General features: G+C 48.3%; 1 protein-coding gene across 7 annotated transcripts; it reads left to right on the top strand.

The window, feature by feature from the left end:
- The first annotated feature begins 6,143 nt into the window (after window positions 1-6,143).
- On the top strand, window positions 6,144-60,723 carry cebpg (CCAAT enhancer binding protein gamma). 7 transcript variants are annotated; one of them, XM_068049020.1, is made up of 4 exons: window positions 6,148-6,243; window positions 17,977-18,044; window positions 18,696-18,785; window positions 53,120-60,723. In XM_068049020.1, exon 4 carries the CDS (start codon window positions 53,242-53,244, stop codon window positions 53,725-53,727), a length of 486 nt encoding a protein of 161 aa, XP_067905121.1. In that variant the 5' UTR covers window positions 6,148-6,243; window positions 17,977-18,044; window positions 18,696-18,785; window positions 53,120-53,241; the 3' UTR covers window positions 53,728-60,723. The 7 variants fall into 7 exon arrangements, with proteins under 7 accessions (XP_067905126.1, XP_067905121.1, XP_067905125.1 ...); XM_068049019.1 differs by having other exon boundaries at window positions 6,195-6,294; XM_068049024.1 differs by lacking the exon at window positions 18,696-18,785.
- The last annotated feature ends 225 nt before the right edge of the window (window positions 60,724-60,948 follow it).

Genomic DNA, 60,948 nt, shown 5'->3' on the forward strand with positions numbered 1-60,948 from the left:
TTCAGTGTGTGTTCAGGATCTGGAATGCACTGTCTGAGAGTGTGGTGGAGGCAGGTTCAGTGAGTGTTTAGGATCTGGAATGCACTGCCTGAGAGTGTGGTGGAGGCAGGTTCAGTGTGTGTTCAGGATCTGGAATGCACTGTCTGAGAGTGTGGTGGAGGCAGGTTCAGTGAGTGTTTAGGATCTGGAATGCACTGTCTGAGAGTGTGGTGGAGGCAGGTTCAGTGAGTGTTCAGGATCTGGAATGCACTGTCTGAGAGTGTGGTGGAGGCAGGTTCAGTGAGTGTTTCGGATCTGGAATGCAGTGTCTGAGAGTGTGGTGGAGGCAGGTTCAGTGAGTGTTTAGGATCTGGAATGCACTGTCTGAGAGTGTGGTGGAGGCAGGTTCAGTGAGTGTTCAGGATCTGGAATGCACTGTCTGAGAGTGTGGTGGAGGCAGGTTCAGTGAGTGTTCAGGATCTGGAATGCACTGTCTGAGAGTGTGGTGGAGGCAGGTTCAGTGAGTGTTCAGGATCTGGAATGCACTGTCTGAGAGTGTGGTGGAGGCAGGTTCAGTGAGTGTTTAGGATCTGGAATGCACTGTCTGAGAGTGTGGTGGAGGCAGGTTCAGTGAGTGTTTCGGATCTGGAATGCACTGTCTGAGAGTGTGGTGGAAGCAGATTCAGTGAGTGTTTAGGATCTGGAATGCACTGTCTGAGAGTGTGGTGGAGGCAGGTTCAGTGAGTGTTCAGGATCTGGAATGCACTGCCTGAGAGTGTGGCGGAGGCAGGTTCAGTGAGTGTTCAGGATCTGGAATGCACTGCCTGAGAGTGTGGTGGAGACAGGTTTAGTGAGTGTTTAGGATCTGGAATGCACTGTCTGAGAGTGTGGTGGAGGCAGATTCAGTGAGTGTTTAGGATCTGGAATGCACTGTCTGAGAGTGTAGTGGAGGCAGGTTCAGTGAGTGTTTAGGATGTGGAATGCACTGTCTGAGAGTGTGGTGGAAGCAGATTCAGTGAGTGTTTAGGATGTGGAATGCACTGTCTGAGAGTGTGGTGGAGACAGGTTTAGTGAGTGTTCAGGATCTGGAATTCACTGTCTGAGAGTGTGGTGGAGGCAGGTTCAGTGAGTGTTTAGGATCTGGAATGCACTGTCTGAGAGTGTGGCGGAGGCAGGTTCAGTGAGTGTTTAGGATCTGGAATGCACTGTCTGAGAGTGTGGTGGAGGCAGGTTCAGTGAGTGTTTAGGATCTGGAATGCACTGCCTGAGAGTGTGGTGGAGGCAGGTTCAGTGAGTGTTTAGGATCTGGAATGCACTGTCTGAGAGTGTGGTGGAGGCAGGTTCAATCAATGCTTTCAAAAGGGAAATGGATTATTATCTGTAGCAAAATAATTTGTAGGCTATGGGGAAAAGGCAGGGGAGTGGGACTAGGTGGATTGCTCTTGCAGAGAGCAAGCACTGACATGATGGGCTGAATGGTCTCCTTCTGCACCATTCTATGATTCCTCTGTTCCTTCTGCTTCATGTCACTTTCTAATAAGTGTTATTTGTAATTTTCAGTCTGACTCACATTGTCTCCCACTCTATTGTTCAGTTGGAGGTGTAGAGTGTGGAGTCTTGCACTATTTCTAAATGCTGTGCATGCTATAAGGATCAACACCATCCAGGACAAAGTCCTGCTTGATCGGCAGTTCAGCAACTAACCTAAGTTTCTGCTCCCTCCAGCACTGTTATAACACGGCTGCAGAGTGTACCATAACCACAGGATTCATGGACTGAACTGACTGGACCAAACAAAGTACTATTGGGTCTTGCTCTCCTCTGCCAAAACAGCTTGTCAAGAAAACATGATATGGCAAATGAGGAATTTTTAATTCATCGCTTGAAAACTTGCATTAATGGGAAAACCCCTGCAGTTAACTTTTTCAAAAAACTGGCAGCCACGATTGCCCACTGCAATTTGCATCTGAAACAACTTTTCATATTCAAAAGATCCACCCGGAGACAGAGGTTTGAGCACCATGGACCCAGGACAATGGCTTGCTCTAAGTGATTGAATTACCTAAAATTGCTTCATTAGCACAGCATTCAAGGCAATCCTAACACCTTGACTTTGAAAGAGCAGACCCCCTCCAAGTGTAAATTGGCCTCCTGGGGCCTGTGGAGCCAATTCCTAACCTTGAATTTCATTAGAAGGTTCCAGAAAACCTGAAGCAGTCATGTCACCTTCTGTCCATTTCAGAGGAAGCTGTTTTTTTCTCCCTTGGACAAAGGGACAAGCTAGCAACTGACTGTGCAGCAGCAGAGAAGGCTGTGTGCCTCCTTTTTCTCTCTCCCTCCCCAGATAACACAAGTTTGAAAATCGTCTGCGACTGTGAATCCCTCCGAGTCTACAGATTGCTACAGACGGAGACCAGAGGAAGAGAACCGCCTACAACTCTGCCTCCAAGAAAGCCTTGAGCCAAGCAGGCCAGCTATAAAGTGCTCTTTGACCAGCCAAGGACTTCAAGGATACAGCTTCAGCCAGAAGACCACCAAATCATTCACTTCACAGATGTGTATTAAAGTCCCATTTATGGTTATTCTGGACTCTAATCTAACCACCAAATCTACATTTCCCTCTGTAATCTATTTGTGTATGTGTGATTCTCGTGTGAATGCGTAGGGTAAATTTATTATTTTATCTAGATCGGTTTTAGATTGTTAAGTATAATAAACTCACCTCTTTCTTGTTTAAAGTTAAGAAAACCTGTCTGGTTCTTTCATGAACTCATTGAGGTGCTAAGCACAACCACGTTTTAAAAGGGAATAAACCCTGTTGCGGCCAAAAGAGGGGAAGCTGAGACCCCCTCCTCACCCGGCCGTAACACTGCTCAATATTCCAAGATCATCCTGGAATATAAAGATAACTCTCGGCTTCTCCTCCACTACAAACTGTCTTTTTAAACCGCCCCCCACACCACCGTCTCCTCCACCCTCACCTCCAACAACAAGGCAAAGAGTTCATAGATTTCTTTTCCACCAAGATCGAGACCATGCGATCAGTTGCGTCTGCCACTGTTCTCCCTTTCCCTAGTTCACTGCGCCAAACTTCTCCGGAGATTACCCCTGCTCTAGCCCTGAACTTGCATCTTTCTTCACTTTCTCTCCAATCTCATCTTGTCCATGAGACCCACTTCTGGTTCTCTTCTGGTCCTATTTCCACGAAACTGCTAGCCACCCAACTTCCCTTCCTGGTCTCACAAGCTGGTTAATGGTTCTCTCCCCTCAGGTACTGTCCCTCTCTCCTTTAAATCTGTTACCATCACCCACTCCTCAAAAACCCTACTCTGTTGTTGCAGACAAACACTCCATCTCCAACCTCCTTTTCCTCTCCAAAGTCCTTGCACATGGTTGCTTCCCAAATCTATGCCCAGCTTTCCCAGAATTCCGTGCAAGGTAAGTACACCCACAGTGCTGTTAGGAAGGGAGTTCCAGGATTTTGACCCAGTGACAGTGAAGGAACGGCAATATATTTCCAAGTCAGGATGGTGTGTTACTTGGATGGGAACTTGCAGGTGGTGGTGTTCCCATGCATTTGCTGCCCTTGTCCTTCTAGTTGGTAGAGGTCATGAGTTTGGAAGGTGCTGTCTAAGGTGCCTTGGTGCATTTTGTAGATGGTACACACTGCTGCCACTGTGTGTCGGTGGTGGAGGGAGTGAATGTTTGTAGATGGGGTGCCAATCAAGCGGGCTGCTTTGTCCTGGATGGTGTCGAGCTTCTTGAGTGCTGTTGAAGCTGCACCCATCCAGGCAAGTGGAGAGTATTCCATCACACTTCTGACTTGTGCCTTGTAGATGGTGGACAGGCTTTGGGGAGTCAGGAGATGAGTTACTCGCTGCAGGATTCCTAGCCTCTGACCTGCTTTTGTAGCCATGGTATTTATATGGCTACTCCAGTTCAGTTTCTGGTCAGTGGTAGCCCCCAGGATATTGATAGTGGGGGATTCAGCGATTGTAATGCCATTGAATGTCAAGGGGATTCTCTCTTGTTTGAGATAGGCATTGCCTGGCACTTGTGTGGTGTGAATGTTACTTGTCACATCAGCCCAAGCCTGGATATTGTCCGGGTCTTGCTGCATTTCTACATGGACTGCTTCAGTATCTGTGGAGGCGCGAATAGTGTAGACACACCCACAGTGCTGTCAGGAAGGGAGATCCAATTGATCACCTGCAGTGGGTTCTCTTCCTGCTCCCGCACCATTACCTCTGGAGACTCAAAGGATCTATCCTTGGGCCCCTCCTATTTGTCATCCTCATGCTGCCCCTCAGTGACATCATGCAACAACACATCAGGTCCCACATGTACACTGACAACATCCAGCTCTAACTCACCACTACCTCTCAATCCCTCCAAAGACTCAGTATGACAAATCAGAGTGTCTGACATCCAGTTATGGATGAGCAGAAATTTCTGCCAACTAAATACTGGGAAGACCAAAGCCGCTGTCTTTGGTCCCTGTTCCAACTTCGCTCCCTAGTCACTGACTCCATTCCTCCTCCCAGAACTGTTTGAGTTTGAATCAGAACGTTTGCAACCCCGAGATTTGCTTCCAACCACATATCTGCTTCATCACTAAGACCGTTTATTTTCATCTCCGTAACATCTCCCAATTCCATCCTTGCCTCAGTTCATCTGCTGCTGAAAGTCTTAACTATCCCTTTATTACCTCTACCAATGCTCCCTTGGCCAGCCTCCCTTCTTCTGCCCTCAATAAACTTCAGCTCACCCAAACACTGCCACCTGCCTCTTAAGTCACATCAAGTCCTGTTCAGCCATCATCCCTGTACTCATTGTTCTGTATTAGCCATTGGTCCGGCAAAACCTTTAATTTTAAATTCGCATCCTTGTGTTCAATCCCTCCATGGCCTCGCCCCTCCCTATTTCTGTAACCTCTTCCAGCCCTACAAGCTTTCGAAACCTCTGCACTAATCCAATTTTGGCCTCTTGCACGTCCCGATTGGCGGCTGTGCTTTTAGCTGTCTGGGCCCCAAGCTCTGGAATTCCCTCCCTAAACCTCTTCAGCTATCTAGCTCTCTATCCTCCTTTACGACACTCTTTAAAACCTACCTTTTCATCCAAGCTTTTGGTCAGTTGTCCTAATATCTCCTTACGTGTCTCAGTGTCAAATTTTGTTTCATAACACTCCTGATAAGTGCCTTGGGACGTTTCACTGTGTTAAAAGTACTGTATAATTGCAAGTTGTTGTTTATGCTCTGCTTCTTTGGCAGCATCTTCCAAACCCCCAAACTTCATCTGTAGCATATTTTAAAGCTTACATTTGGTGTGTATCCTCACAGACTTTTTGTATTACTTCCTTCTCAAAAACTCTTCAGACACTTAAATCACAGTCAAATTTACTCTAGACAAATTTATGCTCCTGTGGCTGATGTGCTCATTCTTCCTTCATGATTTGACTCCAAGCACATAATACAGGCTCACATTCCAGTGTGGTACTGAGGGAATGCTGCACTGTCAGAGGTGCTGTCTTTCACACAAGATGTTAAACGAAGTCCTGTTTACCCTCTCAAGTGGGCATTAAAGATCCTATGGTATTGTTTAAAGAAGAACAGGGGTATTCTCCAGTGTCCTATCCAATATTTATCCCTCAACCAACATCAAGAACAGATTATCTGGTCATTATCTCATTGCTGTTTGTGGGATCTTGCTGTGTGCAAATTGGCTGCCCAGTTTCTTACATTACAACAGTGACTACACTTCAGAAGTACTTCATTGATATTAAAGCACTTTGGGACACCCTCAGGACACGAAAGGCGCTATAGAAATACTTTGCGTCCACGTGGGAACCATTTCCACACGTTCCACTGAAATTGGTGGGACAGCAGAACCCAGAGAGCCTTCTGATTGGCTACAGCATCTACCTATCAACCAGGAAGGGGCTGGTTTCCAACCGCAAATGCAGCGAAGCCGCATTTTGATTGGTTGAAAAAGGTTGTCAATCAGAAGAAAGGCGGGTTCAGAACGAGAGGTCTGAGCCCCAAATGGTGGGAAAGGGTCTCAAGGCAATGCGGCATTCTGATTGGTGTAGCGTTCTTCAATCACTTACCAGATTACATCATTTTACAAAGTGGGGCAATGATTGGATGAAACTGATGTCAACCAGCCCAGCGATTGCATCATCTCTGGAACGGGAGGACGTGATTGGTCAGGTGTGCGGATGAGTGACGGGGAGGCGGGATCGCCGGCAACTGACGACCATCTGAGGTAAAAGAAATAAAAATAAAGATCCGCGAGGAGCCGAGGCCGGAGCAGCAGGTAGGCCCGGGGGACGGGGAGAGCGGCATGACAGGCCGAGGCCATGCTCCGGGCTTGTGGGGAGGGGTTGCAGGACAGGGTGAGCGGGTTAGAGGCCCGGCCCAGCCCGGGGGCGATGGGCAGTGGCCAGGAGTCTGGACGAGGTGAGGAGGGCGAACGATCGAGGCCCCGATCTCCTGATGGGGGCCGGGGGAGAGCAGGCAGGGTTTTCGGAATAACCCGCAGCGCGGTCCGGTCCGGTCCGGTCGGCCCGTCTGCCCGCTAAAGCAGAAAGCCCGCGGAGTGGGGGAGGGGCCGCCCCTGACCCCGCTTTAACCCCGCACCGGACAGGGGGCGGGGCTAATCCAGGTCTGGGTGTCACCCCAAAGTAGGCGGTGAGGCTGTTCGCCCCTCCCCCTCGCCCCCCCCCCACACACCCCTCCCCCCTCCCCCCTTCGCATCCCCTGCCTCCCCCCACACACTTCTTCACCCCCCCCTCCCCACATACACCCTTCCCCCACACACCCTCCCCACGTGCACCCCCCCAACTCCACTTGCTCCACCCCCTGCACCTCTCCCACCCCAACCCCACACACACCCCTCCCCCCTTCGCATCTCCTGCCTCCTTTGCACCCCCTCCCCCCACACACTTCTTCACCCCCCCCTCCCCACATACACCCTTCCCCCACACACCCTCCCCACGTGCACCCCCCCCAACTCCACTTGCTCCACCCCCTGCACCTCTCCCACCCCAACCCCACACACACCCCTCCCCCCTTCGCATCTCCTGCCTCCTTTGCACCCCCTCCCCCCACACACTTCTTCACCCCCCCCTCCCCACATACACCCTTCCCCCACACACCCTCCCCACGTGCACCCCCCCCAACTCCACTTGCTCCACCCCCTGCACCTCTCCCACCCCAACCCCACACACACCCCTCCCCCCTTCGCATCCCGTGCCTCCTTCGCACCCCCTCCCCACACACACCTCTTTCCCCCCCCCCTTCGCACCCGCTCCTCACACACCCCTCCCCACACACACCCCTCCCCCCTTTGCACCCCCTCCCCACATACACCCCTCCCCCACACCCTCCCCACGTGCACCCCCCCAATTCCACTCGCCCCACCCCTTGCACCTCTCCCACCCCTCACACCCTCTCCCACCCCAACCCCATGCACCCTCTTCCACCTGGTTCAGGCTTGACTATTCCAACACACTTGTGGCCGAACTCCCATCTTCCACCCTCTGGACACTCCAGTTCATCCAAAACTCTGCTATCTGTTTCCTAACTCACGCCAAGTCCCATTCATCCGACATCTTTGTGCTCACTGGCCTACACTGTCTCCTGTTCTGGCAACGTCTCAATTTTGAAATACTCATCATTGTATTTAATTTCAGAGAGGAGCAAGAACTGTAGAGTAGTCGTAATGGGGGACTTTAATTATCTTAACATAGACTGGGATAGTAATGAAGAACAGAGAAGGGGAAGTGTTTATGAAGTGTTTAAGATAATTGTCTACATCAGTATGTTTCTGGCCCAACAAGGAAGGAGACATTGCTGAATCTGATTCTGGGGAATGAAGTGGGTCAAATTGATCAAGTGTCAGTAGGGGAACATTTAGAGGACAGTGATCATAGTGTCATAAGGTTTAGGTTAGCTATGGAAAAGGACAATAAACAATCCAGAGTAAAAAGTAATTGATCGGGAGAAATCCAATTCCAATGGAGTGAGACTGGATCTGTCCCAGGTAAATTGGAATCCAAGATTGACTGGCAAAACTAATGGAGAAATGGCCTGCCTACAAAGAGGAGGTACTTCAAGCGGGGGGACAGGTAGGACAAACAAATCCAGAGTTCCCTGGATGACGACAGTGATAAAGTGCAAGATGAAACAGAAAAAAGGTGCATATGACAAATGTAAGGTTGATAATACAATTGAGAACCAAGTGAAAAAAGGGAAGCAAAGTGAGAGTAGGAGAAGAAACTGGCAGCTAACATGAAAGGGAATCCAAAACTCTTCTATAGGAATATAAATAGTAAAAAGGTGGCTACAGGAGTGGGGCCAATTAGGGACCAAAAAGGGGATTTATGCATGAAGACAGGGGCATAGCTGAGGTACTAAGTGAGCACTTTGCTTCTGTCTTTACCAAGGAAGAAGATGATGCCAAAGTCATGGTGAAAGAGGAGGTAGTTGAGACACAAGATGGACTCAAAATTGATAGAGGAAGTATTAGAAAGGCTGAAATAAAAACAAGAAATGCTGGAACCACTCAGCAGGTCTGGCAGCATCTGTGAAAAGAGAAGCAGAGTTAACGTTTCGGGTCAGTGACCCGAACTCAGTTCCGAAGAAGGGTCACTGACCCGAAACGTTAACTCTGCTTCTCTTTTCACAGATGCTGCCAGACCTGCTGAGTGGTTCCAGCATTTCTTGTTTTTATTTCAGATTTCCAGCACCGCAGTATTTTGCTTTTATATTAGAAAGGCTGGCTGTACTTAAAGTTGATAAGTCACCAGAGGTGGATGAGATGCATCCAAGGATGCTGAGGGAAGTGAGGGTGGAGGTTATGGAGACACTAGCTGTAATCCTCCAAACTCCTTAGATACAGGAGTGGTGCCAGAGGACTGTAGAATTGCAAATGTTAAACCTTGCGTCAAAAAAAGGTGAAAGGACAAGCCCAGCAACTACAGGCCAGTCAGTTTAACCTCGGTGGTGGGAAAGCTTTTAGGAACGATGAGGGGAATTTTATGCTCTTTACCCCGCTGTGGGTTTGGAGGTGGGGAGAGCATAAAATCGGGTGGGATGGTGGCAGAGGTTCCGTCAAAATGTACTCCAGGGCGGGAAGGCCTGTGAACAGCCTTCGCAAGGCACTGCCAACTGAGGCCCTAACTGGGCAATTAATTCCCAATTAAGGGCTCATCCTGCTACTGCCACAATTAGCCATGCGGTGGGCAGCCCTGTCGCTGCACGGGAAGCACAGCATGTAAAACCATATCACTTGCTACTTTTATACTTCCTGTTACCAGCTTTACTTCCTTCCAATTTGAGCTACCCTTCAGGTTCTCATTCCCCCGACAAGCTAGTTTAAACCCTCCCCAACAGCACTAGCAAATCTCCCTGTAAGGATATTAATTCCAGTCCTGTTCAGGTGTAGCTTGTCCATCTTGTACAGGTCCCACCTGCCCCAGAACCGGTCCCAATGCCTCAGAATCTGATGCCCTCCCTCCTTCACCAATTCACCAGCCATGTGTTCAATCAATCAATTCTCCTTTTCCTATGCTCACTAGCACATGGCACTGGGAGCAATCCTGAGATTACTGCTTTTGAGGTCCTGCTTTTTAATTTCCTTCCTAACTCCCTAAAATCTGTTTTCAGGATCTCATCCCTCTTCCTAACTATGTCATTGGCCAATGTGGACCACGACCTCTGGCTGTTCACCCTCCCCTAGAAGGATGTCCTGCAGCAGCTCTGTGACATCCTTGACCCTGGCACCAGGGAGGCAACACACTATCCTGGAGTCACATTTATTGCTGCAGAAACGCCTGTCTGATCCCCTGACTATCGAATCCCCTTTCACTATTGCTCTTCCACTCTTCTTGCTCCCTTCCTGTGCAGCTGAGCCACCCATGGTGCCACAGACATTGCTCTGGCTGCAATCCCCCGAGGAACCATCGCTCTCACCGGTATTCAAAATGGAAAACTGATTAGCAAGCAGGATAGACTCGGGAGTCCTGCATTGCCTGCCTAGTTCTCTTCAACTGCCTGGTGATCACCCATTCCCTCTCTGCCTGCATGCTCCTAAACGTGCTATCCACATAGCCCTCTGCCTCACGGATATACAACAGTGACTCCAGCTGTCGCATGAGTTCCGAAACCCAGAGCTCAAGTTTCTGCAGCCAGTGACACTTTCTGTAGACGTGTTCATCTCAGACACATGGTGCATCCATGACTCCCCACATACTGCAGGACGTACATTCCACTTGTCCAGGCTGACCTTCCATAACATAACTTTAAAACCTTTTTATTACAATGAGAAGTAAAATAACTTAACAGTTACTCACCAATCAACTTCTTCTCCTGTACCAAAGAGAGAGGCAGCTACTGGAGGCTGAAAAAAGGTAAAAGAAAGGAGCCCCTCCCTCACACACCAATCTTCCACTTTACACTCTGTCCACTCAAATTTATTTTCTTCTTAATTTATAGTTTCCCCTCCTTACTGAACTCCCTCAATTACCACACTCCCTTCTTAATACTCTGTACCCTCCAGCAGCACTGAGAGTCCTCTCAATTTATACTCTGAAAACAAACTCTGCTACAGCTCAGAAACCAGTTTAAGCTAGCAACCTAAGTAACTAGCTACGGATACTCTGAGTGTTAGTATACCTCTGTTTAAAACTGCAACAAACCTAACTTGCCTCTTAACTGAAACTGGAATTTCAATTAATTGCTAGATATAAACAAAACAAAAACTAATCTTGCGAGATTAACCAAACTCCCTTCTTCACACTCAGTGCATACGAACAGCACTGAGAGTCCCCTCAATTTATACTCTGAAAACAATCTGGGGCCTGCTGAGAGCTGCCCCTCTGACCTTGCTAGCAACCACCCCCTACACCCTCTTCCTCCATGACCCCCCGCCCCACGAGACGCTCCCTTCCCTGACCTTCCCGTGGCCCAGGTCCAGCACCGCTCCTGGGTCTCTGGTAGGTGCTCCTCCGGCAGCTACCACTGCCACCATGATGGCGCTGCTCAGTGGAAGAGCTGCCAGCCTCAGATTTGTTGACAGCTGTCCAAGGACGGGCCATTCTGGCAACGGTGTCCTTGATCCTGTGGAAGGCCTGCTGTTGTCCACTTAAGTGCCTGATCGGCACTAGATTCTGTGGGACTTCCATAGAAGAGGCGATGTGGGGTTCTCGGTGTTGCTTTTTCTGGACATTGAGACCCCCCCATCGCTAGCATAAAAATCACAGCCAATAATTCGGGACAAAATTAACAGTTACGTGGACAAATGTGAATTAATTAAGGAAAACCTATCTGTATAATCACAGAATTATTGCAGCACAAAAGGAGGCCATTCGGCCCATCATATCTCCACCAGCTCTCCGAAAGGGCAATTTACCTAGTGTCACTCCCCTGCAGTCTCACTGCAGCCCTGCACATTCTTCCTTTTCAGATAGCAATCCAATTCCTTCTTGAAAGCCTATATTGAGTCTGCCTCCACCACACTCTCAGGCAGTGCATTCCAGATCCTAAACACTCACTGAACCTGCCTCCACCACACTCTCAGGCAGTGCATTCCAGATCCTAAACACTCACTGAACCTGCCTCCACCACACTCTCAGACAGTGCATTCCAGATCCTAAACACTCACTGAACCTGCCTCCACCACACTCTCAGACAGTGCATTCCAGATCCTAAACACTCACTGAACCTGCCTCCACCACACTCTCAGACAGTGCATTCCAGATCCTAAACACACACTGAACCTGCCTCCACCACACGCTCAGGCAGTGCATTCCAGATCCTAAACACTCACTGAATCTGCCTCCACCACACTCTCAGACAGTGCATTCCAGATCCTAAACACTCACTGAACCTGCCTCCACCACACTCTCAGACAGTGCATTCCAGATCCTAAACACTCACTGAACCTGCCTCCACCACACTCTCAGGCAGTGCATTCCAGATCCTAAACACTCACTGAATCTGCCTCCACCACACTCTCAGGCAGTGCATTCCAGATCCTAAACACTCACTGAACCTGCCTCCACCACACGCTCAGGCAGTGCATTCCAGATCCTAAACACTCACTGAACCTGCCTCCACCACACTCTCAGACAGTGCATTCTAGATCCCAAACACTCACTGAACCTGCCTCCACCACACTCTCAGACAGTGCATTCCAGATCCAAAACACTCACTGAACCTGCCTCCACCGCACTCTCAGACAGTGCATTCCAGATCCTAAACACACACTGAATTTGCCTCCACTACACTCTCAGACAGTGCATTCCGGATCCTAATCACTTGCTGCATGAAATAAAGGCTCGCTCAGGTCAGGGCAAAAAACCGGACCCGAACCCGACAGAACCACATCGGACCCGAACCCGACAGAACCACATCGGACCCGAGCCCAACCTGGCCATTTTTTCCTGCGCCCGACCCGAGTCCGACCACCGGAATGTTCACTTTACCTACCTTCCGATTCCGAATCCGTTTTTCACTTTTTCAGTTTGTGCAGATAAGCAACAAAAACTGTAATTAGACTTGAAAGGTTGTTTAAAAAGATGAAGATTGGAGCCAGAAAGTCAGTGATTGTTTGGTCACGAGTTAAACAGAAACCCATGGAGTTGTGCCCCGCCAGGATCTGTATTGCTTAAAATAAACACAGCAATTGCCCAAAGGCTCAGAAAATATCATTATACATTACCTAGACTCCTGTTTTACAGGTTGAAATACTTGCTGCAAGTTTTTCCAGTGAGCAGCTGAGATGCAGAGACCAGGAAGGTCCCGAGAGATTAATTATTATAAAATATACAGTATTTATATAATATAAAATGATCACTGTCAGGACTCTAGTCTACACACATACAGTAACTGTCCAAATAATACTGTGTGTGTCCGGTCCGACTCGACCGGAGCCCGAAAGCCAGATCCGGAAGAGCGACCTGACCCGAATCCGACACGTCATCGGGTCCTGTCGGGTTCGGGTTGGGTAGCAGGCCTTTAGCATGAAAATGTTTTTCTTCATGTTGTTATTGCTTTTTTTGCCAATCACCTTAAATCTATGTCCTCTTGTTCTCGATCCCTCCACCAATGGGAACAGTTTTTCCCTGTCTACTTTGTCCAGACCCCTCATGATTTTGAACACCTCCATCAAATCTCCTCTCAACCTTCTCTTCAAAGAAAACAGTCCCAACTTCTCCAGTCTATCCACGTAACAGAAGTTCCTCATCCCTGGAACCATTCTTGTGAACCTTTTCTGCACTCTCTCTAATGCCTTCACATCTTTCCTAAAGTATGGCAGCCAGAACTGGACACAATGCTCTAGTTGAAGCCGAACCAGTGTTTTATACAAGTTTAACATAACTTCCTTGCTTTTTGTACTCTATGCCCCTATAAATGAAGATTGGGATACTGTATGCTCTATTAACTGCTTTCTCAACCTGTCCTGCCACCTTCAGTGATTTATCCACCTATACCCAGGTCCCTCTGGTCCCGCACTCCCTTTTAGAATTTTTTAAAAAATTCATTCATGGGATGTGGGCGTCACTGGCCAGGCAAGCATTTATTGCCCATCCCTAATTGCCCTTGAGAAGGTGGTAGTGAGCTGCCTTCTTGAACCGCTGCAGTCCATGTGGGGTAGGTACACCCACAGTGCTGTTAGGAAGGGAGTTCCAGGATTTTGACCCAGTGACAGTGAAGGAACGGCGATATAGTTCCAAGTCAGGATGGTGTGTGACTTGGAGGGGAACTTGCAGGTGGTGGCATTCCCATGTATGTGCTGCCCTTGTCTTTCTAGTTGGTAGAGGTCGCGGGTTTGGAAGGTGCTGTCTAAGGAGCCTTGGTGCATTGCTGCAGTGCATCTTGTAGATGGTACACACTGCTGCCACTGTGCAATGGTGGTGGTCCTGACTTGTGCCTTGTAGATGGTGGACAGGCTTTGGGGAGTCAGGAGGTGAGTTACTCACCTCAGGATTCCTAGCCTCTGACCTGCTCTTGTAGCCACGGTATTTATATGGCTACTCCAGTTCAGTTTCTGGTCAATGGTAGCCCCGAGGATGTTGATAGTGGGGGATTCAGCGATGGTAATGCCGTTGAATGTCAAGGGGAAATGGTTAGATTCTCTCTTGTTGGAGATGGTAATTGCCTGGGACTTGTGTGGTGCGAATGTTACTTGCCACTTATCAGCCCAAGCCTGGATATTGTCCGGGTCTTGCTGCATTTCTACACAGACTACTTCAGTATCTGAGGAGTCACGAATGGTGCTGAACATTGTGCAATCATCAGTGAACATCCCCACTTCTGACCTTATGATTGAAGGAAGGTCATTGATGAAGCAGCTGAAGATGGTTGGGCCTAGGACACTACCCTGAGGAACTCCAGCAGTAATGTCCTGGAGCTCAGATGATTGACCTCCAACAACCACAACCATCTTCCTTTGTGCTAGGTATGACTCCAGCCAGCAGAGAGTTATCCCCCTGATTCCCATTGACCTCAGTTTTGCTAGGGCTCCTTGATGCCATACTCGGCCAAATGCTGCCTTAATGTCAAGGGCAGTCACTCCCACCTCACCTCTTTAGTTCAGCTCTTTTGTCCATGTTTGAACGAAGGCTGTAATGAGGTCAGGAGCTGAGTGGCCCTGGCGGAACCCAAACTGAGCATCACTGAGCAGGTTATTGCTAAGCAAGTGTCGCTTGATGGCACTGTCGACGACACCTTCCATCATTTTACTGATGATTGAGAGTAGACTGATGGGGCGGTAGTTGGCCGGGCTGGACTTGTCCTGCTTTTTGTGTACAGGACATACCTGGGCAATTTTCCACATTGCAGGGTAGATGCCAGTGTTGTAGCTGTACTGGAACAGCTTTGCTAGGGGCGCGGCAAGTTCTGGAGCATAGGTCTTCAGTACTATTGCAGGAATATTGTCAGGGCCTATAGCTTTTGCAGTATCCAGTGCCTTCAGTCGTTTCTTGATATCACGCGGAGTGAATCGAATTGGCTGAAGTCTGGCATCTGTGATGCTGGGGACTTCAGGAGGAGGCCAAGATGGATCATCAACTCGGCCCTTCTGGCTGAAGATTGTTGCAAATGCTTCAGCATTATCTTTCGCACCGATGTGCTGGGCTCCCCCATCATTGAGGATGGGTATATTTGTGGAGCCACCTCCTCCAGTTAGTTGTTTAATTGTCCACCACCATTCACGGCTGGATATGGCAGGACTCCAGAGCTTAGTTCTGATCCGTTGGTTATGGGATCGCTTAGCTCTGTCTATCGCATGCTGCTTACGCAGTTTGGCATGCAAGTAGTCCTGGGTTTTAGCTTCACCAGGTTGACACCTCATTTTGAGGTATGCCTGGTGCTGCTCCTGGTATGCCCTCCTGCACTCTTCATTGAACCAGGGTTGGTCTCCTGGCTTGATGGTGATGGTAGAGTGGGGGATATGCCGGGCTATGAGGTTACAGATTGTGGTTGAGTACAATTCTGCTGCTGCTGATGGCCCACAGCACCTCCATGGATGCCCAGTTTTGCATTGCTAGATCTGTTCGAAATCTATCCCATTTAGCACGGTGATAGTGCCACACAACACGATGGACGGTCTCCTCAATGTGAAGACGGGACCTCGTCTCCACAAGGACTGTGCGGTGATCACTCCTACCAATACTGTCACGGACAGATGCATCTGTGGCAGGCAGATTGGTGAGGACGAGGTCAAATATGTTCTTCCCTCGTGTTGGTTCCCCCATCACCTGCCGCTGACCCAGTCTAGCAGCTATGTCCTTTAGGACTCGGCCAGCTCGGTCAGTAGTGGTGCTACCGAGCCAATCTTGGTGATGGACATTGAAGTCCCCCACCCAGAGTACATTTTGTGCTCTTGCCATCCTCAGTGCTTCCTCCAAGTGGTGTTCAACATGGAGGAGTACTGAGTCATCAGCTGAGGGAGGGCGGTAGGTGGTAATCAGTAGGAGGTTACCTTGCCCATGTTTGACCTAATGCCATGAGACTTCATGGGGTCCGGAGTCGATGTTGAGGATTCCCAGGGGAACTCCCTCCCCACTGTATACCACTGTGCCACCACTTCTGCTGGGTCTGTCCTGTCCCACCGGCAGGACATACCCAGGGATGGTGATGGCAGTGTCTGGGACATTGTCTGTCAGGTTCCGTGAGTATGACTATGTCAGGCTGTTGCTTGATTGGCCTGTGGATCAGCTCTCCCAACTTTGGTACAAGCCCCCAGATGTAAGATGTAAGGCGGACTTTGCAGGGTCGACAGGGCTGGGTTTGCCGTTGTCGTTTCCGGTGCCAAGGTCGATGCCGGGTGGTCCGTCCGGTTTCATTCCTTTTTATCGACTTCGTAGTGGTTAGATACAACTGAGTGGCTTGCTAGGCCATTTCAGAGGGCATGTAAGAGTTAACCACATTGCTGTGGGTCTGGAGTCACATGTAGGCCAGACCAGGTAAGGACAGCAGATTTCCTTCCCTAAAGGACATTAGTGAACCAGATGGGTTTTTACAACAATCGACAATGGTTTCATGGACGCCATTAGACTAGCTTTTAATTCCAGATTTATTAATTGAATTCAAATTCCACCTTCTGCTGTGGTGGGATTCGAACCCATGTCCTCAGAGGTCTCTGGATTACTAGTCCAGTGATAATACCTCTACGCCACCGCCTACCCCTTTATTTTATTTTATTTTATATTGTATCTCCACATTCTTCCTACCAAAATGAATCACCTCACACTTCTCTGCATTAAATTTCATCTGCCACTTGTCTGCCCATTCCATCAACCTATCTGTGTCCTTTTGAAGTTCTACGCCATCCTCCTCACAGTTCACAATGTTTCTAAGTGTTGTATCATCTGCAAATTTTGAAATTATGCCCTGTACACCAAGGTCTAGGTCATTAATCCATATCAGGATGAGCTAGGATCCTAACACCGACCCTTGGGGATCTCCACCACAAACCTTCCTCCAGTCCAAAAAACATCTATTAACCACTACTCTTTGTTTCCTGTCACTCAGCCAATTTTGTTTCTATGTTGCTACCATGCCTTTTATTCCATGAGCTATAACTTTGCTCACAAGTCTGTTGTGTGGCACATTATCAAATGCTTTTTGGAATTTTATGTCCACATCAACAGCATGACCCTGACCAACCTTCTCTGTTACCTCATCAAAAACTCCAGCAAGTTAGTTAAACATGATTTGCCCTTCGCAAATCCCTCCTGGCTTTCCCTAATTAACATACATTTGCTCAAGTGACTATTAATTTTGTCTGGAATTATCGTTCTGGAAGCTTCCCCACCTCTGAGGTTAAACTGACTAGCTTGTAGTTGGGCTTATCTTTACATCCCTTTTTGAACAAGGGTGTAAAATTTGCAATTCTCCAGTTCCTCTGGCACCACCCCTGAATGTAAGGAAGACTGGAAAATGATTGCCAATGCCTCTGCAATTTCCACTCTCACTTCCTTCAGTATCCTTGGATGCATCTCACCCGGTCCTGGTGCCTTATGACATTTAAGTACGGCCTGTCTAATACCTCCCTCTTTATCAATTTTTAGCCCATCCGGCATCTCAACTACCTCCTCTTTTGCTCTGACTTTGGCAGCAGCATCTTCATTGGTAAAGACAGATTTAGGCAGCACAGAGCAGACTGAGTATTCTAGAGATTACAACACCTGTTTGACTCGTATGGAGGTTAATAAGGGACGACTGAAGTTTGTGGTTAAGTGAATTAGAAAAGTCTTTTTTAGAAGTACATGGACTTCTATCTTTTCTAAATAGGGGCACAGAGAACCACAGCATCCACTTCTTTCACTCTGGCCTCTGGGTTAGAAGGTCATGGGTTCAAGCCTCCCTCCAGAGAATGAAACACATAATCTAGGCTGGCACTCTAGTACAGTACCGAGGGAGTGCTTCACTGTCGGAGGTGCCATCTTTTGGATGAGACGTTAAACTGAGGCCCTCTCTTCCCGCTCAGGTGGATGTACTAGATTCTTCCATGCTATTTGAAGAAAGACCGGGAATTAGAAGGATGCCAAAGAGAGGGTATGTAGGAGATTTATTATAATAAATTGTAATAATTATATATTAGGGTTCAGTGTTTGAGTAAAATACAAAGTTAGATGGGGAAGTTAACTGTGAGAGGATGGAAAGAGATTCCAAAGGGGTATTGACTGGTTAAGTGATGAGCAAGAAAGTGGCAGATGGAGTACAATGTGGGGAAATTTGTAATTATCCACTTTGGTAGGAAGAATGGAAAAGCAGAATTTTTTTTAAATGATGAGAGACGAGTAAATGTTAGTATTCAGAGGGATTTGGGCATCCTTGAAAGCTAACGTGCAGGTACAGCAAGCAATTAGGAAGGCAAATGATATGTTGGCCTTTATTGCAAGGGGGTTAGAGTATATGGCTTGATTTTAAGAGCCTGCCGTCGCTCTTGGTGGCGAGCCACACCTTACAGCCGCCGCAATCTCCTGCGTGGCGGCTCATTCAAATGGCTGGGGTGGTTCTCCCCTCTCCCCCTGAAATTTATCAAATAAAATTCTAACACCCATTTCCCACCCTCCAATAACAATTACATTAACATTTGCCCCCAGGACTGCAGAAAGTTTAACGTTCACCCCTTCCCACTATCCCCTACACTCATTACGTTTATTTGACCCAGTTTTTCTCTCCCCCCCCCCCCCTCCCCACCAGTGTCACGCCAGCTTTCTCCAGACAGGGAATTGAAGGTGTGACAGTGCTGGCCGCCACATTGAGGATCGCGGCAGGCCTGGAAGGTTCAAGGTAAGTTAATTTAAATTTATTCATCTCATTCATTTAAATATTGAAATTGAGGTCGCTGTTGCCAGGAGAATCGGGCTGGAATCTCCCGGTGTCAAGCTCCATGGCGGGCCTCTGCTGCAACCATCATCCGGTGGCCCCGCCACAGAGCCCGACGTCATGGGCTTGGTAAAATCCAGCCCTAAGAGTGCGCAAGTCTTGCTACAATTGTATAGGGCTTTGGTGAGAGCTCACCTGGAGTATTGTGTACGGCTTTGGTCTCCTTAGTTAAGACAGGATGCACAAGGGTTACAGCTGGAATCTAATCAAAGGGTGGCTGAAACTTTATTGTTGTGGTTTATAAACTCATCTGAGCCGGAAAATGAGATCTGTGTTGTTGTATCAGTCCATGCTGTCTTTAGTTTACCCCTTGGTTGTGGCTGATGTTGAATTCATTGGAGGCTGACGTCTACGCTGACGAACTGTGACTAGTTGGGACCTACGATTTATTGAGCGATGAACATCAGTTGATCAGAGAAACTGTACAGTCTACATATCTAATCGAGAGAAGAAAAGTACACGGGAGCAATTCAAGTTTGCTCTGTGTTTCAGGAGTTCAGATGACGCCAAATTCTTGAGAATGATGTTACTACGTCTTTTTTAACTTGTCCGGAGATTAGATTGGAAGCCTTGAAGTGATGGTAAATTCAGAGCAGGGGGATTGTTGGGTTTATCTGGGAACTGTGAGTGCTCTCAGTATCCTTGATGCTTGTTGACAGAAACAGTTGCTGGTTGTTGCATCATTACTGGGTGTTTAGTGAGAAAGTGATCAGTGTGCTGATAGTGGGTACCTGCCTAGTGGTTAGATGACAGTACCATTATCAGTGCATGGGTACACTATGCTCACTGGAGTATCAATACACCATCGGGTAATTCACACTTTAGTTCACATACTTTAATGTTGTGTTCCGCTCTTATTGCTTCGCATTACTCCCACCACCAGTGACACAGGTAGAATCAGCAACACTCCACCCTTTTTGAGGTCTGTTTTTGACTCAGTTTGTAGTGTTCCCATCTCTGGAACAGAAGGTTGTGTGTTCAAACCCCACTCCAGAACTTGAGCTCATAATCTTAGGTGCAGTATGGAGGGAGTGCTGTGTCTATTGTACTGTGATATTATTAGGGTGAGACGTAAACTGGGCATATTATTGTTTCATTCAGAAGAAAATGGGGTTGGTATCCTGAGCAGTTGAGTCTGTGGGTCAGTGAGAACTTGCGTTGTTACCAGATTGGGCACGTCACATTTTTGTGTTGTGTCTATTTGAACTTGTAAAAAAAAATGTAGTTTATAGTTTTTGCTTAAACTTTGACTGTGTCAGGAGAGGATATTTAGAACTAGGGTGAAATGTTGATAGGATCAATTTGAAGTGAGTGCGAATATTGCACCAGAAATGTAGTGAACTGTATTAATGGGTTTAGTGACTTTTTTTTCCATTCCTCCCCCTCCCCCCCCCCCCCCCCCCCCCCACAAATATATCGATTGCAATACTGCCATTTGAACTAAATTGGCAGGGGGATGGGAACCTGAGGGCAGTTTCAGAGCAGGGAACGGGAGGCAGAAAATTAGCAAGTGACTCTGAAAGACAGAAGAAGCAAAGGTTAAAAAGTATACAGCATGAGAATTTGGCAGCATTAAAAGATATTTATTTAAATGCAGGGAGTATAGCAAATAAAGCCGATGAGCTGAAGGCACAGATAGACACATGGTAGCATGATATCGTTGCTATAACGGAAACGTGGCTTAAAGAGGGGCAAAAATGGCAGCTCAATATCCCTGGTAGGATAGAGAGGGGGATAAAAAGGAGGGGGTGTAGCATTTTTGGTTAAAGAATCAATTACAGTTGTGAGGAGGGATGATATGCTAAATGAGTCATCAAATGAGGCCATATGGGTGGAGCTCAGAAATAAAAAAAGGGGCAGCCACACTACTAGGAGTGTACTATAGACCCCCCACATAGTGAGAGGGAGATAGAACAAATATGTAAGCAAATTTTTGAGTTCAAAAACTATAGGGCAATAATTGGGGATTTCAACTATCCAAATATCAACTGGGATACAAACAGTGTGAAAGGCACAGAGGGCACAAAATTCTTGAACTGCATTCAAGAAAACTGTATTAGCCAGTACGTAACAAACCCAACGAGAGGGGGCACAATTCTAGATTTAGTCTTAGGAAATGAAACTGGGCAAATGGATGAAGTAGCAGTGGGTGACCATTTTGGAGATAGTGACCATAATACAGTTAGATTTAGCATTATTATGGAAAAGGACAAAGATAGAACAGGAGTAAAAGTTCTAAATTGGGGGATGGCAAATTTTACAAAGCTGAGAGGTGATCTGGCGAAAGTGGACTGGATACAGCTACTTGAAGGAAAATCAGTGGCAAACCAGTGGGAGGCATTCAAAAATGAGATTCTACCGGCACAGTGTAGACATGTCCCCACAAAGGAAAAGGGTGTTACTGCAAAATCTAGTGCCCCTTGGTTATCTAGAAGCATACAGGGTAAGATAAAGCAGAAAAAGAAAGCTTATGACAGTCACAAAAAACTTGATACTTTAGAAAGCCTTGAGTATAGAAAGTGCAAGGGTGAAGTAAAAAAGGAAATCAGGAAAGCAAAAGGAGGGCATGAAAAAATATTGGCAGATAAAATCAAGGAAAGATGTTAAATCAGTTTTAAGAGCAAAAAGGAAAGGTAGGGCCTATCACAGATGTACAAGGTAACTTATGCGTTGATGCAAAGATGTGGGCAGGGTTCTTAATGAGTACCTTGTCTCTGTCTTCATAAAGGAGTGAGATGATGCAGACATTGTAGTTGAAGAGAAGTGTGAAATATTAGATACAATAAGCATAATAAGAGATGAAGTACTAGAGGGTCTGATATCCTTGAAAGTGGATTAATCACCAGGGCTGCATGGATTGTATCCCAGGCTGTTAAAGGAAGCCAGGGAGGAAATAGCGGATGCTCTGAGGATCATTTTCAAATCCTCACTAGATACAGGCGAGGTACCTGAGGATTGGAGGTCTACGAGCATTGTACCATTGTTTAAAAAGGGTGTGAGGGATAGGCCAAATAATTATAGGCTGGTCAGTCTGACCTCGAAGGTGGGCAAATTATTCTCATCAATTCTGAGAGATAGGATAAACTGTCACTTAGAAAGGCACGGGTTAATCAGGGATAGTCAGCATCAATTTGTTAAGGGAAGGTTGTGTCTTGCTAACTTAATTGAATTTTTTGAGGAAGTAACAAGAAGGATTGATGAGGGTCGTGCGGTGGATGTTGTCTACATGGATTTTAGTAAGGCTAGGTCCCACATGGCAGACTGGTCAGAAAGTAAAGGCCCATGGGATGTGGGGGAATGCAGTGGATTGGATCCAAATTGGCTCAGTGACCAGAAACAAAGGGTAATGATCAACGGATGTTTTGCGAATGAAAAGTGATTTCCAGTGGCGTTCCACAGGGCTCATTGTTGGGTCCCTTGCTGTTTGTGGTATATATTAATGATTTGGACTTAAATATGGGAGGTATGATTGGGAAATTTGCTGATGACACAAAAATTGGCCGTGTAGTTGATAGTGAAGAGGATAGCTGTAGACTCCTGAATGATATCAATGGTTTGGTTGAGTGGGTGGAAAAGTGGCAAATGGAATTAAATCCAGAGAAGTGTGAGGTAATGTACTTGGGGAGGGCAAATAAAGCGAGGGAATACATAATAAATGGGAGGATATTGAGAGGGGCAGAGGAAGTGAGAGACCTTAGAGTGCATGTTCACAGGTCCCTGAAGGTGGCAGGGCAGGTGGATAAAGTGGTGAAGAAGGCATATGGAATGCTTTCCTTTATTGGCCGAGGTATAGAATACAAAAACAGGGATGTATTGCTGGAACTGTATAAAACACTGGTTAGGCCTTAGCTGGAGTATTGTGTACAGTTCTGGTCACCACATTACAGAAAGGACATAATTGCTCTGGAGAGAGTACAGACTAAATTTACAAGAATGTTTCCAGGGCTTGAAAGTTGCAGCTATGAGGAAAGATTGGATAGGCAAGGGTTGTTTTCCTTGGAACAGAGGAGGCTGAGGGGTGACTTAATAGAGGTGTACAAAATTATGAGGGGCCTAGATAGAGTAGACAGGAAGGACCTGCTTCCCCTAGCGGAGAGGTCAATTACCAGGGGGCACAGATTTAAGGTAGAAGGATTAGAGGGGACATGAGGAAAAACTTTTTCACCCAGAGGGTGGTGGGTGTCTGGAATTCATTGCCCAGATCGGTGGTGGAGGCAGAAACCCTCAACTCATGTAGAAGGTACCTGGACCTGCACCTGAAGTGCTGTAACCTGCAAGGCTACGGAACAGGTGCTGGAAGGTGGGATTAGATTGGGTGGCTAGTTTTTTCAGCTGGTGCAGACACGATGGGCTGAATGGCTTCTTTGTATGTCGTAACTTTTCTTTGGTTCTATTTATAAACTCAAAATGCTGTCTTAATACAGCTCAAGTTTGAATGCACAAATTTATAATGACCACTGGCTTTCAGCTTAAATAGATAAATCTAGAATGGAAATGTGAATGCTTTCTGCTGGCAGCACTAGTTTTCTTTAGGACACTGATGCCTGAGAGTGAGTTACAAGCTGAGGTCTAATGAAAAGATTCAAATTACATCTTAAGCTGCATGAATACTGAAAGCGTTTTATAATCAACACAAGCCTTGTAATCACTGTGGTCTCTGCTTTTTTTTTTACACTGGAAGCTGGTTCTGCTTTGGGTGTTTGATAAGTGCAAGTCTTTTGAGCATGTCGTCTGTTCGCTGTGATGGTAATGGCACTGAAGGATAAATGATGCAATCATTCCTATCTGTCTGCTTGATGCCAGTGCATCTGTAGCAATGATTTACGCTTGCTCCCTTGCTCCTCGCACTATCACTGCTGGAGTACCTCAATATAACCTTGGCCTTTCCTTTTCCTTATCTACAGCTTCCATATGTACCCAGCTCTATCTCTCCACCATTCCTCTTGACCACCAATAACAACCTCTCTGCCATCAAGTCATGATGGATCACAATTTCCTTCAGCTGAACATCAGGCAGGCTGAAACAGTCATTTCTGCCCTTCCCTAAACTCTCTTCCCTTCATGCCACCTCTCTCCCCACCTGAGGTTGAACAAAACCCTGTGCAACCTCTCGTAGTGTTTGATCCTACACTAACTTGAATCTCCCACATCCTCTCTGTCACCAAGTCCACCCATGGTGCAGTGCTGACCCCCTCTGCTACATAAACTCTTGTCCATGCCCAGAATTGGCTAGTGTTCTATTCTTGTTGCGAACCTACCATCATCCACCCGAAGTGTTAAGTGATTAATTTTGGTAGGATGAATGAGGAGAGGCAATACGAACGAAATGGTACAATTTGAAAGGGAACGCAGGAACAGAGAGACCTGGGGTGGGTATATACAAATCCATGCAGGTGGCAGGACAAGTTGAGAAGCCTATTATTAGAGAACTATGGGATTCTGGCTTTATAAGCAGAGGCATGGAGTACAAAAACAAGGAAATTATACTAAACGTTTATAAAACCCTGTTTAAACTCGAGCTATAAGATTGTGGCCAATTCTGGGCATCACAATTTAGGAAGGATGTCAATACCTTGGAGTGGCTGCAGAAGAGGTTTACTAGAATATTACCAGGTATGAGAGACTTCAGTTATGTGGAAAGATTGGAGAAGCTGGGATTGTTCTCTTTAGAGCAGAGAAGGTTAAAGGGAGACTTAATAGAGGTGTACAAACTCTTGAATGTGTTTGAGAGAGTCATGAAAGAATAACAGTCCATTGTCACGAACCAGAGGGTACAGATTTAAGGTTATGGACAAAAGACCAGAGGAGACATGGGGAAACAATTTTTAAAATACATTCATGGTCAATTTTATGATCCCAGCTTTTATTTCCGTCTTTTTAAAAACTAAATTCAAATTCTCAAACTGGCAGGGAGGAACTTCAACTCACATTATCTGGATTATTAATCGAGGTCATTGGATGAGTAGTCCAGGAGTATAACCATGACACTCCCATACCCCCGAGTCCAGGAGTATAACCATGACACTCCCATACCCCCTAGTCCAGGAGTATAACCATGACACTCCCAAACCCCCTAGTCCAGGAGTATAACCATGACACTCCCATACTCCCTTTTCCAGGAGTATAACCATGACACTCCCATACTCCCTTTTCCAGGAGTATAACCATGACACTCCCAAACCCCCTTTTCCAGGAGTATAACCATGACACTCCCATACCCCCTAGTCCCGGAGAATAACCATGACACTCCCATACTCCCTAGTCCAGGAGTATAACCATGACACTCCCATACCCCCTAGTCCAGGAGTATAACCATGACACTCCCATACCCCCTAGTCCAGCAGTATAACCATGACACTCCCATACCCCCTAGTCCAGGAGTATAACCATGACACTCCCATACCCCCTAGTCCAGGAGTATAACCATGACACTCCCATACCCCCTAGTCCAGGAGTATAACCATGACACTCCCATACCCCCTAGTCCAGGAGTATAACCATGACACTCCCATACCCCCTAGTCCAGGAGTATAACCATGACACTCCCATACCCCCTAGTCCCGGAGTATAACCATGACACTCCCATAAACCCTAGTCCAGGAGTATAACCATGACACTCCCATACCCCCTAGTCCAGGAGTATAACCATGACACTCCCATACCCCCTAGTCCAGGAGGATAACCATGACACTCCCATTCTCCCTTTTCCAGGAGTATAACCATGACACTCCCATACTCCCTTTTCCAGGAGTATAACCATGACACTCCCAAACCCCCTAGTCCAGGAGTATAACCATGACACTCCCATACCCCCTAGTCCCGGAGTATAACCATGACACTCCCATACCCCCTAGTCCAGGAGTATAACCATGACACTCCCATACCCCCTAGTCCAGGAGTATAACCATGACACTCCCATACTCCCTAGTCCAGGAGTATAACCATGACACTCCCATACTCCCTAGTCCAGGAGTATAACCATGACACTCCCATACCCCCTAGTCCAGGAGTATAACCATGACACTCCCATAAACCCTAGTCCAGGAGAATAACCATGACACTCCCATACCCCCTAGTCCAGGAGTATAACCATGACACTCCCATACCCCCTAGTCCAGGAGTATAACCATGACACTCCCATAAACCCTAGTCCAGGAGTATAACCACGACACTCCCATACCCCCTAGTCCAGGAGTATAACCATGACACTCCCATACCCCCTAGTCCAGGAGGATAACCATGACACTCCCATTCTCCCTTTTCCAGGAGTATAACCATGACACTCCCATACTCCCTTTTCCAGGAGTATAACCATGACACTCCCAAACCCCCTAGTCCAGGAGTATAACCATGACACTCCCATACCCCCTAGTCCCGGAGTATAACCATGACACTCCCATACCCCCTAGTCCAGGAGTATAACCATGACACTCCCATACCCCCGAGTCCAGGAGGATAACCATGACACTCCCATACCCCCGAGTCCAGGAGGATAACCATGACACTCCCATACCCCCTAGTCCAGGAGGATAACCATGACACTCCCATACCCCCTAGTCCAGGAGGATAACCATGACACTCCCATACCCCCTAGTCCAGGAGGATAACCATTACACTCCCATACCCCCTAGTCCAGGAATATAACCATGACACTCCCAAACCCCCTAGTCCCGGAGGATAACCATGACACTCCCATACCCCCTAGTCCAGGAGGATAACCATGACACTCCCATACCCCCTAGTCCAGGAGGATAACCATGACACTCCCATACCCCCTAGTCCAGGAGGATAACCATGACACTCCCATACCCCCTAGTCCAGGAATATAACCATGACACTCCCAAACCCCCTAGTCCCGGAGGATAACCATGACACTCCCATACCCCCTAGTCCAGGAGTATAACCATGACACTCCCATACCCCCTAGTCCCGGAGGATAACCATGACACTCCCATACCCCCTAGTCCCGGAGTATAACCATGACACTCCCATACCCCCTAGTCCAGGAGTATAACCATGACACTCCCATACCCCCTAGTCCAGGAGTATAACCATGACACTCCCATACTCCCTTTTCCAGGAGTATAACCATGACACTCCCATACTCCCTTTTCCAGGAGTATAACCATGACACTCCCATACCCCCTAGTCCCGGAGTATAACCATGACACTCCCATACCCCCTAGTCCAGGAGTATAACCATGACACTCCCATACTCCCTTTTCCAGGAGTATAACCATGACACTCCCATACCCCCTAGTCCAGGAGGATAACCATGACACTCCCATACCCCCTAGTCCCGGAGTATAACCATGACATTCCCATACCCCCTAGTCCAGGAGTATAACCATGACACTCCCATACTCCCTTTTCCAGGAGTATAACCATGACACTCCCAAACCCCCTAGTCCAGGAGTATAACCATGACACTCCCATACTCCCTTTTCCAGGAGTATAACCATGACACTCCCAAACCCCCTAGTCCAGGAGTATAACCATGACACTCCCATACTCCCTTTTCCAGGAGTATAACCATGTCACTCCCAAACCCCCTAGTCCAGGAGTATAACCATGACACTCCCATACTCCCTTTTCCAGGAGTATAACCATGACACTCCCATACCCCCTAGTCCAGGAGTATAACCATGACACTCCCATACCCCCTAGTCCAGGAGTATAACCATGACACTCCCATACTCCCTTTTCCAGGAGTATAACCATGACACTCCCATACTCCCTTTTCCAGGAGTATAACCATGACACTCCCATACCCCCTAGTCCAGGAGTATAACCATGACACTCCCATACTCCCTTTTCCAGGAGTATAACCATGACACTCCCAAACCCCCTAGTCCAGGAGTATAACCATGACACTCCCATACCCCCTAGTCCAGGAGTATAACCATGACACTCCCATACTCCCTTTTCCAGGAGTATAACCATGACACTCCCATACCCCCTAGTCCCGGAGTATAACCATGACACTCCCATACCCCCTAGTCCCGGAGGATAACCATGACACTCCCATACCCCCCAGTCCAGGAGTATAACCATGACACTCCCATACTCCCTTTTCCAGGAGTATAACCATGACACTCCCATACCCCCTAGTCCCGGAGTATAACCATGACACTCCCATACCCCCTAGTCCAGGAGTATAACCATGACACTCCCATACTCCCTTTTCCAGGAGTATAACCATGACACTCCCATACCCCCTAGTCCCGGAGTATAACCATGACACTCCCATACCCCCTAGTCCAGGAGTATAACCATGACACTCCCATACTCCCTTTTCCAGGAGTATAACCATGACACTCCCATACCCCCTAGTCCAGGAGGATAACCATGACACTCCCATACCCCCTAGTCCCGGAGTATAACCATGACATTCCCATACCCCCTCGTCCAGGAGTATAACCATGACACTCCCATACCCCCTAGTCCAGGAGTATAACCATGACACTCCCAAACCCCCTAGTCCAGGAGTATAACCATGACACTCCCATACTCCCTTTTCCAGGAGTATAACCATGACACTCCCATACTCCCTTTTCCAGGAGTATAACCATGACACTCCCAAACCCCCTAGTCCAGGAGTATAACCATGACACTCCCATACTCCCTTTTCCAGGAGTATAACCATGACACTCCCAAACCCCCTAGTCCAGGAGTATAACCATGACACTCCCAAACCCCCTAGTCCAGGAGTATAACCATGACACTCCCATACTCCCTTTTCCAGGAGTATAACCATGACACTCCCATACCCCCTAGTCCAGGAGTATAACCATGACACTCCCATACCCCCTAGTCCAGGAGTATAACCATGACACTCCCAAACCCCCTAGTCCAGGAGTATAACCATGACACTCCCATACTCCCTTTTCCAGGAGTATAACCATGACACTCCCTTACCCCCTAGTCCAGGAGTATAACCATGACACTCCCACACCCCCTAGTCCAGGAGTATAACCATGACACTCCCATACCCCCTAGTCCAGGAGTATAACCATGACACTCCCACACCCCCTAGTCCAGGAGTATAACCATGACACTCCCATACCCCCTAGTCCAGGAGTATAACCATGACACTCCCACACCCCCTAGTCCAGGAGTATAACCATGACACTCCCATACCCCCTAATCCAGGAGTATAACCATGACACTCCCATACCCCCTAGTCCAGGAGTATAACCATGACACTCCCATACCCCCTAGTCCCGGAGTATAACCATGACACTCCCATACCCCCTAGTCCCGGAGTATAACCATGACACTCCCATACCCCCTAGTCCAGGAGTATAACCATGACACTCCCATACCCCCTAGTCCCGGAGCATAACCATGACACTCCCATACCCCCTAGTCCCGGAGTATAACCATGACACTCCCATACCCCCTAGTCCCGGAGTATAACCATGACACTCCCATACCCCCTAGTCCAGGAGGATAACCATGACACTCCCATACCCCCTAGTCCAGGAGGATAACCATGACACTCCCATACCCCCTAGTCCCGGAGTATAACCATGACACTCCCATACCCCCTAGTCCCGGAGTATAACCATGACACTCCCATACCCCCTAGTCCAGGAGGATAACCATGACACTCCCATACCCCCTAGTCCAGGAGTATAACCATGACACTCCCATACCCCCTAGTCCAGGAGGATAACCATGACACTCCCATACTCCCTAGTCCAGGAGTATAACCATGACACTCCCATACCCCCTAGTCCAGGAGGATAACCATGACACTCCCATACCCCCTAGTCCCGGAGTATAACCATGACACTCCCATACCCCCTAGTCCAGGAGTATAACCATGACACTCCCATACCCCCTAATCCAGGAGTATAACCATGACACTCCCATACCCCCTAGTCCCGGAGCATAACCATGACACTCCCATACCCCCTCGTCCCGGAGTATAACCATGACACTCCCATACCCCCTAGTCCCGGAGTATAGCCATGACACTCCCATACCCCCTAGTCCCGGAGTATAACCATGACACTCCCATACCCCCTAGTCCAGGAGGATAACCATGACACTCCCATACCCCCTAGTCCAGGAGGATAACCATGACACTCCCATACCCCCTAGTCCAGGAGTATAACCATGACACTCCCATACCCCCTAATCCAGGAGTATAACCATGACACTCCCATACCCCCTAGTCCAGGAGGATAACCATGACACTCCCATACCCCCTAGTCCCGGAGTATAACAATGACACTCCCATACCCCCTAGTCCCGGAGTATAACCATGACACTCCCATATCCCCTAGTCCCGGAGTATAACCATGACACTCCCATACCCCCTAGTCCAGGAGTATAACCATGACACTCCCATACCCCCTAGTTCAGGAGGATAACCATGATACCCCCTAGTCCAGGAGTATAACCATGACACTCCCATACCCCCTAGTGCAGGAGTATAACCATGACACTCCCATACCCCCTAGTGCAGGAGTATAACCATGACACTCCCATACCCCCTAGTCCAGGAGTATAACCATGACACTCCCATACCCCCTAGTCCAGGAGTATAACCATGACACTCCCAAACCCCCTAGTCCAGGAGTATAACCATGACACTCCCAAACCCCCTAGTCCAGGAGTATAACCATGACACTCCCATACCCCCTAGTCCCGGAGTATAACCATGACACTCCCATACCCCCTAGTCCAGGAGTATAACCATGACACTCCCATACCCCCTAGTCCAGGAGTATAACCATGACACTCCCATACCCCCTAGTCCAGGAGTATAACCATGACACTCCCATACCCCCTAGTCCAGGAGTATAACCATGACACTCCCATACCCCCTAGTCCAGGAGTATAACCATGACACTCCCATACCCCCTAGTCCAGGAGTATAACCATACACTCCCATACCCCCTAGTCCAGGAGTATAACCATGACACTCCCATACCCCCTAGTCCAGGAGTATAACCATGACACTCCCATACCCCCTAGTCCAGGAGTATAACCATACACTCCCATACCCCCTAGTCCAGGAGTATAACCATGACACTCCCATACTCCCTTTTCCAGGAGTATAACCATGACACTCCCATACCCCCTAGTCCAGGAGTATAACCATGACACTCCCATACCCCCTAGTCCAGGAGTATAACCATGACACTCCCATACTCCCTTTTCCAGGAGTATAACCATGACACTCCCATACTCCCTTTTCCAGGAGTATAACCATGACACTCCCATACCCCCTAGTCCAGGAGTATAACCATGACACTCCCATACTCCCTTTTCCAGGAGTATAACCATGACACTCCCATACTCCCTAGTCCAGGAGTATAACCATGACACTCCCAAACCCCCTAGTCCAGGAGTATAACCATGACACTCCCATACTCCCTTTTCCAGGAGTATAACCATGACACTCCCATACTCCCTTTTCCAGGAGTATAACCATGACACTCCCAAACCCCCTAGTCCAGGAGTATAACCATGACACTCCCATACTCCCTTTTCCAGGAGTATAACCATGACACTCCCATACTCCCTTTTCCAGGAGTATAACCATGACACTCCCATACTCCCTTTTCCAGGAGTATAACCATGACACTCCCAAACCCCCTAGTCCAGGAGTATAACCATGACACTCCCAAACCCCCTAGTCCAGGAGTATAACCATGACACTCCCATACTCCCTTTTCCAGGAGTATAACCATGACACTCCCATACTCCCTTTTCCAGGAGTATAACCATGACACTCCCATACCCCCTAGTCCAGGAGTATAACCATGACACTCCCATACCCCCTAGTCCAGGAGTATAACCATGACACTCCCAAACCCCCTAGTCCAGGAGTATAACCATGACACTCCCATACTCCCTTTTCCAGGAGTATAACCATGACACTCCCTTACCCCCTAGTCCAGGAGTATAACCATGACACTCCCACACCCCCTAGTCCAGGAGTATAACCATGACACTCCCATACCCCCTAGTCCAGGAGTATAACCATGACACTCCCACACCCCCTAGTCCAGGAGTATAACCATGACACTCCCATACCCCCTAGTCCAGGAGTATAACCATGACACTCCCACACCCCCTAGTCCAGGAGTATAACCATGACACTCCCATACCCCCTAATCCAGGAGTATAACCATGACACTCCCATACCCCCTAGTCCAGGAGTATAACCATGACACTCCCATACCCCCTAGTCCCGGAGTATAACCATGACACTCCCATACCCCCTAGTCCCGGAGTATAACCATGACACTCCCATACCCCCTAGTCCAGGAGTATAACCATGACACTCCCATACCCCCTAGTCCCGGAGCATAACCATGACACTCCCATACCCCCTAGTCCCGGAGTATAACCATGACACTCCCATACCCCCTAGTCCCGGAGTATAACCATGACACTCCCATACCCCCTAGTCCAGGAGGATAACCATGACACTCCCATACCCCCTAGTCCAGGAGGATAACCATGACACTCCCATACCCCCTAGTCCCGGAGTATAACCATGACACTCCCATACCCCCTAGTCCCGGAGTATAACCATGACACTCCCATACCCCCTAGTCCAGGAGGATAACCATGACACTCCCATACCCCCTAGTCCAGGAGTATAACCATGACACTCCCATACCCCCTAGTCCAGGAGGATAACCATGACACTCCCATACCCCCTAGTCCAGGAGTATAACCATGACACTCCCATACCCCCTAGTCCAGGAGGATAACCATGACACTCCCATACCCCCTAGTCCCGGAGTATAACCATGACACTCCCATACCCCCTAGTCCAGGAGTATAACCATGACACTCCCATACCCCCTAGTCCCGGAGCATAACCATGACACTCCCATACCCCCTAGTCCCGGAGTATAACCATGACACTCCCATACCCCCTCGTCCCGGAGTATAACCATGACACTCCCATACCCCCTAGTCCCGGAGTATAGCCATGACACTCCCATACCCCCTAGTCCCGGAGTATAACCATGACACTCCCAAACCCCCTAGTCCAGGAGTATAACCATGACACTCCCATACCCCCTAGTCCAGGAGGATAACCATGACACTCCCATACCCCCTAGTCCAGGAGTATAACCATGACACTCCCATACCCCCTAGTCCAGGAGGATAACCATGACACTCCCATACCCCCTAGTCCAGGAGTATAACCATGACACTCCCATACCCCCTAGTCCAGGAGTATAACCATGACACTCCCATACCCCCTAATCCAGGAGTATAACCATGACACTCCCATACCCCCTAGTCCAGGAGGATAACCATGACACTCCCATACCCCCTAGTCCCGGAGTATAACAATGACACTCCCATACCCCCTAGTCCCGGAGTATAACCATGACACTCCCATATCCCCTAGTCCCGGAGTATAACCATGACACTCCCATACCCCCTAGTCCAGGAGTATAACCATGACACTCCCATACCCCCTAGTTCAGGAGGATAACCATGATACCCCCTAGTCCAGGAGTATAACCATGACACTCCCATACCCCCTAGTGCAGGAGTATAACCATGACACTCCCATACCCCCTAGTCCAGGAGTATAACCATGACACTCCCATACCCCCTAGTCCAGGAGTATAACCATGACACTCCCAAACCCCCTAGTCCAGGAGTATAACCATGACACTCCCAAACCCCCTAGTCCAGGAGTATAACCATGACACTCCCATACCCCCTAGTCCAGGAGTATAACCATGACACTCCCATACCCCCTAGTCCCGGAGTATAACCATGACACTCCCATACCCCCTAGTCCAGGAGTATAACCATGACACTCCCAAACCCCCTAGTCCAGGAGTATAACCATGACACTCCCATACCCCCTAGTCCCGGAGTATAACCATGACACTCCCATACCCCCTAGTCCAGGAGTATAACCATGACACTCCCATACCCCCTAGTCCAGGAGTATAACCATGACACTCCCATACCCCCTAGTCCAGGAGTATAACCATGACACTCCCATACCCCCTAGTCCAGGAGTATAACCATGACACTCCCATACCCCCTAGTCCAGGAGTATAACCATGACACTCCCATACCCCCTAGTCCAGGAGTATAACCATACACTCCCATACCCCCTAGTCCAGGAGTATAACCATGACACTCCCATACCCCCTAGTCCAGGAGTATAACCATGACACTCCCATACCCCCTAGTCCAGGAGTATAACCATACACTCCCATACCCCCTAGTCCAGGAGTATAACCATGACACTCCCATACTCCCTTTTCCAGGAGTATAACCATGACACTCCCATACCCCCTAGTCCAGGAGTATAACCATGACACTCCCATACCCCCTAGTCCTGGAGTATAACCATGACACTCCCATACTCCCTTTTCCAGGAGTATAACCATGACACTCCCATACTCCCTTTTCCAGGAGTATAACCATGACACTCCCATACCCCCTAGTCCAGGAGTATAACCATGACACTCCCATACTCCCTTTTCCAGGAGTATAACCATGACACTCCCATACTCCCTAGTCCAGGAGTATAACCATGACACTCCCATACTCCCTTTTCCAGGAGTATAACCATGACACTCCCATACCCCCTAGTCCAGGAGTATAACCATGACACTCCCATACCCCCTAGTCCTGGAGTATAACCATGACACTCCCATACTCCCTTTTCCAGGAGTATAACCATGACACTCCCATACTCCCTTTTCCAGGAGTATAACCATGACACTCCCATACCCCCTAGTCCAGGAGTATAACCATGACACTCCCATACTCCCTTTTCCAGGAGTATAACCATGACACTCCCATACTCCCTAGTCCAGGAGTATAACCATGACACTCCCATACTCCCTTTTCCAGGAGTATAACCATGACACTCCCATACCCCCTAGTCCAGGAGTATAACCATGACACTCCCATACCCCCTAGTCCAGGAGTATAACCATGACACTCCCATACTCCCTTTTCCAGGAGTATAACCATGACACTCCCATACTCCCTAGTCCAGGAGTATAACCATGACACTCCCATACTCCCTTTTCCAGGAGTATAACCATGACACTCCCATACTCCCTTTTCCAGGAGTATAACCATGACACTCCCATACCCCCTAGTCCAGGAGTATAACCATGACACTCCCATACTCCCTTTTCCAGGAGTATAACCATGACACTCCCATACTCCCTTTTCCAGGAGTATAACCATGACACTCCCATACCCCCTAGTCCAGGAGTATAACCATGACACTCCCATACCCCCTAGTCCTGGAGTATAACCATGACACTCCCATACTCCCTTTTCCAGGAGTATAACCATGACACTCCCATACTCCCTTTTCCAGGAGTATAACCATGACACTCCCATACCCCCTAGTCCAGGAGTATAACCATGACACTCCCATACTCCCTTTTCCAGGAGTATAACCATGACACTCCCAAACCCCCTAGTCCAGGAGTATAACCATGACACTCCCATACCCCCTAGTCCAGGAGTATAACCATGACACTCCCATACTCCCTTTTCCAGGAGTATAACCATGACACTCCCATACTCCCTTTTCCAGGAGTATAACCATGACACTCCCATACCCCCTAGTCCAGGAGTATAACCATGACACTCCCATACTCCCTTTTCCAGGAGTATAACCATGACACTCCCATACTCCCTTTTCCAGGAGTATAACCATGACACTCCCATACTCCCTTTTCCAGGAGTATAACCATGACACTCCCATACCCCCTAGTCCAGGAGTATAACCATGACACTCCCATACCCCCTAGTCCAGGAGTATAACCATGACACTCCCATACCCCCTAGTCCAGGAGTATAACCATGACACTCCCATACCCCCTAGTCCAGGAGTATAACCATGACACTCCCATACCCCCTAGTCCAGGAGTATAACCATGACACTCCCATACTCCCTTTTCCAGGAGTATAACCATGACACTCCCATACCCCCTAGTCCAGGAGTATAACCATGACACTCCCATACCCCCTAGTCCAGGAGTATAACCATGACACTCCCATACCCCCTAGTCCAGGAGTATAACCATGACACTCCCATACCCCCTAGTCCAGGAGTATAACCATGACACTCCCATACCCCCTAGTCCAGGAGTATAACCATGACACTCCCATACTCCCTTTTCCAGGAGTATAACCATGACACTCCCATACCCCCTAGTCCAGGAGTATAACCATGACACTCCCATACCCCCTCGTCCAGGAGTATAACCATGACACTCTTGAAAATCATGGGCACACTCTATTGCTCTCTCTTGTAGGATTGTCCATCTGTGTTTACTCACATGCTGGTCCTCGCTTGTAAATGCTCAATTTTTCACAGCAAAAAGTTGAGAGGACAGGCTGGCTTTAGCTGCTGCTTTTTAAAAAAAAAAGCTTATTGTGAAAGTTTAATTTGTTGTCTCTGCATTCGGTGGAAAGCTGAAGCAGTCTTAGCCCGTCTGTTCAAGCAGTCAAGCACTTCTGATTGGGTGAGAGGGGAACCACACCACAAGGAATGGAACTGAGCTGCACTGACCTTTGAAGATCCCAGTTTGTGCTGAGTTATCTGATCTGGGTCAGGACGATTGTTGGGGTGTTTCAGTTTGTCACAGTGCCCTTGTGGTAGGGAGGGGACAGATCAGACAGGATTCCAGCTCTTGTTTATGACTCCTGCTAGACAGTCCACCTCTGGGCATTGGGTGCGAACAGGATTGGGCTTGACTGACATTCATAGCCTAGGCTCGCATTTGGGTGGAGAACCAGAAACTCGCCATTCATATCCTCAGACCCTGTCAACCTTGCCATCTCTCAAGCCGCCCTGTACTACCATTGATAGTTAGCACTGGCATTCTCCTCCAATCCCACCATTCATATACCCTGGCGTGCGGGCGGACTTTCCCTTGGCTCCCCACAAGTTCACTCTCAAACCCCCTGCCCTCTGGGCTGCCTTGTAGCATATTGCATATTGTTGAACTCATCAAACTCAAGCTATTCAGGCTTGATTTTGACCTTCCCAACAAATCCACCACTGTCGTCTAGCTGTACTCTTTCCTCTGGTAGAGAGCCCATCCCCACTCCCTTATGTCAGAATTATGTGAGCTCAAGTATACCTAGTGCACAACTGGTCTAATCAACTCAAAACCTTGTTTCTACCATGTCAAGCAGTACCATGCCCATTCTGCTCCTGGGTCAAAATCACCAGCAACTTCAGCATCACCTGCAGGGCAAGAACAATCTCTGGCTGTGTCTCACAATGAGCTGCCTTTAGCCCCTTTCTTCAGGCCCCACCGGACTCTGATTCTAAGTGGCTGTCACGTTGTCTGACTTGTGACTCCTGGATAATCAGAGAATTGTGCGTGTTTCAGACTAGTCCCTATTTGATTCCATTGTCTAATAGAGGTGATTCACATACAGAGGCATTGCACACTGGCTGGGTGAAGCTGAGTCCAGTGTATGTAAACAGCTTGGCTTTTTTTACAGTATATTGGTGCAAAAACTGCAGTATAGCTGAACTGTTTACTCCACGAGTTACTAGGTCATGAGTGAGTTGTTGTCATTCCCACGAGTAATGTGATATAAATCCTATTTCTTGGTTCCCGAGGAAGTTCAGTAACTTTCATGATACAAGTTTTCTGAAGGTCAAATTCTGAAAATCTCAGACAAGTAATATGGCCTCAGAAAGGTGAAAGATTGAAGCTTTTATTCTTTAGTTAGGTAGAACATTTTTAAGGTGTGTGCATGCATAATTATTGAGTTTGCTGTATGTGGAGATTTAAAGTAGCTTTTGTTAGCTGTTCATTTCAAATGTTGGTTATGTGAGTCAAACTAGAGGGATGACAAATTTTACTGAATTTGTGGCAGGAAATGGTTAAGTTTCACTGTTAGCAAAAGCTGATGACTATTTCTTTACATTAAAAGTTTTTTAAGTTTCCAAGCACTTGTGCCATCTGGTAAGTTTTTAAACTTGCTTGCTTATTGGGTTAATGCAGTGATTGGGACAGTATAAGACTATCCTGCAAAGATTCTCCTCCTCTTCCCCCGTGAGCTCGGAAGAGTTTTGCTCCTGAATGGTACCAGAATAACTGTCATGATCTAAAACTAGTTCCCATCAGTGTCAACGATAGCCTATTACATTGAAAAGTAGTTATGACCTGGAATGCACTTCCTGAAGCAGAATCAATAGTAACTTTCAAAAGGGAATTGGATAAAGGGGAACATTTGCAGGGCTATGGGGAAAGAGCAGGGGAAATGGGACTAATTGGATAGCTGAGAGCCAGCACAGACATGATGGGCCAAATGACCTCCTTCTGTGCTCTATTATTCTATGATACTATGAACAGTTCACCTTGGGAGTAGTTACTGTCAAGAGAGCCTCTTCTCATTAACTTACATTGATGACAGACTTTAAAACACAAGTGTTTAGCTGTTGAAAAGCATTGGAAGGGGTGAGGCCTCCAGAACAGGGGTCATAATCCTACTCTTCTGTAACCTGGCATCCTGTGACTACTTTGATGGAGCAACGAGGGTGATGCTGAGTTGCTGCAGGCTCACCAAACAAGAAGGAGCTTCACAAGAGCCTTCCTTAGGGCACTGTGAATGTAGGAAAAACACATCTGGTTCAAACAAACTAAAAGAAGCTCAACATTAGCTTTAAAAAATTCTAACAAAAGCAAATGGATCCTTCCCAACCTGGAATCTAAGAGTTAAATGCAGAAATCGCTCTGTGTTGTCACTGGGATTTCATTAAAGCATAACCCGGAATGCAATATGTTTGCACACTGTTCTGATGAACAGTGCAAAGCTACCCAGCAGTATAATTCTAGATCCTGCCATTCCAAATGTGGGTTGTGTCTAAAGAGTGTATTTTGAGCTGTGTAACATGAGAGTGAAGTAACAGTGGTACAGGCCTATCAGTGGTGATGGGAACAGTGCGATTCCTAGATATAATGTGAGTCTTTGGAATTCTCTTCCTCAGAAGGCAGTGGAAGCAGAATCTTTGAATATTTTTAAGGCAGAGGTAGATAGATTCTTGATAAGCAAGCGGGTGGAAGGTTATCGGGAGTAGGTGGAAATGTGGAGTAATCAGTTCAGCCATGAACTTATTGAATGGTGGAGCAGGTTCGAAGGGCCGAGTGGCCTACTCCTGCTCCTAATTCGTATGTTCATATGTATTACTTCATAGATATTAGTGTGCAGCCAAATCATTGCACTTATTGTGACATGAGGAAGTGGGTGAGTCCACTGGGCGTATTAATGACTATGCTGCTGGTAATATGTACAGCAGAGCTAAAGTGCTCCCCTAGCCAAGCTGTTCCAAGTCAGCTGTGGCACTGGTATCTGTCCTACTCTGTGGAAGAATTCCCAGGTATGTCCTATCCACAGGAAAACAGGAAACACATAGGGCAGCAATGGGCCTGGTTATCGGCCCAATCATCAGTAAAGTAATGGAAGGAGTCATCAGTAAGAAAATCCATTAAAACTTTCTCACCAAGAACCTGCTCACTCGGCTGGACTGGATCCAGACATTGACCCAAGATGTGACAATAGCTGCCCATCACATCCAGACAGCTATTGACCGAGTATGGCATCAAGGAGCCTTAGCAAAACAGAGATCAATGGGGGTCAAAGGGAAATCCCTCCAACGGCTGGAGTAATACCTGATGCGAAGCACGATGGCTGAGCTGTGGAAGGTCAGACATCAAACCCCTGAGGGAGGTGTCCTCAGCCCAACCATCTTCAGCTCCTTCATTAATGCTCTTCACTTTGCTATAGGTCAGGAGTGGGGATGTTCGCTCACAACTCAACAGTGTCCAGTTCCACTCACAACTCCTCTGATAACGACACAACCCATGGCAGCCTGCAGGGGACCTGGATAATGTTCATACATAGACTAATAAAGAAATACAACAGTAGGAAGCCAGACTCAGTGAACATGTGTCTCCAGTCTTTAGATTTTCTGTGTTTCGATAAATTTTCGAAGTGGTGCAGGGGGTGAAAACTGGGCTATAGTATACACTGTGTCTGGGGGAGGTGGACACTGGGCTGCAGTGTACACTGTCTGGGGGAGGTGGACACTAGGCTGTAGTATACACTGTCTGGGGCAGGTGGACACTGGGCTGTAGTGTACACTGTGTCTGGGGGAGGTGGACACTGGGCTGCAGTGTACACTGTGTCTGGGGGAGGTGGACACTGGGCTGCAGTGTACACTGTGTCTGGGGGAGGTGGACACTGGGCTGCAGTGTACACTGTGTCTGGGGGAGGTGGACACTGGGCTGCAGTGTACACTGTCTGGGGGAGGTGGACACTGGGCTGCAGTATACACTATCTGGGGGAGGTGGACATTGGGCTGTAGTGTACACTGTGTCTGGGGGAGGTGGACACTGGGATATAGTGTACACTGTGGGGGAGGTGGACACTGGGCTGTAGAGTACACTGTATCTGGGGGAGGTAGATACTGGGTTGTAGTATACACTGTCTGGGGGAGGTGGACAGTGGGCTATAGTGTACACTGTGTCTGGGGGAGGTGACACTGGGCTGTAGTATACAATGTGTCTGGGGGAGGTGGGCACTGGGCTGTAGTGTACACTGTGTCTGGGGGAGGTGGGCACTGGGCTGTAGTGTACACTGTGTCTGGGGGAGGTGGGCACTGGGCTATAGTATACACTGTGTCTGGGGGAGGTGGACACTGGGCTGCAGTGTACACTGTGTCTGGGGGAGGTGGGCACTGGGCTGTGGTGTACACTGTGTCTGGGGGAGGTGGGCACTGGGCTGCAGTATACACTGTGTCTGGGGGAGGTGGACATTGGGCTGTAGTGTACACTGTCTGGGGGAGGTGGGCACTGGGCTGTAGTATACAATGTGTCTGGGGGAGGTGGGCACTGGGCTGTTGCGGACACTGTGTCTGGGGCAGGTGGGCACTGGGCTGTAGTGGACACTGTGTCTGGGGGAGGTGGGCACTGGGCTGTAGTGTACACTGTGTCTGGGGGAGGTGGGCACTGGGCTGTAGTGTACACTGTGTCTGGGGGAGCTGGGCACTGGGCTGCAGTGTACACTGTGTCTGGGGAAGATGGGCACTGGGCTGTAGTGTACACTGTGTCCTCGGGAGGTGGACATTGGGCTGTAGTGTACACTGTGTCCGGGGGAGGTGGACATTGAGCTGTAATGTACACTGTGTCCTCGGGAGGTGGACATTGGGCTGTAGTGTACACTGTGTCCTCGGGAGGTGGACATTGGGCTGTAGTGTACACTGTGTCCGGGGGAGGTGGACATTGGGCTGTAGTGTACACTGTGTCTGGGGGAGGTGGACATTGGGCTGTAGCGGACACTGTGTCTGGGGGAGGTGGACATTGGGCTGTCGTGTACACTGTGTCCGGGGGAGGTGGACATTGAGCTGCAGCGGACACTGTGTCTGGGGGAGGTGGACATTGGGCTGTCGTGTACACTGTGTCCTCGGGAGGTGGACATTGGGCTGTAGTGTACACTGTGTCCGGGGGAGCTGGACATTGGGCTCTAGTGTACACTGTGTCCGGGGGAGGTGGACATTGGGCTGTAGTGTACACTGTGTCCGGGGGAGGTGGACATTGGGCTGCAGTGTACACTGTGTCTGGGAGAGGTGGACATTGGGCTTCAGTGCACACTGTGTCCGGGGGAGGTGGACATTGGGCTGTCGTGTACACTGTGTCTGGGAGAGGTGGACATTGAGCTGCAGTGGACACTGTGTCCGGGGGAGGTGGACATTGGGCTGCAGTGTACACTGTGTCTGGGGGAGGTGGACATTGGGCTGTAGTGTACACTGTGTCCGGGGGAGGTGGACATTGGGCTGTAGTGTACACTGTGTCCGGGGGAGGTGGACATTGGGCTGTAGTGTACACTGTGTCCGGGGGAGGTGGACATTGGGCTGTAGTGTACACTGTGTCCGGGGGAGGTGGACATTGGGCTGTAGTGTACACTGTGTCCGGGGGAGGTGGACATTGGGCTGTAGTGTACACTGTGTCCGGGGGAGGTGGACGTTGGGCTGTAGTGTACACTGTGTCCGGGGGAGGTGGACATTGGGCTGTAGTGTACACTGTGTCTGGGGGAGGTGGACATTGAGCTGTAGTGTACACTGTGTCCGGGGGAGGTGGACATTGGGCTGTAGTGTACACTGTGTCCGGGGGAGGTGGACATTGGGCTGCAGTGTACACTGTGTCTGGGGGAGGTGGACATTGGGCTGTAGTGTACACTGTGTCTGGGGGAGGTGGACATTGGGCTGCAGTGTACACTGTGTCTGGGGGAGGTGGACATTGGGCTGTAGTGTACACTGTGTCTGGGGGAGGTGGACATTGGGCTGCAGTGTACACTGTGTCTGGGGGAGGTGGACATTGGGCTGTAGTGTACACTGTGTCCGGGGGAGGTGGACATTGGGCTGTAATGTACACTGTGTCTGGGAGAGGTGGACATTGGGCTGTCGTGTACACTGTGTCCGGGGGAGGTGGACATTGGGCTGTAGTGTACACTGTGTCTGGGAGAGGTGGACATTGGGCTGTAGTGTACACTGTGTCCGGGGGAGGTGGACATTGGGCTGTCGTGTACACTGTGTCCGGGGCAGGTGGACATTGGGCTGTAGTGGACACTGTGTCCGGGGGATGTGGACATTGGGCTGTAGTGTACACTGTGTCTGGGGGAGGTGGACATTGGGCTGTCGTGTACACTGTGTCCGGGGGAGGTGGACATTGGGCTGTCGTGTCCACTGTGTCTGGGGGAGGTGGACATTGGGCTGTAGTGTACACTGTGTCTGGGGGAGGTGGACATTGGGCTGTAGTGTACACTGTGTCCGGGGGAGGTGGACATTGGGCTGTAGTGTACACTGTGTCTGGGAGAGGTGGACATTGGGCTGTAGTGTACACTGTGTCTGGGAGAGGTGGACATTGGGCTGTAGTGTACACTGTGTCCGGGGGAGGTGGACATTGGGCTGTCGTGTACACTGTGTCCGGGGGAGGTGGACATTGGGCTGTAGTGGACACTGTGTCCGGGGGAGGTGGACATTGGGCTGTAGTGTACACTGTGTCTGGGGGAGGTGGACATTGGGCTGTCGTGTCCACTGTGTCTGGGGGAGGTGGACACTGGGCTGTAGTGTACACTGTGTCCGGGGGAGGTGGACACTGGGCTGCAGTGTACACTGTGTCTGGGGGAGGTGGACATTGGGCTGTCGTGTACACTGTGTCCGGGGGAGGTGGACATTGGGCTGTCGTGTACACTGTGTCTGGGAGAGGTGGACATTGAGCTGTAGTGGACACTGTGTCCGGGGGAGGTGGACATTGGACTGTAGTGTACACTGTGTCTGGGGGAGGTGGACATTGGGCTGTAGTGTACACTGTGTCCGGGGGAGGTGGACATTGGGCTGTAGTGTACACTGTGTCCGGGGGAGGTGGACATTGGGCTGTAGTGTACACTGTGTCCGGGGGAGGTGGACATTGGGCTGTAGTGTACACTGTGTCCGGGGGAGGTGGACATTGGGCTGTAGTGTACACTGTGTCTGGGGGAGGTGGACATTGGGCTGTAGTGTACACTGTGTCCGGGGGAGGTGGACATTGGGCTTTAGTGTACACTGTGTCTGGGGGAGGTGTACATTGGGCTGCAGTGTACACTGTGTCCGGGGGAGGTGGACATTGGGCTGTAGTGTACACTGTGTCCGGGGGAGGTGGACATTGGGCTGTAGTGTACACTGTGTCCGGGGGAGGTGGACATTGGGCTGTAGTGTACACTGTGTCCGGGGGAGGTGGACATTGGGCTGTAGTGTACACTGTGTCCGGGGGAGGTGGACACTGGGCTGTAGTGTACACTGTGTCCGTGGGAGGTGGACACTGGGCTGTAGTGTACACTGTGTCTGGGGGAGGTGGACATTGGGCTGTCGTGTACACTGTGTCCGGGGGAGGTGGACATTGGGCTGTAGTGTACACTGTGTCTGGGGGAGGTGTACATTGGGCTGTAGTGTACACTGTGTCCGGGGGAGGTGGACATTGGGCTGTAGTGTACACTGTGTCCGGGGGAGGTGGACATTGGGCTGTAGTGTACACTGTGTCCGGGGGAGGTGGACATTGGGCTGTAGTGTACACTGTGTCCGGGGGAGGTGGACATTGGGCTGTAGTGTACACTGTGTCCGGGGGAGGTGGTCATTGGGCTGTAGTGCACACTGTGTCTGGGGGAGGTGGACATTGGGCTGCAGTGTACACTGTGTCCGGGGGAGGTGGACATTGGGCTGCAGTGTACACTGTGTCCGGGGGAGGTGGACATTGGGCTGCAGTGTACACTGTGTCTGGGGGAGGTGGACATTGGGCTGTAGTGTACACTGTGTCTGGGGGAGGTGGACATTGGGCTGTAGTGTACACTGTGTCTGGGGGAGGTGGACATTGGGCTGCAGTGTACACTGTGTCCGGGGGAGGTGGACATTGGGCTGCAGTGTACACTGTGTCCGGGGGAGGTGGACATTGGGCTGTAATGTACACTGTGTCTGAGGGAGGTGGACATTGGGCTGTCGTGTACACTGTGTCCGGGGGAGGTGGACATTGGGCTGTAGTGTCCACTGTGTCCGGGGGAGGTGGACATTTGGCTGTCGTGTACACTGTGTCCGGGGGAAGTGGACATTGGGCTGTCCTGGACACTGTGTCCGGGGGAGGTGGACATTGGGCTGCAGTGTACACTGTGTCTGGGGGAGGTGGACATTGGGCTGTCGTGTACACTGTGTCCGGGGGAGGTGGACATTGGGCTGTCGTGTCCACTGTGTCTGGGGGAGGTGGACATTGGGCTGTAGTGTACACTGTGTCTGGGGGAGGTGGACATTGGGCTGTAGTGTACACTGTGTCTGGGAGAGGTGGACATTGGGCTGTAGTGTCCACTGTGTCCGGGGGAGGTGGACATTGGGCTGTCGTGTACACTGTGTCCGGGGGAAGTGGACATTGGGCTGTCGTGGACACTGTGTCCGGGGGAGGTGGAGATTGGGCTGTAGTGTACACTGTGTCTGGGGGAGGTGGACATTGGGCTGTCGTGTACACTGTGTCCGGGGGAGGTGGACATTGGGCTGTCGTGTCCACTGTGTCTGGGGGAGGTGGACATTGGGCTGTAGTGTACACTGTGTCTGGGGGAGGTGGACATTGGGCTGTAGTGTACACTGTGTCTGGGAGAGGTGGACATTGGGCTGTAGTGTCCACTGTGTCCGGGGGAGGTGGACATTGGGCTGTCGTGTACACTGTGTCCGGGGGAAGTGGACATTGGGCTGTAGTGTACACTGTGTCTGGGGGAGGTGGACATTGGGCTATAGTGTACACTGTGTCTGGGGGAGGTGGACATTGGGCTGTAATGTACACTGTGTCTGGGAGAGGTGGACATTGGGCTGTCGTGTACACTGTGTCCGGGGGAGGTGGACATTGGGCTGTAGTGTACACTGTGTCTGGGAGAGGTGGACATTGGGCTGTAGTGTACACTGTGTCCGGGGGAGGTGGACATTGGGCTGTCGTGTACACTGTGTCCGGGGGAGGTGAACATTGGGCTGTAGTGGACACTGTGTCCGGGGGAGCTGGACATTGGGCTGTAGTGTACACTGTGTCTGGGGGAGGTGGACATTGGGCTGTCGTGTCCACTGTGTCTGGGGGAGGTGGACACTGGGCTGTAGTGTACACTGTGTCTGGGAGAGGTGGACATTGGGCTGTCGTGTCCACTGTGTCTGGTGGAGGTGGACATTGGGCTGTAGTGTACACTGTGTCTGGGAGAGGTGGACATTGAGCTGTAGTGGACACTGTGTCCGGGGGAGGTGGACATTGGGCTGTAATGTACACTGTATCTGGGGGAGGCGGACATTGGGCTGTCGTGTACACTGTGTCTGGGGGAGGTGGACATTGGGCTGTAATGTACACTGTGTCTGGGAGAGGTGGACATTGGGCTGTAGTGTACACTGTGTCCGGGGGAGGTGGACATTGGGCTGTAGTGTACACTGTGTCTGGGGGAGGTGGACATTGGGCTGTAGTGTACACTGTGTCTGGGGGAGGTGGACATTGGGCTGTCGTGTACACTGTGTCTGGGGGAGGTGGACATTGGGCTGTAATGTACACTGTGTCTGGGAGAGGTGGACATTGGGCTGTAGTGTGCACTGTGTCCGGGGGAGGTGGACATTGGGCTGTAGTGTACACTGTGTCCGAGGGAGGTGGACATTGGGCTGCAGTGTACACTGTGTCTGGGGGAGGTGGACATTGGGCTGTAGTGTACACTGTGTCTGGGGGAGGTGGACATTGGGCTGTCGTGTACACTGTGTCTGGGGGAGGTGGACATTGGGCTGTAGTGTACACTGTGTCTGGGGGAGGTGGACATTGGGCTGTAGTGTACACTGTGTCTGGGGGAGGTGGACATTGGGCTGTAGTGTACACTGTGTCTGGGGGAGGTGGACATTCGGCTGTAGTGTACACTGTGTCTGGGGGAGGTGGACATTGGGCTGTAGTGTACACTGTGTCTGGGGGAGGTGGACATTGGGCTGTAGTGTACACTGTGTCTGGGGGAGGTGGACATTGGGCTGTAGTGGACACTGTGTCCGGGGGAGGTGGACATTGGGCTGTAGTGGACACTGTGTCTGGGGGAGGTGGACATTGGGCTGTAGTGGACACTGTGTCTGGGGGAGGTGGACATTGGGCTGTAGTGTACACTGTGTCCGGGGGAGGTGGACATTGGGCTGTAGTGTACACTGTGTCTGGGGGAGGTGGACACTGGGCTGTAGTGTACACTGTGTCCGGGGGAGGTGGACATTGGGCTGTAGTGTACACTGTGTCCGGGGGAGGTGGACATTGGGCTGTCGTGTACACTGTGTCCGGGGGAGGTGGACATTGGGCTGTAGTGTACACTGTGTCCGGGGGAGGTGGACATTGGGCTGTAGTGTACACTGTGTCCGCGGGAGGTGGACATTGGGCTATAGTGTACACTGTGTCTGGGAGAGGTGGACATTGGGCTGTAGTGTACACTGTGTCTGGGGGAGGTGGACATTGGGCTGTAGTGTACACTGTGTCTGGGAGAGGTGGACATTGGGCTGTAGTGTACACTGTGTCTGGGGGAGGTGGACATTGGGCTGTCGTGTACACTGTGTCTGGGAGAGGTGGACATTGGGCTGTAATGTACACTGTGTCTGGGAGAGGTGGACATTGGGCTGTAGTGTACACTGTGTCCGGGGGAGGTGGACATTGGGCTGTAGTGTACACTGTGTCCGGGGGAGGTGGACATTGGGCTGTAGTGTACACTGTGTCTGGGGGAGGTGGACATTGGGCTGTCGTGTACACTGTGTCTGGGGGAGGTGGACATTGGGCTGTAATGTACACTGTGTCTGGGGGAGGTGGACATTGGGCTGTAGTGTGCACTGTGTCCGGGGGAGGTGGACATTGGGCTGTAGTGTACACTGTGTCCGAGGGAGGTGGACATTGGGCTGTAGTGTACACTGTGTCTGGGGGAGGTGGACATTCGGCTGTAGTGTACACTGTGTCTGGGGGAGGTGGACATTGGGCTGTAGTGTACACTGTGTCTGGGGGAGGTGGACATTGGGCTGTAGTGTACACTGTGTCTGGGGGAGGTGGACATTGGGCTGTAGTGGACACTGTGTCCGGGGGAGGTGGACATTGGGCTGTAGTGGACACTGTGTCTGGGGGAGGTGGACATTGGGCTGTAGTGGACACTGTGTCTGGGGGAGGTGGACATTGGGCTGTAGTGTACACTGTGTCCGGGGGAGGTGGACATTGGGCTGTAGTGTACACTGTGTCTGGGGGAGGTGGACACTGGGCTGTAGTGTACACTGTGTCCGGGGGAGGTGGACATTGGGCTGTAATGTACACTGTGTCCGGGGGAGGTGGACATTGGGCTGTCGTGTACACTGTGTCCGGGGGAGGTGGACATTGGGCTGTAGTGTACACTGTGTCTGCGGGAGGTGGACATTGGGCTGTAGTGTACACTGTGTCCGGGGGAGGTGGACATTGGGCTGTAGTGTACACTGTGTCTGGGAGAGGTGGACATTGGGCTGTAGTGTACACTGTGTCCGGGGGAGGTGGACATTGGGCTGTAATGTACACTGTGTCTGGGGTAGGAGGGCCCTGCATTATTTTGTTGACAGTGTGTATAAGTTCGTATTACAGGGTTAATAGTCAGATGAAGGCCAACCTGAAATTCAAATTGACAGTACAGAGAAATATTCAAAAACTGTTAGCTTGTCTGCAAAACTGCCGGCTGGAGATATGTGCTGGAATAGTAACGTTCAAGTTGTTTGCTGTGTTGTTTCCTGCAGTCAACTTGCATTTTTCCTCTGTCCTTTGCTTACAGTTCCCATAGCGGGGAAAGATTGCTGGTGTCTTGGCCACTGTGTAACTCTCAAATCAACACCACCAAAACCAGATCAGCTAGTCATTTATCTCATTGCTGTTTATGAGATCGCACTCTCCTTATGTGGCTCAGTGTCAAATATTTGTCTGATAACACCCCTGTGAAGTGCCTCAGGATGTTTTCCTATGTTAAATGTGCTACATAAGTATTAGTTTTTGTGGTTCCCTCCTCTTCCAGTAAGTGGAATACTGTAGTTGCAAGAATGGGTTTATTTTTTTATTCAATATAGAGGGCTCTTGAGAGTAAAAACTCCATTCACAATTAATGGTGCTCGTTTCTTGCGTTGGTTTGAATAAGCTTATAGGAAAATGAATCTCAGGTCAATATACTAATGTGCATGCTGCCGAGCTGCTGTTATATTGATTTTGTGACATGTTAGTAAAGTTATTCATCCTTGTGTTCAAATACCTCCATAATAAAGAGGTTACAGAGATAGGGAGGATGGAGTTCAAGGAGAGAGATTTGAACACGAGTGAGAATTTTAAAATCAGGGCATTGCTAGACTGGGAGTCGGTGTAGGTCAGCCTGTACAGAGGGTGATGGGTGAATGAGACTGGGTGCAAGTTAGGATGCGGGCAGCAGACTTTTGGCTGAACTGAAGTTTAAGGACGGGGGGGTGGGGGGGGAGGTGGGATGTCAGCCAGGAGAGGATTGCAGATGTCTAGTCTAGAGGTACAAAAGTATGGTGAAGTTGCAGCTGCAGATATACTGAGGCGGTATGCAGACCAGCAAGGTAATGGAGGTAGAAGAAGTAGGTGGTCTTGGAGAGGTTATGGTGTCGGAAGCTCAGCTCAGGGTCAAATAGGACACCAGGAGTAATATCAGGTGGAGTGCGTTAGACACAGTAACAAGTCACAAGCTTGTGGTGAGATTCTAACCTATAACCCTGAGATTTCTCTGGATCATGCCAGGGATTTTAATGAAGTGTAATTGTGGAACATGTTTGTTAAATACTTGCTGCACGTCCATTTTACATTTTCCTTTTTGCTCTGCAGTCGTCCAGTATTCAGGTCCAGGCATGAAACAGCATTGAAGCTGCGTGACTCCTTTCCAATAGGAGAATGTACTGCTAGCACAACTCCACAGAACAGCAGCCAAGCTCAGACTGAAATATTGTTTTTCTTAAATTGATTTTTAATCTTCTGTTTTATGCTAGTTGTCTCCCTGATCTCCCAAAGGCACTGACCCCTTGCTAGATTGAGCTGTATGGGTGTGCTGTGCACGTAATAGCAGCAGTGATCCTCTACAACACTGCTAAATGTATATAGGGTCTTATGCAATGTTGACAATACTGTATTGGGCCTGATGCATTTAACACACACAGTGAGAACTCTATATTTCCAGTTCTTGAGACTCGCACTGTGCGTGATCTGCCCAGTTGTGGTTATAAGAGGAGGTGGAATCCAAGGATAACTCCAGTGACAACTTCGATTGATACACTTTTAATGTCATAAAATGTTCAAAGGTACTTCACAAGAACAGTATCAGAAGAAAAAATTGACAGTGGGCCAATTAGGGAGATGCTACGACTCGAAGCTTGGTCAAAGAGATGGATTTTAAGCAGCGTCTTAGAGGAGGAGAGAGAAGTAGAGAGTTTTAGGGAGGGAATTCCAGAGCTCAGGGCCTTGGCAGCTGAAGGCATGGCTGTCAATGCTGGAGCGATGAAAATGGGGGATGATAATTGGAGTGGTTTTGTGCTGGGTGTCAGACTTACACTGAAATGTTGCTGCACCATCCTTTATTTCATAGTTACAGGGTGTAGTGTGTCTCGTGCTGTTGATATTGAGTAACCCTGGTGAGCGATCATGGTCCGCACTGCAGCAGCAAGATTGAAAAGAGTAGGAGAGAAGACTGGATAAATGGGGAGGTGGTGATTAGATGGCGCCTAGCTTGGGGGTTAAAAGGCTGTAGGAGGAAGGGAAGCCCGAGGGAGAGGAGCAGTTTGAGGTCCTGGGAGGGAACAAGTTGGAGTCTTGATTTCAACACAGTGAGGTCATACAAGGAGGGAAAGGTATGTAGGTGGTGGACTTGGAGCTTAGTAGCAACAACAGAGGAAAGTTCAGAGTTAATATAGAATGTTACAGCATAATACAGTATAAATGGTGCCTTCTGAATACAGGACTCAATGACCACTGCCAGTTGGATGTTATACAGTTGGCATAAAGGTAAGACAGCTGCTTAAACCAGTGAGTAACAAGCAGATGAGTAAATATTAGATTTTAAAAAAGATTTTCATTTATATAGCACCTTTCTCAATCTCCAGATAGCCTAGTGCTTTACAGCCAATGAGAATAGTTTTGAAGTGAAGTTACTGTTGGAATATAAGAAACATGACAGCCAATTTGCACACAGCAAGCTCCCACAAATAGCTATGAGATTAATGACCAGATAATCCATTTTAGGTGTTGGTGAAAGGATAACCATTGGCCAGGACACTGGGGAGAACTGTCTTGCTCTTCTTCAAATAGTACCTTGGAATTTGAGAGCAGACGGAACCTCATTTTAATGTCTTGTGAGAAAGACTGCCCCTCCAACAGTGCAGCACTCCCTCATTACTGCACTGGGAGTATCAGCCTAGATTACGTGCTCAAGACTCTGGGGTGGGACTTGAACCCACAACATTGTGACTCGGAGGCAAGTGAGCTACCCACCGAGCCATGATTTAAACCCTGGTCTGGGCAGATTAGCAAGTCGCAGCTGGGGGAGAGCTACATGCAGTGCACTTGGCCAGAGCAAAACTTGGTTAGTCAAGATCCAAGCAATAACCAGTGACTAGTGGTGGGAGTGCACAGGGTAGGTGGGATTCTGCTTAACCTCCTTACTACCCCATTCCTCCTCCCTCCAACCAACAAATAAGCTGCAGGGTATTCAGTGCCTAGGCTGAAAGTGAAGAAGTTGACAATGTTTGTCAGACAGTACCCCAGTGTGGGGTGAGGGACAGTACCCCAGTGTGGGGTGAGGGACAGTACCCCAGTGTGGGGTGAGGGACTGTATCCTAGTGAGGAGTTGACACCTGCAGGGGAGAAGGGAAGAAAATTGGCATGAAAATGAGGAACAACAATTAATTTTGAGACATTATTTGAGTTTATTTACCTGTTTTGGTAATTCCTCTCTCAAGTTACCAGGATGTTGTGCTGTCATTTCTTGTCCAGACCTAACTCCCTATCGGAGCAGTGATCTTGCTCTCCGACTGCTGTTTGGATGCTTTGTTTTGATTTATTGAAGATAATTCATTCCCGAATATTGAAAAGTAGTAGTGGAAACATGGATTTTTAGTTATGACAAGTGAAGAGAGAAACTCTAAGACTGCTGCTGTAGTTTAGAAGTTGCATTGCTTTTAGTGCGTGCAGCACTTCCACAGGGCACTGGTCCAAAATAGTAAATGTTAATTCGATCCCAGTCATTGAAACCAGTGCCTGGGGCAGTAATGTTCTATCTTGGAGAGATGTTGGAATCACTTACCAGACAAACTGCTTCACAATGCTGCCTGATTAAACATACACAGGTGTTAGTTAGTGGAGTGCATGTTGACTGTAATATCAACTTATTACTGTACCAATAAATGCGACACACACTCCAATTACTGGGTCAAGTTTGCATCTGCACTGGCAGCATTAGGAGCCTTGGCAATGTTTTTAAAATCAAGTGTGTAGTTAAGAAAAGCATTAATTTTCCACTAGTCAGTGACAGGGGAGAGGCATGTTTAGCAGAACCATACACTAAATGGCAGATATTACTTTAACCTATAAACATTCAGGTATGTCATTACCATTTCATATTAATGATTACCTCATACTTTAAATGATCTTGGGCTATTACCTGTGTTTATTGGCTTGCCTTGGATTGCTTGGCAGCAGAATCTGTTGCCCTGGAATCCAGGTTGGGTGGGGGTGGGGGGGGGGGGGGGGAGTGGAGTGGAGGGGAGGGGCGTGTTTCCTGCAAACATTAATGAACTGGTTGAGATTTTGAGAAACCTCCTGCAATTTTCATGCTGGTTTCTGCCTGGTGCCTCTCCAGGTCTCAGCCCCGGTGTTGCCACACAATACCCACAGTGGGATTACCTTTCACCAGTACATATGCCCACTTATATTTGAAGCAATTCAAAATTTTAAAGGGTAATTAATTTATTAAATGTTCATAATCTGGGCGCGCTGACTAGATCCTGAGCAGACCAGTTCTCCCTGTGTCTCTTTACCCCCATGCTTGTCTGCAGATGTGTGCGGGTCTGTCTATGTGCAGTTTTTGCCCCACTCCTAGGTCTTGCACTAACTGTTCTGAGGTAGGTTTGAAATCACATTCATGCACTGTATTACAATGGACAAATGTATTACTTTGCCAAAAAGGAAAATCTATTGATCAGAATGTTGACTCAGTGCAAATCTCCCCAGTTGTAATTTGTTCTCCACAGGATCCACTGTGACCATCGATTGTTTCTGGGAACCATTGCAAGTGGCCTCCAGAAACAAGCTGAGATCTGCTGCCTGGTTAATTGTGAGCCGGGTACTTCCTGCCTCAGCAGCACGAGGGACTGGATTGGTCAGAGATCGATATGCTGATTTTATAATGCAGTCTACTAAATACACCAAACTGAGGTTGAGAATACTCACACGTCTGGTTTTATCTGCCTCATTGGTATCTCCTGCCATCTGTCTCTGCCTCAGTACCCACAGCCCTGGTACCCATCATACTCAAACAATAGCACTCTGAGCAACTTTAATTGAATAAAAGGTCCCAAAGCATTTCAGAGGCAATAACTAGAAATAAAGCACTTTAAAGATAGATCCATCTCCATATTGGGTTTTGTCAGTTTCTATGCAGTCATTATTACCTGTTCTTGTTTCTAGGTTGTGAGGATCTCCGGAATATCACAGTTACTCCTGGGGAACGTTTCTCCCACTTTGTAATACTTGGCACATCATAAACCTGACGCAGAGAATCTGGACCATCAAGGGGACCGTTGACCCAAATGAGTGCGCGCTCTGTCATTTCCACTCACCCTAAAGAAAGCACAGGTCAGAATGGAGTGAGCAGAGTGCAGCTCCAGACCAGCAGCAGCAGTGCTGGTGGTGTTGGTGTACAGCAGGTCCCCCAGCTCCATCCTCTCAGCCCCTCAGGGGCTGACCAGGCCATGGCACCCAGCAAACAGAGCAAGAAGAACGCAAGCTACAGCAAGGAGAGTGAGGAATACCGGCAGCGCAGGGAACGCAATAACATGGCGGTGAGAAAGAGCAGGTTAAAGAGCAAACAGAAAGCTCAGGACACGCAGCAGAGAGTCAACGAGCTGAAAGAGGAGAACGAACGTCTGGAAGCAAAGATCAAACTGCTCAGCAAGGAGCTGAGTGTCTTAAAGGATTTGTTTCTTGAGCATGCGCATAGTTTCTCAGATAACGGGCACCCACTGTTCACTGAAAACACTGGTTCTGGGCAGGAGTCTAACAACATGGGGCAGTAGGCGGGTTGCAGGGGAGGACAGTGTCAACATCAGAGAAATTTTATGGAAAGGGGTTTTGCTTTCAATTGTCTTTTAATTTAATTTTTTAAAAATGCATATATTTGTGCAGTTGGAAAGAGCGTTGTGTCCAGTGGGTATTTGGAAACTATCCAGATCTCTGAAGCACTGAGAAAACAGTTTACAGAACGGACTAAACTAAAAGCATGCTCAACAATCACAGACAACACCAGCGCTCGTTAAATGCAGGATTATTCTCAAGACATGCTGTTAGTTATCTGTCCCCCTCCCACCCACACACTTTCTTCCACTTTCCCTCTGTTCTTTTGTTACAGTAATGGTGTGATGATGTATATAAGGGCCGTGGGTTCCCACTAGTGGTCTTGCAGCCTGTAATTTCACCCCATTCATTTTATTGGGCTGGAAAATTGTGAGCTGGAGCGAGCAAAAGTGGTAAGGTCAGGCACTGAGTACTTGGCTGTTAACTTCAGAAGGGGTGGTTAGGCTGACTAATGGAAATACACAGCAGACCAGAGAAGATCTGAAGCACAGAAGGCGCATAAACATTGTGAGTGGTCCCTTCATCACAAGCTGGGCTATTGTGCACTCGTGCCCCTCCTAACCCAAGAATCTTCCGACCTGCCTTGTAGCCATACTGTGGGTCTGACTGGGGGGGGGGGGTTGCTCTCAGGATGTGGCTGGATTGGAGGAGGATCGTGAGGTCTGACCAGGTTGCTTGGGTCACGGGGGAGGATGAGGAGATTACAGATTATGAGGAAGGGATCTCTGGGTTTGGCAGGCGGGTCTGACTGAATTTGGGCGGGTGCGGTGGTCGCAGGGTATTAAGGGGGGGGGGCAGTCGCAGGGGCTGATGAGGGGATTGCAAGGTCTGACGAGGGGTGGGGAGCTTGGGGTCTGACGAGGGTTCTCCCCTGAAACACTAGCATTTCTATTATTTTCTCTTGGTTGCTGACAGCTCTTGCTGGATCTTGTTTTTTAAATTTTTGATTGCCAGTCCTCATGGTTGTTATTTTGCAGGAGTGCAGTAGTTCTGGTATTTATGAATAATCTAGAGTAGCTGAGTTCGTAATCTTACCAGGTCAGTTTCAGAATTGGAATTCAGTTTTTAAAAAAATCTGGAAATAACAAGTTGGTAGCAGTACAAGAGAAGTGGTTTAGAACCAATATGCAGTATTTTAATATTGCCTTTTAATTGGGGCTGAACTGCTTCCATGAAGAGAACAACATTCTGGAGTCTGGAGCTAATAGCAGCTTCTGTTAATAGCCTTCAGTACTCAGCAGCCCATCTGTTTCATTCTCTGCTTCCATTCTTTCTGTCACTGGGAGTTTCTGCCTCCCTTTCTCAGCCACCTCACCTTCCCCTTTGTTACCTGCACTGTGAGCTCTCATCCATGGCCATGTATGGGACTGACAGTAATAAGTGGGAAACCATCTAATTGGAAGCTGAATCACACTCGTGCAGCCATCTGGAACTGCATTGCAGCTGCTAACAGACTCCAGCGTCTCTGATAAACTGCTGTAGCCTTACCTCCCCTCCCCTCACCTCCCTTCCCCTGATTATAGTTTTTGTGATTGCATTGTAGTGTATTCCCAGCCAGCTGTTACAGGTATAAAGCGCCATTTATAAAGCTCTTTGCACATTTCACTTTACCCATTCAGTAACTTATGCAGTAATCAGGCTGCTGAACATCACCAGAGACAGGGTCTAGAACATATCCTTCCTCATTTATTATCTACTGGGTAACCCTCACTGAAAGAACTTGCACATCTGTCTTTCAGACAGATTCCTAAGCACTTCATGCACACATGGGAATTTATATGATACTCAATTGGGCACAGTAAGATTCCACAAGCAGCAATGAGGTGAATGAGCTGTTTTGGTTGAGTGATGGAGGGAGAGTTTCCCACTTTTCTGTGATTCATGCCACAGAATCTTTAACATCTACCTGCGAAGGCAGACAAACCTTGGTTTTAATATCTCATCTAAAAGTCAGTGAGTATGCAGCACTCCCTCCATTCTGCGCTGAGTGTCAACCTAGATCATGTGTTCAAGTTCTCAATTGGGATGTTAATCCACAACCTTCTGACAGGTGACAGTGGTACCTGACACTTGTTTGAATAAATATTTCCTGATGCCCCTTGTCCCAGTGTTGTCACTTGGATTCCAGGTAACTATCAGGTATGGGGAGTTTTCAGTCTCTTCCCTACTTACACAACCAAAAGTACCATCACAGATTTTTGCCATTACAAATTTGGGTTGTGTTTGGAGAGTTTTTTGAGCTGTGTAACAGCAGGGCTGTCAGCATAGATGGGGATAACTTGATAAATACAAAAGTGAGGAAGTGATGCTTCAAATGGTCAGACCCATCTGGGGTATTGTTCATTTGCATCACATCAGTTTAAATGGGATTGACTGAATGTAATAAGCCCAGTGACAACACTGACGCAAGGTGTAACCCCATGAATAAGAAGGTAAACACTAACTGGCTCAGGTACTGATATTTTAACCCTTCTGAGGATTTTGAGATTATCTGGGGTTGTGTGAAAGGTAACAGGAGAGCTGCCTGATGCCTGAGTTATGGAGTAACATTGTTCAGTGCAGCACAAATTCTCACAGAACAGAAGTCTCCAGGTTTGATTTCTGGTCGCTGCTGAGTTGACAGATCTCAGCAGCTTTGGCGTTGATGTAGTTGGCCTCAGTGCCCTAGATTTGAAGGGATGGGGGGCGGGGAGACACATTTATTTTGCTAAGGTGCAGGGGCTCCTCAGACCCTGTGCCCCAGTAGGAAAACATGGGAAGAGGAGAAGACCATTCAGCTGCCTGAGCCTGTTCTGCCATTCAGTGAGATTATAGTTGATCTGGGACCTAACTCCATAAACCACCTTTGCCCCGTATCCCTTAATAACTTTGGTTAACAATAATCTATCAATCTTAGATTTAAAATTTACAATTGATCCATCATCAATTGTCGTTTCTGGAAGCGAGTTCCAAACTTGTACCACCCTTTGTGTGAAGACGTATTTTCTAATTTTACCCCTGAAAAGTCAGGCTGTAATGTTTAGACTATACACCCTATTCCTAGACTCCCCAACCAACGGAAGTAAGCAAAAAGAGTCTCACTTTATCAGTTCCCCTTAATAACTTGAAATCTTTGATCAAATTACCACTTAACCTAAATTCAAGGGAATGCATTCCCAGTTTGTTTACTCTCACCTTGTAGCTTAACCCTAGGAGCCCAGGTATTATTCTAGTAAATCTGATGTTCTCTCTCCAAGACCAGTATATCCTTCCTAAGGTGTGGTGCCCAGAACTGCTCTGAGTAACCCCAGGCATGATGTAAACAGGGCTTTGTATAGCTGAAGAATGAACTCTACCCCCTTGTATTCTATTCCTTTGGATATAAAGGCCAGCATTTCATTAGCCTTTTTGATTATTTTCTGTACCTGTTCAAGGCATTTTAATGATCTGTGTACCTGCACCCCCAAGTGTCTTGGACCTCCACTGTTTCTAGCTTTTCACCATTTAGAAAGTACCCTGTTTTATCCTTTTTAGGTCCATGACCTCATATTTGCCTACATTGAAATCCATTTGCCACAGTTTTGCCCATTGATTTAACTTATCAATATCTCTTTGTAATCATAGACTCACATCTACACTGTTTACCATTTGTCTTCATGTCACCGTCAAATTTGGATATGTGACTTTCCGTCCCATCATCTAAGTTAATAAATACACTGAATAGTTGAGGCCTCAACACAGATCCTTGCAGGAAACCACTAGTCACATCCTGCCAATTAGAGTACCTGCCCATTATCCCTACTGTCTGTCTCCTGTCCCTCAACCAATTTCCTAACCAGGTCAATACAATGAGTTTCAACTTTAGCTAACAGTCTGTGAAGAGGGATTTTATCAAATGCTTTCTGAAAGTCCATATAAAAAACATCCATAGACATTCTGATGAAGGGTCAGTGACCTGAAACGTTAACTCTGCTTCTCTCTCCACAGATGCTGCCAGACCTGCTGAGTATTTCCAGCATTTTGTTTTTATTCCATAGACATTCCCCTGTCCACTACTTTAGTCTCCTCTTCAAAATGTTCAATCAGATTTCTGAGGCATCGCCTACCTTTTTCAAATTCATGCTGGCACTCCCTGATCAGTTGAAAATTTTCAGTGTTCAGTCACCCTATCCTTAGGTTTAGACTGTATAATGTCGATAGACAGATGTTGGGCTAACTGCTCTATAATTCCCTGTTTTCCTGCTCTCAGTGACATGCACAATTTTCCAATCCAAAGGAACAGTTCCGAAGAGAACTTTGAAAGATTGTAGTTAGGGCAGTATAGGGGAGAAAATAGACCGAGGGCTATTCATGCCAGAAATGGCTGTGTCCATTGTGCTCTTTGTAAAAAAAAAAGGTAAGTTTAAAAACCCTACAGCATCCTATTTTTTCAGGATGTTTATGCATCAAAGCAGCAAACTACATTGGATACTCGAAGGGTTAAAATACTGTGCCCTTGCACATACGCTACAGTATTTTTATGCATCCATGTTTTTCCTCTAGATTTAATGAATGACTGTTTATGAAATTGACCCTAAAACTACTGCATTTTGTATTTTTAAAAGTCAAGTTTTAGCAATGAACACATTTTCCCCATAATATTAGAAAGATAATAGAAATATAATGTATAGGATGAAATGTTTGTATCTCCCTTTATGGGGCCCTGTGATAAAATGATATTGCTATATTTTGAAGTTTTCTTTTTCCTTTAAATTTTGTTGTTGAAAAGAAGTAAAAAAAAAAAAACCTGTATATTTTCAGCTGCATTTGAAGGGGATCTTGTTATAGTTGTTGAGAAATGACATTTTGTAAAGAGAATTGTTGAATGAGTATTGTACATTTTATAAATGTCCTGTATAAACCTGGATTACTGATAGTTTTTGGGTGAGCAGAGCCCAGCACTGTTAAAATAACCTGACGCAAGTGAGGAGCAGAATTGGCTAAATATTGTAGAGTTGTTTATGAAGGAGCACCTGACATTTGTTTAAATTATGATTGCAAGTAGAGTGAAACTTGTAGAAGCAGACCCTCCCAAAAAACACAATTGACAGTCCCAAATAACTCCCATTGTGAAAAGATACAAGAGGCACTCTGAAATCTAGGACACACCCTGCAGTCACACATGCTCAAGCTATATACTATATTGGGGTCCAAAGAGCACGATGACTGTTACTGGATTCCTTTCTGTCCCTGCCGTTTGCTGAGGTTTGAATCCTGCCTGCAGTCTGTGTCAGTCCCTTTGGTGTCTAATTTACAGGCTTCGCTGTACTTGACAGCTGCTGACCCTTACAGTAGGCCATATGAACAGTGGGTAACAGTGACAGGAGCAGGTAGAAGGAGTGTACATTGATGACGGCAGGCAGTCAGGAAAGTGGGGGGTGGGGGAGGTCAAATTAAGGAGAGGGTTAAGTTGAGTGCATGGTAAAGAGCACCAGATAAGCTTAAGTTTCAGTGGAAGGAGCTAAGTGTTGTACAGGAGGAAGACTGACAACCCCAAAGTTCTGCAACGTGGGAGTAGGAAGTGACAAAAAGGAGGAGAATGTGCCCTAGATATGTCAAAATGTCCTTTTTCTGGCAGGTAAGGCCATTTTGGATTTGAGGCACAGTGGTTAGCATGCAGCCTCACAGCTCCAGGGACCCGGGTTCGATTCTGGGTACTGCCTGTGCGGAGTTTGCAAGTTCTCCCTGTGACCGCGTGGGTTTTCGCCGGGTGCTCCGGTTTCCTCCCACAGCCAAAGACTTGCAGGTGATAGATAAATTGGACGTTGTAAATTGCCCCTAGTGTAGGTAGGTGGGAGGGAATATGGGATTACTGTCGGGTTAGTATAAATGGGTGGTTGTTGGTCGGCACAGACTCGGTGGGCCGAAGGGCCTGTTTCAGTGCTGTATCTCTAAATAAAATAAATAAAAGAAACTTTCTACCATGGTGGATAGAGGTGCTGTCTCACATGCTCCTGGACCTGATCCATGTACTATTAAAATTACAATTGAACCGGAAGGATACCCTAGCACATTAAATGCATCAGCTCACCCAAACATACCAAAGCAATGACTGAGAAAAGGCCATTCACGCATCAAGCCCGCTTCTCTCTCGGCTCCTGTACACTCTACCCTATCATGGACTCCATGCCACCCATTTAAACTCTTTCCACAGATTCTGTATACCCAATCCTACTGTGGATCGACCCACCCATTTAATCTAATCCCAGTGCCCAAGTACACTCTCCCCTATCCCAGACTCTACCCACCCATTTAATCTAATCCCAGTGCCCAAGTACACTCTCCCCTATCCCAGACTCTACCCACCCATTTAATCTAATCCCAGTGCCCAAGTACACTCTCCCCTATCCCAGACTCTACCCACCCATTTACTTTGCTCCCACACCCCGTGTATGCCAAAGACATCTCCAGAATATCCAACTCTCTCGACTGCCCAGCCCTTGCTGGTTCCTTACAACAAATAACATTTTCTCGGTTCTGATTCCTCTTTTGCCATCATGTCCTGAAATGTATTTCACTGCTGTCTGGTCTGATGTAGGTTCTGACCCCTTCATCTCCACACACTAAGGCACAACAAATAATTGTATATAACATTCTTTTTTAAATGACCCCTTTCCCTGTGAGGATGATTTTTTGGTATCCTTTACTATTTAATGAAGTCAGAAAGTGTTCCTTTTAAAGAGGGTTGTTTTAAACCTTGTGTTAGAACCAAATGCTTTGCTGTGTAAATGCCTCCCTTTAAAAAAGAAATCAGAAATGTTAATGTGTGATATTAAATGCCAGAATGAAATGCTCAGGATATTTGATGTTGAAAGATTTGAATCGCTTTACACTTCTATTTTATACACTGTGCGCTCATTAAAGTGAATACGGCAGTCTTCAGTTATAAGAATGAGATTAAAATATTAATTCTTTCACAATTGTATTTCTTGTTATGCTTCTGTTTACAGTGGGGTTTTCCTAATGCAATACACTAGGATCCAGTAAAAGACACTCGTGTCTGAACCAGTGATCAGCTCATTCCCAACAGTGCTTGCAACAACAACTTATACTTGCATAGTGCCTTTAATGTAGTAAATTGACCTAATGTAAATAAAATTTGATACTGAGCCACATATAGAATTATTGGCACAGGTGACCAAAAG

This window comes from Heterodontus francisci, chromosome 17 (genome assembly GCF_036365525.1).
Source record: "Heterodontus francisci isolate sHetFra1 chromosome 17, sHetFra1.hap1, whole genome shotgun sequence".
Lineage (NCBI taxonomy): Eukaryota > Metazoa > Chordata > Chondrichthyes > Heterodontiformes > Heterodontidae > Heterodontus > Heterodontus francisci.

Bases quoted from the DNA above. Each gene is read 5' to 3' on its own strand.
- cebpg (XM_068049025.1), top strand. From the start codon at position 53,242: ATGAGTGCGCGCTCTGTCATTTCCACTCACCCTAAAGAAAGCACAGGT.